The sequence below is a fragment of the Temnothorax americanus genome, unplaced genomic scaffold (genome assembly GCF_048541705.1).
Source record: "Temnothorax americanus isolate GAGA-0224 unplaced genomic scaffold, ASM4854170v1 Scaffold40, whole genome shotgun sequence".
Taxonomy (NCBI): domain Eukaryota; kingdom Metazoa; phylum Arthropoda; class Insecta; order Hymenoptera; family Formicidae; genus Temnothorax; species Temnothorax americanus.
The window spans coordinates 670,152-733,521 of record NW_027509548.1 but is presented as its reverse complement, the minus strand read 5'-3'; the positions used below and the strand labels follow the sequence as shown (position 1 = coordinate 733,521).

Sequence of the window (63,370 nt, the reverse complement as noted above, 5' to 3'; positions counted from 1 at the left end):
CCAACGAACGTTTCGTGTGGATTACGGGACAATAATTTCGATGCCGGAACAGACATGTAGACCATTTTATACACATCATTAAAATAATTGAAAAAATATAAAAGAATTCATACATCTTCTTTGAAGTTAACACTATGTTATAAAATATTATAAATTTAAAAATAGAAAAAAGAGTTGTAGATATTTCTTATATTTTTTTATATTTTAAATTCTTCATTGATTTTTGAGTATTTCTGCATTTGATTGCTACCAGCAGACTGAAGCAGACTGAAATTTTACAGGATGCTTGCGAACCCTTGTAGCCTCTTATCCCCTTCACTATAAATTCTTTTTATATGATGGATGGAGAGAATTAAGAACCTAGGGGACAAGAGCCTTTTTTTCCTATATATATATTTTTTTTTATTTGACGCACCTTGTTGTTTCTTCTTGTACAGTGTCCATTGACATGTGTTGTTCAATGTTCAAAGCCTCATCGTTGTCCATTATTGTGCTTCTGGAAAAAAGTTGATTTGAGTTATGTGTTAATTTAAATTTAATTTTTCTAATATTTTTATGATAAATGCAAAAATAGCTTACACATTATTGTTTTCATATTCCATTAATACTATTCCATCCGTTGATACTGCAGAAGCTGTAGTACTGCTGTAAAAGAATATATTTTTAATTATTTTATATTACTATCAAAAATATTCTGAAGTATCACAAAACTATAGATTTTCCAAATAAAAAGTAATTAAAACTAATATATATGAAAACTTACTTATTATTAGTGAACTCTAAACATCTTGTTGGTACAGCATCTGGATGAAGGCGAGCTCGACTTTTGACCATTTTATATTTATCTTCCTCAAAATGTACATGGCACAATCGACAATTGCGGTGAGCATACTCGGAGCCTTTCGGTATTAAATCTGATCTTCTGCATGCTTGAACCCATGCCAACCACCTGTATATGTCAGAATAATTAATTAAATTACGCAAATAATAAAATAATAATGTAAACAATTATTAAAATAGTATTTGTACCTATCATGTTCTTTTGGAAAGAGGAAGAAATGTCGTTTTTCCACATTTATGGTGCTCATACATCCTGTCACTGCACACCAATGACTTTCTTTTTTAAAGTTTTTAATGGTTTTTTCCATTTTCTAGTTCCTTCTTGTAGCAAAAAATCTGAAACAAAGCTAAGATCAAAGTGCTCTCAAAGAAAAGAAAACCTGTATAAAATTTATACAGGTTAACTTTCCTTCCTATACTTCCAATACACAAATCACTTCACAATCACTTCACAAATCTCTTCACAATCACCTACTTTACAATCACACACTTCACACTATTTTTTTTCCGACTTTTATCAAGTCAATCTATAGCTGTCTATAGCACTTTAACGCCTTAGCATTTAAATGTGCCTCTAAATCCGTTAGAAAAGGAAAGAGAGTAAGAAGAAAAGAGACAGAGGTAGTGCTTTATTTCGCGCATGCGCAATCCGTTTTGGCCAACACGAAATCAGAGGAGTTGCGCTACTGTATATACTGTGATTAAATCATCGTCAGATTTTGGAGGCTCCACAGATTCCTCTTCAATTATCTACACCATGTTGTGCACGTTATGTATAATGTCCCACTCGCGATAATGTTTTTTATTACTTCATGCAAATCGGGCACATGTTGCATGGATATATTTGAAACAATGGAGTATTACGACAATCTGTGCAAAATTGAATGGTCATTACGTCGTACGGCTCGGTTACATGCTCTCGACGTTCACGTATGTGCTCACCAGTGTCTGGTGAAGCGATCATACACGAATAACACAAGTTATCTGAGCCGTATTCAAAATAAAAATAAATTGCGCAACACTTTGTACGTCCATCCAACGCTAAAAATTCGGGACGCGACACTATTTTTTTCATAACTTCTCTACGGTTATTGTCTTCATCGCTGTTATAGGTGCTGTCCGGCGACAACGGACGATCCTCGTCGGATGAATCTACATCCATTGTTGCCTCGAAATTATTGTTCACTGTTTTTTTGAAAAAAAAAAATGTTTCTTTTATACCGCTTACTCGCCACAAGAACTTTAGCCCCAACTTTTAAGAGCCGCGATAATGTTTTTTTTTTATCGTGTGCAAATCGGGCACATATTACGCGGAAATATCATAAACAATGATTCACGACATCTTGAACAATACCGGCCATGCGTCGTTCCGCGTCTCTCAACGAAGTGTTTTAGGCGAGCGTACATGCCGAAATCAAGGTCCCATAGTGCAACCATACACGGAGCACATAGTGCAAGTGCACCACCCGTTGAATAATAAAAATATATTACGCAATGTCTTTCACGTAAATTTAGCACTATTCTATCGATGACTTCTTCATGATTGTCGTCGTCGTCACTGAAGTAGTCACTGTCGTCCGTTAACTCGCGATCCATATCGGAATTATTGTCATCTCCTTTATCGTGAAAAATATTCTTCTGTATTGAATACTTGACACAAAAAAACTTCACCCTCGAATATGAACGTTCGCGTCGCGAAAACTAGCCGAAGACTGATCCACAAGATGTGGATCCATAATCATCCTGGCGACAACGGATGCTATGCGTTCGTATAATTATCGTTAGCACATATTTTGTTTATACATTCCAGCAGCCGGATATCGGCGCTCGCATTTTGTAATATGCCGCGCCATAACCGAATACCAGCCGCGACGGTTAAATCGTAATCGGCAGCGGCTCTTCCTAGAAAAAAACATGAAAGGGACTCCGCAACGGTTAAATTGTCATCGGTGACAAATTTTATCAATTGTTTACCTCGGCTATTTTATCTTCAAACCGTCGTAGGGCCATCGACGCTCGCTTTTGTAGTGAGACGCCGTAACCGAATGGCGGCTCGCATGTTCTAGAAGGGTGAGATCATTGCGGAGTCAAATGTCTAACTCGCTGTTTTGTTTATATTCGCCGATAAAATTCCAGCAGCCGAACGGCGCCGTTGTAATACCCCCGCGCCGATAAAGTGATGATCCCCCACCCCGGGGGACCACCCTCGGCGTAGAAGTGGACACCTACCCCCCCCCCCTCGGCGGTACCCCTTGTCAATACGATATGTTTATTAATATTTAATAAACATGTCCCGACACGCTTGCCGACCCCCCCCCTCGCTCCCCCTCACCAACGAGTCGTCCTTCCCCCCCCCCGCTCCCTCTCACCAACAAGTTGTCGTCCCCCTCCCCGCTCCCCCTCGCCACCAAGTCCGCCCCCCCGCCCCGGCTGACCCCTCGCCGCCAAGTCCCCCCCCCCCCGGCTGACCCCTCGCCTACGAGTCGTCCCCCCCCCGGCTGACCCCTCACCACCAAGTTGCCCCCCCCCGGCAGACCCCTCGCCACCAAGTTGTCCCCCCCCCGGCTGACCCCTCGCCACCAAGTTGCCCCCCCCCGGCTGACCCCTCGCCTACGAGTCGTCCCCCCCGGCGCCTTCCCCCCCGCCCCTCACCCCCCCTCGGAGCTCCCGAGTTAGGTCTGTTATTGATATATCTACTTATGCTGATTTCACGGCGGTGTTTCGTTCACTATATGCACTGCATGTCAATAAAATTAAGCAACTCAGCTGAATATTTAAATAAAAAATGAAACAAAACTATAGAATATTCAATCGGCAAACAAAAGTAAGAAAACACCATTTAGGAAATACAAATATACTCGAATCAAAGATATTTTCAAGAAAGAATTATATGTAACATTTATCAGCAATATATATTGACAACCGTTATGTCGACATTTCAAGTGCAAGTTGTACCATTGCAAAGAAATAACCGTAACTCAAGACAGCACGCACTAGAACGAGGAACGTTACAGTATAACGCGCTGGAAGGGGTGAAGCGTTTTCACGCATCTGCGCAGTCCGCTTTCACGCGCGCGCAATCCTCTTCACAAAGTATTTCTTTATGGGAAATAAACATCTGTTATTATTATTACGTTGCTGGCATATTCAAAATCGATTACATTAATATCCGCAATCAACATTATAGACATAAATTATGAAATTTGCGTTGAAATTTATATATCAGAAAATATAAAATGTGAAATATTCAATCGACCAACGAAAAGAGTATAGGGGAACGCATACTCACTGATGTCTCCCATATGACTTCCGACCCGGGTGGACTCCTTCACAAGATGGCGGCGACAACCGCAGGTTCAGGTAAATAGAAGGTAAGTAATCGATAACTTCGATTATATTTTCACAAATGATTTTTCCGTTTATTGTTAACTTCCGTTTCACAGTGGTTGTTGTTCACAATTTTCGTTTCCGCGCAAAATGACGGTCGCACTTCTCGCAAAATCAGCGAATAGTCAGTCAGTCAGGCAAGCAAGCTTAGACACGATATTGAGTCCCGCACAAGAGATAGAGACAAAAACGATAATCTGTGAACAATTTGCGATATTTCGTGTGACAGATAAATAAGTCATAACATTAAAGATAGGTGAACACAGTAAACGAAACTACGGTATGAGTGTTTTTTTCCACGCCATTCTTACAGTCCACTTACAATAACATCGTTAGTAAATTCTTGATATTAAAATACAAATAGTTGTTAAAACATAAATTGAAATTATTAAAATTTAAGATTTACAATTTTTTTTAAAATAAAGTATAATAAATACACAAATATATATTTTACCAAAAAGATGTATTGTATTTAGTGATTATAATAATTATTTTAAACACTGCACAGATATTATGCATTTAGGCACCCTCGTCAATCTCGAGTAGTTGCCTTGCTGTTATCTGTCAGCCTTCTGTTGGTGATTCGCATTTGTAAAGGTGCGAATTCATGGGACGCTCGTTTCAGCGTATCGCGAAATCACGTGATTTCGCGCTGACGCTAGCGTCAAGCAAAGAAAGCTGGATTTTCTCAGCTTTAGCGTCAAAGCCAAAGCAGCGCGAAGACGCCGAAATTTTGACGCTGTTGTCCTTTTCATGAATTTCAATTGACGCCGACGTCACGTGTGGTCATGCGACCTTCTTGCCGCTGAAAATGAGCGTCGAGCGTCAGCATGAAAAGGCACCTTAAAGCGGGGAGCACACACTTCTGCACAACGCATATATTGCTAAGTATAAGAAAATTGATTGGTCCATACACATGTGCATAAGGAAATAGACAAATCAATTTTCTTATGCTTACGCATTATGCGTTGTGCAGAAGTGTGTGCTCCCCGTTTAAAGCGGGGAACACATATTACTTTTGCATAACGCATAATACGTAAGCATAAAGGCCATCGCACACAAAATTGCATAGGTTGCATAAGCATATAGCATAAGACCGCTGGACCAATGAGCATCCAGCATAGAGTCGCCATATTGATTTACATAAGATGCTCATTGGTCCAGCGGTCTTATGCTATGCTTAGCAATTTTGTGTGCGATGGCCTTAAAAGCGTCGTCTACGCAATGGCAGTAAGAGTGCCGTCCCATGGCGCGTATCGAGATACGCGCGTATCGGGCGTATCGACTCTGCGACCAATCACAGACGATCCGCCGTTTTTGATACGCTTAACAATCTTTTGAACATTGTTTGAGCGGATCGCACACTCACACAGTTCCATCGTAACGTACGTGTGGGTCGAGCCCTCCTTCTTGGGTTCAGGTGCCATATTGAGTGTAGAAAGTGCACTAGTGGCACTAGAGCAGTAGAGAAAAGAGAAGAAACGGAGTATTTACATACGAGGTGCGTGCAATTAGGAATTATTGCGATCTAATACACAACAGAATACTCAGGAGAATTTGGACAGTTTTCCGCAAAGCTGATCGTACGTATTCGATCGTACATATGCGTAGTCACGATGTTCCAATGAAATCCTGAGTGACATTGTTTTGTGTTTAGGTTAACCCGAATCGAAGGCCGACACAAGCAGGATTGTCAGATTCTCGAGGAAGGGCCGCGTGTTCATCGGACTGAGACACTATACGACCAACGCTATCCGGTCCGACGCATCTATGCCCGTAGTACATGCGGTTAAGGCGAAGAGACGCTCGGAATTGAAGACTTTACTTTTGCTGGCTACCCCCGCTTGCTCTCTTTGTGATATTTCTCATAGGCGGTGTGAGCAACTTTGGCAGAGTTTGTCTAATGTCGACGGCGGGGCACAGAATCACGCAGTCCCTTAGGAAACAGGCGTACGCCGCTATCCTTCAACAGGAAACGGCAATGTTTTGACAGAGAAAGTACGGGAGAACTAGTCGGGAGATTGAGCGGTACGTTTCACGCTTTTAATCAGATATAACGCATCATTAAGGCATCGAAATCTATCATTTTGATTTCATTATCCTTTTTTTCCAGAAGATACACAACTTATTAGCTCCGCTGTCACGTCCAATGTATCAGATGATTTGCGCTCTGCTATTATGGCCATTACAGGAATGTCCATGATGTTTTATGTCGCCGTCGCTAGCATAATATCGATTAATGAAAGTAATTTGGTTCATAAAGGTGTGAGTGAGATTGATTTCTTTCTCGGCGCTGTAAATGAACGCTCGTCCGCACTTTCTCTGTATATTTCGTGTTGTGATACTATTCGCTGTAAAACGTATTCTCAATCAGTGATATATATTGTAATGATTACTTGTAATAAAAAATAATCCAAAATAAATCTGATTAACTGAGTTATTGTCACTGATTCACTCTTCGCAAATTTATTACTGCTATCTTATTTGTTACTATCTACATATTGTTATTCTAGACTATACTGGCTTCTTTGTTAATTAAACGCCATATCAGGTAAGCATTAATTATAACACAATTTTGAATAAATATATTTAATACAACTCAATTTGTGCGCAGGCATAGAAAATAAGAGAAAATAATGACATTAAAAGTAATGTGATGCTAATATAAAAATCTAGAACAAAGTAGAAAATGAATTACAGTAGAAGATAAAAATATATTTTGAAATAACGTTGTTGAAAAAAAGGCTAACATAATACTAAGATAATATATTATTATAAATTTAATTAATAATTAATTGTGAAAACAAGTTTTAGACACGAGAGTATAAATGATTATACTCCTCGAATGGGGGAAGAGGGCAAAGCTCAAAGATCACCGGCGTATTTGACTCGGAGTAGGGATCTTGATCTCGACACTGCCGTACACCGATGTCACGCAAAAGTCACAAAAATTCTTCGGCCAACGCAAGCGAGGTGATCCTCTTCGAGGAGAAAACGAGGGCGATCTGGATCTGAAACGTAAATCGACATGGTGACACTGTTCTCGGAGTAACGTAGGTGATTTGGATCTAGATTAAGCGGCGGCGAATACCTTGGCGATAACCTTGGCGATCTTGATCTCGACACTGCCGTACACCGATGTCACGCAAAAGTCACAACAATTCTTCGGCGAACGCAAGCGAGGTGATCCTCTTCGAGGAGACAAGAAGGGCGATCTGGATCTGAAACGTAAATCGACATGGTGACACTGTTCTCGGAGTAACGTAGGTGATTTGGATCTAGATTAAGCGGCGGCGAATACCTTGGCGATAACCTTGGCGATCTTGATCTCGACACTGCCGTACACCGATGTCACGCAAAAGTCACAACAATTCTTCGGCGAATGCAAGCGAGGTGATCCTCTTCGAGGAGACAAGAAGGGCGATCTGGATCTGAAACGTAAATCGACATGGTGACACTGTTCTCGGAGTAACGTAGGTGATTTGGATCTAGATTAAGCGGCGGCGAATACCTTGGCGATAACCTTGGCGATCTTGATCTCGACACTGCCGTACACCGATGTCACGCAAAAGTCACAACAATTCTTCGGCGAACGCAAGCGAGGTGATCCTCTTCGAGGAGACAAGAAGGGCGATCTGGATCTGAAACGTAAATCGACATGGTGACACTGTTCTCGGAGTAACGTAGGTGATTTGGATCTAGATTAAGCGGCGGCGAATACCTTGGCGATAACCTTGGCGATCTTGATCTCGACACTGCCGTACACCGATGTCACGCAAAAGTCACAACAATTCTTCGGCGAACGCAAGCGAGGTGATCCTCTTCGAGGAGACAAGAAGGGCGATCTGGATCTGAAACGTAAATCGACATGGTGACACTGTTCTCGGAGTAACGTAGGTGATTTGGATCTAGATTAAGCGGCGGCGAATACCTTGGCGATAACCTTGGCGATCTTGATCTCGACACTGCCGTACACCGATGTCACGCAAAAGTCACAACAATTCTTCGGCGAACGCAAGCGAGGTGATCCTCTTCGAGGAGACAAGAAGGGCGATCTGGATCTGAAACGTAAATCGACATGGTGACACTGTTCTCGGAGTAACGTAGGTGATTTGGATCTAGATTAAGCGGCGGCGAATACCTTGGCGATAACCTTGGCGATCTTGATCTCGACACTGCCGTACACCGATGTCACGCAAAAGTCACAACAATTCTTCGGCGAACGCAAGCGAGGTGATCCTCTTCGAGGAGACAAGAAGGGCGATCTGGATCTGAAACGTAAATCGACATGGTGACACTGTTCTCGGAGTAACGTAGGTGATTTGGATCTAGATTAAGCGGCGGCGAATACCTTGGCGATAACCTTGGCGATCTTGATCTCGACACTGCCGTACACCGATGTCACGCAAAAGTCACAACAATTCTTCGGCGAACGCAAGCGAGGTGATCCTCTTCGAGGAGACAAGAAGGGCGATCTGGATCTGAAACGTAAATCGACATGGTGACACTGTTCTCGGAGTAACGTAGGTGATTTGGATCTAGATTAAGCGGCGGCGAATACCTTGGCGATAACCTTGGCGATCTTGATCTCGACACTGCCGTACACCGATGTCACGCAAAAGTCACAACAATTCTTCGGCGAACGCAAGCGAGGTGATCCTCTTCGAGGAGACAAGAAGGGCGATCTGGATCTGAAACGTAAATCGACATGGTGACACTGTTCTCGGAGTAACGTAGGTGATTTGGATCTAGATTAAGCGGCGGCGAATACCTTGGCGATAACCTTGGCGATCTTGATCTCGACACTGCCGTACACCGATGTCACGCAAAAGTCACAACAATTCTTCGGCGAACGCAAGCGAGGTGATCCTCTTCGAGGAGACAAGAAGGGCGATCTGGATCTGAAACGTAAATCGACATGGTGACACTGTTCTCGGAGTAACGTAGGTGATTTGGATCTAGATTAAGCGGCGGCGAATACCTTGGCGATAACCTTGGCGATCTTGATCTCGACACTGCCGTACACCGATGTCACGCAAAAGTCACAACAATTCTTCGGCGAACGCAAGCGAGGTGATCCTCTTCGAGGAGAAAACGAGGGCGATCTGGATCTGAAACGTAAATCGACATGGTGACACTGTTCTCGGAGTAACGTAGGTGATTTGGATCTAGATTAAGCGGTGGCGAATACCTTGGCGATCTCGATCTCAACATAGATTTTTTGCCGTACAACTGGCTTCACTTTGGAGGTTATGACGTTTGCCCTTTTAGGTGCATGCGTCACAAGCGTGTTTGTGTGCGTGTGTTCAGTACGCGTCGCCAAACGGTCCTACTGTCCCATGGAGCGGATAAAGCGGAAGCGTAACCAGCGGATCGTCAATCACGGATCCGTTTCAACGGAATCTTTGAAAGGGCTCTATCGGAAAGATTCTGTGATTGGCGATCCGCTGGTCCGCTTACGCTTAATCTGCTGAAATCCGCTCCATGGGACATTTAGGAGCAAATTTCGGCGTACCAAAATCGGCGGATCGTTTGTGATTGGCCGCAGACTTCGATACGCCCGATACGCGCGTATCGCAATACGCGCCATGGGACGGCACCCTAAGAGTATAGGCCTGGACACACGAATCGACGGAAGACGTAAGACGTAAATCGTAAGGAAATTCACTAATCAGAGTCGACTATTCCCCTCTTTAAAAGGTCTTTTTCCCTTTTGAATAGTCGACTCTGATTGGTGGATTTCCTGACAATTTACATCTTACGTCTTCCGTCGATTCGTGTGTGAAGGCCTTAAGGCCCGGACACATAGAAAAACTTAAGCAGTAAAACTCAAGCAGTAAGCAAATCAGCCAATCACAGTCAAGAACTTAAGGCACGGCCCTAAGCGGTAGCGAATTCATACCGTTGATTTCTTACTGCTTAAGTTTAACTGCTTAAGTTTTTCTATGTGCCAAGGCCCTTATGCAGTAAGACGTAAGCAGTAAGCTATTGACCAACCACAGTCAATTATTCTTGAATTGTAAAAATCTCATTAGTCAATAACTTACTGCTTACGTCTTAAGCGGGGAGCACACACTTCTGCACAACGCATAATGCGTAAGCATAAGACAACTAATTGGTCTATTTTCTTATGCACATGTGTATGGACCAATCAATTTTCTTATGCTTACTCATTATGCGTTGTACAGAAGTGTGTGTCCGGGCCCTTAACGAACGTTGTGTGTCTTGCAGAGTCGTACGTGTTCCTACTGTTACGTTCTACGGAAAGTGTGTGTGACCAGCTTTACGCCACACGAAGTACAATCGACTGTGATTGGTCAATTTCTTAAAGGCCATTGCACGTAACAAAGATTTAGTTTTAATCATAAGGCCGTAAGAAAATAGGCCAATCACACTCGATTATTCTTCAAGCGCGAGAAGAATAATTGCCCGTGATTGGTCTATTTTCTTACAGCCTTACGATTACAACTAAAACATTGTTAGGTGCAATGGCCTTAACTCACGCAATTGTAGAATAGCCTTAAGGCTAGTTTCACATGAGGTGTAAGATGCGTATGCGTAACTTGCGTCAGCCAATCAAATCGTCTCAGGATTTAATCGTATCATACGCGTATAGTAGCTGAGATGATTTGATTGGCTCACGCAAGTTACGCATACGCATCTTACGCCCCATGTGAAACCAGCCTTAAGAGCATTTCTACATCCATGATTTATTATATAGATTTATACCATGCGGCGTCCGGCGTCCATGCCTAAAGCCTGAAAGTCTGATTCCAGCTAAAAATTTTCAGAGAAATACTAGAATTTACAGTAAGTTGTTAGTGAAGTTTATATACAGGTTTCCATAATTTATATATACAATAAATAACACAAAATAATCTGTTGCATCGCATTTAGACGTAATAATGAGTAAATATTAATTATTCAATAGACATTTGTAATGAAAAATAATCTTATTGTAGATTATGGAAACATCCCAGAGATCAGCAGAACCTTCTAAAATTGCCGAGGAAAGTGAAAACGTATGTATCTACAATTTTGTAAGATAAGAAATTATTATGTCATTTATACCTGTTCATTGTCTGTACATTTATTTGACAAGTGAGAAAATAATTACTTATCTGTTGTCAAACATAACAAAACAAATAACTAACTGTCACAATCTTGTGTTGATATCCGCTTTAACTTTTATACTAATGTGTACCATCCATTTGTAAATCTATTTACAATTTCGTTGCACACAGTGTGACGAGAGCATCAAGGGCTATGTAGAGCCTAGATTCGAGTGTCCTATTTGTCTAACATGGCTGCGTGATCCAGTTTTAACATCCTGCGGCCATAAGTTTTGTTCTCAGTGTATTTACACTTGGCTTAAGTAAGTTATATCTCATTTAAGTAATCAAGATTTTTCATAGTTGTGTATAAGTTAACTGGTTAGTGTGAATTATCAGGAAAGAAGGTGCTTGCTGTCCAGTTGATAGTCAACCTTTGAAGTCTGAAAATCTTTTCCCAGATCTTTACACTACTAGAGAGATATCTCAGAAACGTACAAGCTGTATTTATCAACAATTTGGTTGTCAAGTAAAATTATCTCCTGTGGATATGGAAACACATATTACTCAATGTACCTATAAACAAGATCTTTCAGAGCCTCAAGGTATACTTTATATAATCAAAAATATAATTTGGTTCTAATTTTTTTTCAATATATTCATATAATTGTCTGACAGTACAAAATAGCACTAATGCAATGTCTGTGGAGTCAAAGTTATGGGATCCACCTCTAAAAAATGGGATACAAGTTGGAGATAAGGAAGAACCTTCTCCCGATTGGCAACAATTACTCAAGTAATTTAAGTATGATTTTATAGATCCTACTATGTTTATGTTTACTGAAATACACATGTAGACGTTATAAACTTTCTTTCTAGAAATCTATATGAAAGGATAGTAGTTTTGGAACAGGAAAATCGGGAGCTCTCTATAACAGTGTCTAATCAGAAAAATCAGCTCGCAGCTATGTGCCTACGAAATTGTAATGGAGTTTACATATGGAGATTGAAATCCTTCCAAGAAAAACTCGAAGCTATGACCAACGACCCTCTAAAAATGTTTTATAGTCCAGGTTTTTATACAAGTCCTAATGGATATAAGATCTGTGCTAGGATTAATATATCATCGAAGGACCCCGATTATCTGTCCTTTGTTTTACATATTATGAAATCAGAAAATGATGATGCTTTGGACTGGCCATTTAATGGTACAATGTTCTTTGCATTAGTACATCCACAAGATTCGGAGAAAAATATATGTGAAATAACGTCGTCAAAACCAGATCTTGAAGCATTCCGAAAACCCACGTGCGAATTGAATAAACGTAGCTTTGGCTATACAGAATTTATACGCTTACGCGATGTAATCGATTTTCTGCAGAATGATACTTTAATTTTTAGAGTAGAAGTTCACCCAATATGTTTAAGATACATAGTGTAAATAATCTATTTATGTACTTTGTTTAAATATATTGTTACAACATTTTAATATTTTTATAGCAATTATATATAAATATAACACCAAATGTAGTAGCTTATGAACGAAAACGGCATGACATTATATATGCAAAACACGTAGTAATTTTTGCATCAAGCTTTATAAGTGTATTATTTGCTAAACTTGAAGAAACCAAAAAATTAATAAAATAGAAGTTTATAAAATATTTTAACATCGTATCTAATGTTTGTAAAAAAGTTAATTTTGTGTTAACTTTTTGATAGAACTTTTGTTGGAATCCTTAAAATTTGAAGCAAATTTTGTTATTCAAACCGAATAAGTAACATTTGCTTTGCCAGTGAGAATAATAAATACAATTAAGCATTGTTATTGACTGTAACTGGCAATGATTATAATCGTAGCAGCGATTATACTCGTCGTGACGAATCGTCACCCCATTTCGACCAACGATTCTTGGTCATTTTTAAATTGATGTAATTTGAGATGCTTATAATATAAGCGTCTTGATTAAATAATAAAATTTATTGCGAAAAATATTACCTCAGCCAGGGTTCGAACCTGGAACCTCCCTCATTCCGTGCGGCATTCCGTAAGTCAATAACAATGCTTAATTGTATTTATTATTCTCACTGGCGAAGCAAATGTTACTTATTCGGTTTGAATTTACACCGTTGACTGAAAAATCGGTGTTCCATCTTACATTGTTATTGCGATGAATATTGCCACATGCCTCGGTGGTCGAATTGGTACGACGCCCGCACTGAATGAGGGAGGTTGCAATAAATTTTATTATATAATCAAGACGCTTATATTATAAGCATCTAAAATTACATCAATTTAAAAATGACCAAGAATCGTTGGTCGAAATGGGGTGACGATTCGTCACGACGAGTATAATCGCTGCTACGATTATAATCATTGCCAGTTACAGTCAATAACAATGCTTAATTAAATTTTGTTATTATTAGTAAGTTAGAAATACACTTGATTTTTTATTATCAATTATATTTCTTCATTAATAAATTATTTTTGATTATATTTCACCTTATACACATATATAATTTATGTTTTATACGTATATAATTTTTTTTATATATAAAATATATACATGTAAAATATTGTATATTGTTTTATTTTATATACGTAAATAAGTAATTCATCTGATTTAAACTCAACGGTGAATTTTGAAGACCTATAAACATAAATTTGAAAAAGTATCTAAACAGAACTTTACTGTGGGAGCTTTTCAGCAAGCGACCCAAGACACAAGTCGACACAAGTGTCATTTTGTTTTTGTTACTCAATGCCAAAGAAGAAAGATAGAACGACGTTTCTATCGCTTGTATCGTCGACTTGTATTGCTTGCTATAGGAAGCTCCCATTGTAATTAAAATTTTTAATCTTTCATTGTAACAGATATGTGAATGCTGTAAGTCTGCTGTAAGAAGTTGAAGAAATTTTATATATAAAATTTTCACAGTAGCTTCTTACAGCAAACTGCTGCAATAGTACAGTAAGTAGTACTCGTTCAATCACAGATATTATGCACTTCTGTGCATAATTTGGACTGTTTTCTTGCGCACTTCTTCGGGACAAATCTGAGCTATCAGATTGTGTTACCAGGGAAGTGTCAACATTTGTAAGACTTGAGACACAAAGGCAGTATTGTGCATTGCTAAAAACAAAGATTTAAAGTATAAAACAGTTGTCTTAAATGTAAAAATGTATACAATAGAAATATACAATATACATTACAAACTTAGTAAAAATTTAACTACTCATACTACGCGTTAAATCTAAAAAATATAAGTTTCTTATAATAAAGTCCATTCCGTTTCATGCATGATGCGCATAATGCATTATTTATCCTTCTTAAATGTAAAAATGTATACAATAGAAATATACAATATACATTACAAACTTAGTAAAAATTTAACTACTCATACTACGCGTTAAACCTAAAAAATATAAGTTTCTTATAATAAAGTCCATTCCGTTTCATGCATGATGCGCATAATACATAATTTATCCTTGTTTAATATTCAGAAAACAAGAAGGATAAATAATGCATTATGCGCATCATGCATGAAACGGAATGCATTCATAGGCCGGTATTCATAGTCGATTCTTATATTTAAGACCATCTTAAGATGTCATGAACCAATCACAGATCCGTTTGAAATATGAATCGACTGTGAATACCGGCCATAGTTAAATTTGCTGATCTTTGGTCGATGGAGCGGGGCCTAAATATCGAAGATGTTGGATACACGTCCCTCTCTGTCTGTTGTATATAACTACCAGTCTGAACTTGCCGCTAGCACTAGCCCACACACACCAGTCCATTGTTATGTATTATATAGTCAAAGGTATGTATGTACTTATACTGCCTTTATACTGTACCTTTTTCATTATGATATTCACATACTTATATTATACAATTTTAATAAATATACTTACTGTTATTACGAGTAATAAATGTAAAACTTAATTTATATAATTTGGCAAAACACAAAACGAAGGAGGACGTGGCATGCTGACTTTTCGATAAGACGGCAGCGCGTAATGACTTTATTATTCATTTTATATACTTATATCTTTTTTTAAAACAGTCGCTTGTGCTAAAATAGTCAAAACTTGCTACAGCAAACACATAGATGAAAAGTGTTTCTTTATATTTATTTCGATCAAGTATATTCTCAAATTTTACGTCCTATTTATCAATATATAATTATTATCCCACAGATTTGATTACGAAAATATTACTGATAATCGTATCGATAACCGTTCGTTGCCAGCAGAAACTTATACTTGTGCGTTTCATATACATATATTTACACTATACATATTATACAGGGTGTCCCAAAACTCACGGATACGGAGTACAGGACGCGATTCTTTATGCTAAAAAAAAACAACTTTTTTCTTTAGCAAAATTGCGTCTGACAAGTAGTTTTTGTAGCAAAATAGGTTAAAGTTAACGAATGAGCGCTCTTATTGTTTATGGCTGCGTTTCGATATTCACTGCCACTTGCCAGTACTGAAAATCTATAGTTTACGTCACGTATACTATAGATTTTCAGTACGGGCAGTGAATTAAGTGAATATCGAAACTCATACTACGTTTACGCGAGCGTTACTTCTGTAGTAACTTACGATATATCACTCGTTTACGCGGAGTAAATTATCGTAAAGTTACTACAAAATCAAGAGACACGGTAGTGTCTCGCGCCAAGTAAGACACGCGGAGCGAGACCGATCCCGTTTACGCGAAGGAAAATCCCGTTTACGCGAAGGAATTATCGTAAGTTACTACAGAAGTAACGCTCGTGTAAACGTAGGCTGCGTTCGGGGAGCGCGCTATTAGCGCTATTGCATCATTTTATCTTTATCGCTCATCGCTCATCAAGTGCAGAACAAGGATAGAATAAGCAAATAGCGCTAATAGTGCGCTCCCCGAACGCAGTCGTAGTATCAAGCTATATGTAGCGCTCAGGGGCGGCGCACGCTCCTCAGTTGCTCGTACCTAGTCCTTGACCTTTTTCTGTATTGTATTGGTTAAAATATAATAAAAGTTAACAAAACCAAAAAAATAAAATTAATTTGTCAGAAAAACAAAAACTTGTCAGACGCATGAATTTTGCTAAAGGAAAAAGTTGTTTCTTTTACCATAAAGAATTACGTCCAGTATTCCGTATCCCGTATCCGAACATTTTGGAACGTCCTATATACTAGAATAATGAAAGGAATCGATTGTTGTAAAAAAACCAAAATTAAAAAAAAATTGATTGGATTCTGTGAATGACGTATTCAATTTTACAAAATTACAAATGTAAAAATTAATATTACTTCGATTCCTTTCATCATTATATACGTATAAAAGTATCAAGATAAAGTCATCGGAAAGTGAATATCTTTACAAGATATTTCATTATATATATATATATATATATATATATATATATATATATATATATATGTATATGTATATAATTTTGTGTGTGTGTGTGTGTGTGTGTGTGTGCGCGCGCGCGCGCGTGCGTGCGTGCGTGCGTGCGTGCGTGTGTGTATAGGGTGTGCCATTTTGCAGATAAATATCTCGAAAAATATGGAAGATATGGAAAAACGTTTTAACAAAAGTTGTAGGATATCAAGGGCAAGACAAATAAGTAATGGTAAAACCAATTTTCGAAAAAAATCGATTTTGTCAGGTCACATAAAAAAGGAGATCCCCATTTTTTAAATAGAATTGTATGATTTTTTTTACATAATAGACTGATACATAAAAGATTTTTTTAATTATTCTACATATAATATAAAAAAATGAATATAGTTTACGAGATGTTTTATATTTTATTTTGGCACATTTTGACATGAAATATAAAATATCTCGTAAACTATTCATTTTTTGATAACTGTATACCTTTAATACTTCTATATACAGAATAATAAGAATAATATTATGAATTAATTGGTGTAAAAAAAACACATTGTTACTTTGCAAAAAAGACATGTATAGTTGCATATTGGAAATTGCATAATTTTTTTGCAAAGCAACAATGTGTTTTTTTTTTGCACTTTTTAATTTATCTTAGGCTGCGGTCCACTTGACGCTACAAATGCTTTGGAGCGTTCTTCTTCTCCTTTTTTCTTCATTGAAAGAAAAGAGAAAAGGAATGCTTCGAAGCATTTGTAGCGTCAAGTGGACCGCAGCTTTAATTATTATTCTGTACATAAACATATTTTCATTGTTGCAGTGACCTGAATTGTGGAACACTAAAAGTGGAACACTGAGTCTAGCTATAAAGTGTATGAAAGGCTTTCTAAAGAGAAACATCACAGAGATTCTCTTTCTGAGCACAAGCAGCACAATTCGAGTAGACTCGTCATACATACAGTCATTCCGCATACGTGCTACGTGCAGTCTCTTAACATTGAAGCATAAACGAAGAAATGGATATAAATATTATACGCACCATTTTCATTTTTAAATCAGTAAACGCCATATTAATGGGATTATCAGGCAATTTCCTGGAACCTTATTTACCTGTATTGGTAAAACGTGCCTACCTCTATGGCAAATTTAGTGTAAGGACGCCTCACATAATAGCAACAAAGCTCGAAGTGCCAAAAAGGTAAATTAAAAAGTAACATGTATATCTTTTCACAAACATTAGATAATTGACTGTAATTTAATAATAATTTATATTGTTGAAGATATCAAGCTTAAAATATCAAGCTGTGTGTGTATTCTTTCAACTAATAATTCATTTTTAATTACTTAAAAATTTTTTTAGGTGGTTTAGACATTTTTATTTTTTTTGTGCACCACTACTAACTATTACTCTTTGCTTGGTTGTTTACAAATATCTTTATAATGCGAATGTACCTGAAATTGTGTTTACATTGTTAGACACATTATTAGGAACCTCAAGAAAACCATTAAGTATGTCTTTTTTAAAATATTTTTTGAATATATTTACTGAATATATTTATTAATTCTATAATTATTAACATAAAGGTATAGTTAGATAATTATTTTTTTTAGTATCAGCAGAAGATGCAATTCTGGCTTTTGTGATATATAATATACATTGTTGGAAAAGGTTGTACGAGACATGTTATGTTAATGTATTTAGTGATCAGAAAATCCATATATCCATTTATTTTGTCGGATATATACATTACATTGGACTAATACTGTGTATAATAGGCGAATCTGAAGGATTTGTTAAAGGTACATTTTAAATAATTTGCAATTATTAAGTTTATCACTTTCTCTTATATTAATATATACATGAGTGTATCTATGTCATTCTTTTTCGTAGGTTCACATGCGAGTGTGAATCTGCACAAAGTGACAATTGTGAAATTAGTTTGTGCACTTATATGTTTATGGTCGTCATATGTGCAATTAAAAATCAATTTTATTCTGGCAAATTTACGTAAAAATACGCATGGCGATGTTGTATCCCTTGGGTATAAAATACCGTCTGATGGCCTATTTAAGTATATAGCAGGTCCATTGCAATTACAAGAGACACTTATATATTTAATGTTGTCTGTAATCCTTTGGCAAGCCTCTACATATCATTACGTTACTCTTTGGGTTATATTAAATCAGGTAAAAAATAGAAATCAATAAGAAGCATTATATTTTTTTTTAGAAAAAGAGAGAAAGGAAAAGTGACGTATATAAATAATTCTTTTTAGATGGAAAGTGCATATTTGTCTCATCAGTGGTACCGTAAAACATTTAAAAATTATCCAAAAGAGAGAAAGATCATAATTCCTTATATATGGTAAAACTCTCCTATTTAAAAAATTTATATATAATTTATAGAAAACAATATTTAATAATTTTTATATTTATAATATACATATAAAATAATATGCATACTGAATAAACAGGTTTAATAAATCTTTGTCCTTATATATTAGTTTAAATACATATTTCCGTATACTACTTTTGTTTTATTGTATAATAGTATTAAACATGGATTTATTTGTCATACAGTGTAATGAATATGATACAACATTTATAACAATATAACTCTTTACTCTTCATTTGTAAAAAAAATCCTAGTTTTATATCGAACTGCCAAATATTTTTTACTCAAATGAAGAACTCATGAAGATGTTTTTTCTACACCTATTTAATTACTTGAACAGTAAACTGAAACAGACAAAATTATTCTTCCCTGGGATACAAATATAATGACAATTCTTATAAACATTTAAGTATGAAGCATGATGATATTGAAATTGTTTTAATTTTTCAAATATTATCATACTTCAAAATATTAAATTCATTTATAATAATACATGAAAGAGATAAAAGATTTACAAACCTATATGGATAGCCTTGAGCTTTGTTTCTAAATATTGATAGAAGAAGACTAAAGAAAATTGCTACTAATCCCGCACCTATCACAGCTAGTATTTTGCGCTTCTTAATGTCTCCTTTACGAGCTGCAGCTTCAGTCATTAAAATCATTCCTAATACCACTGCTCCATCTTTTTATATGTAATTAAGGTCTATATAGCAAAATGTAAGAAACCTAGTTTATCTGTATCTTTAATAATGGGGCATTCCATGCCAAATCGACCTGTGTTTGACCCTCGACCTTTCGGATTTAGTCAATAATTTTTTATGTTATTATTCCAACTTTCACATGCACTGATTTTTTTTATAAAATAGAATTAGTTATAATTTTTTAAACCGACATATCGATAGCTACAATTTAAAAATTTGAAAAAATTCTCAAAAATCTTGTGTCAAATATCAAAATTTTTAAGCCTTGACACAAAGTGGGCCGGCGTTCGCTTCTAATTTTTTCGAGCTTTGTTCGAGTTTTTTTCAAAAAAAAATATTGAAAAAAATTAGAAGCAGACGTCAGTCCACTGTAAGCTGTTACTTGAACATTTTTATATACAATACAAGATTTTTGAGAATTTTTTCAGATTTTTCCGACGTAATTTTTTTTATTATGGAAAATCGTTTCGAAACTAAATCAATTTTATAAAAAAAAATCTAAAAAAAAATCTGAGTGCATTTTAGAGTTGGAACAATAACATAAAAAATTGCCGACCAAATCAGAGAGGTCGAGGGTCAAACCCAAGTCAATTTGGCATGGAATGGCCTATATATAGACTGTTTTTCATAAAGTAATTTCTGAATATACCAAAAGGATACTCATGACCATAACAATATAGGTTTCCACTATAAACTGTCCTTGAGAAGATCCATGAATATAAGCTACATTGCCATTTGGTGATTTATGAAAAAAAGGTGGTCCTCTGATATGATTCCACATTTGTCCAGAAGTCATATTTATGGCGAAGAACTGGAAACGAGCAAATTAGAAATATTTATTACAATAAAAAAAAGGAATCGAGGAAAAATATACTTACCAAAGCGCAGAATCCCCACAGATTTTTGTTGTAAATGAAGTCTAAGTTGTTACGTCTGAGATACAGGCCACCTCCTACAATAACTATGAGCATGCCTAATCCTACTGTACCAGAATAATTTGGTGGTCTAAATACTCTGATCTGTAATCGACAATAAAATCACAGTATTGCACAAATGTGGTCAAATAACAGACATGTTATTTCACAGATATCAGGGTCACTTTAATATAACAAATGTGACATGAGGCAATGACTGTAACAGCATTACCTGAATATCTGTGCGTTCACCAATCCATTTCGCTATTGCTTCCGCACCAAATCCTACTCGCTGGATATCCATAGTATCGGCAGCTTTTGGTTTACCTTTGGGTGGAAAATGCATATATACTGGCGCAGTATTCAACTTCATCTATGATAAAAAAAGATTTTCGTATTAATTATGTCTTCTCACATCTTCTCCTTGTATTTTCTACTTACCAACCGAAAAACGTCGGATCCTTCGTCAAAATCGATAGAGGCGAAGAACAACTTGTTAGAGTACAACGGGGAATATCGGAAGGAATTAGCCACTATTGTAAATTCGTCGTTGGCATGCCTAAAATTACAATATAATTATTAAACACGTCCATTTCCTCAACGGCGACTTGTTCAAGTATAAACAGCTCACCTGCAAATCTGACATTGCCTTTGAGGCGCCATGGCGGTAAACATAACTATAACAGAATAATTCCTCGGAGGAGCTTTAATGTACTGTTTAAATTTCGAACCATTGAATTTCAGTACCGATTTCTTCATAGCCATCTCAGTCAGTTGCTGTACGCGCTCTGCCAAAGAGGTGCCTTGATTCTACGAGAAAAGAATAACATTTCAGTGAGCCATTCTGGAAGCATATTGAGACTTAGCTGAAGTGGAGTAATAAATACAAAGATATTCGAGGAGCGCTCACGTTTTTCGTTCTGTATTGGCAGACGACATAGTTTAAAACGGAAAGAAGGATCAGTGCGACGTAGAGTTTGTATCTCATCGTGAACCAGAGATTTGATACGTTGCGCGGAGACTCAACGGGACCGGGCACCTTACCGGCGACACATTAGCGGCCACTGGTGATCGTGATGGAGCGAGGGCCACGATAAACACACTAGACGGTGTGGACCCTGTTGGTCTGCCGGGTATGTACACGTGGCACTCGTCGCGCACGTACTCCGCGAATACGCGGGCAAGCTCAATCGAGGTTGGGTGGTTGGGACTCGACGAGACACGAGACACCAACAACGAATCAAACACGAGGAATAAGGAGAGTCAGGAGCTGTCACTGAAATATATGATACTGAAAGTTGGAACTTGGAACTTGGAACCTGGAACGAGCGCTAGGCCTGCCTGTGCGATATGAGAAAGAGCATGTCAAAGTGTCTGGAGCAGCGCGCTCTGTCCTTGTCTTTGGCTTGTTTGGTCTCCTTGATCGGCCTGTGCTTCATCCCCACTCCATCCTCCCTACTCTTGACTACGCTGTAGGCTAGACTAGGAGAAGAGAGGAACTTGGGATTTCTCTCTCATATCACTCGCCTACCGTGGATTTCCACCTCGTTCCAGTGTATATACATAATATTTCAATAGGAGCTGACCGTCTTTTCCTCCTGTCTCCTGCCGCGTTTACAACACGCGTTTTCTTTTCGCTCGCATGATATCGACGCCATCGACGGCCGACCGGGTCGACGCGGAGGGAGCGCATGTATCGAGTGCACAGTGCACATTCTCGTGGCTCCGCGCTCATTGGCGCTTCGGTGGCGAATCGTCGCCGCGCTCGGGGTCAGGTAACCGCCGTTTCAAATTGAAAATATTGAAATAACCGATCCGGCATCCGGCCATCCGGCGAGGAGTCGGGCAGACTGGCAGCAGGCAGAGTCGAGTGAGGGATCGTTGGCTGGAAAGACGTCAAAGACGCAGTGTTTGGCGCGATCGAACGTGGTCCGCGTGGTTTTGTTTTCGCGCGAGCGGGAGGCGCACGTACGCGAACGGAACGACGACAACGGGAACACCTGTGCAACGGTCGTTCGACAGCGGCTCCTGATCGCGCCGATCGCGCATATTCCGCACCGGCGAACATCGCCCGGCGGCGAATCCGTCGGATCTCGTTCGTCGTTCGTTGATTCCTGAGTACGCTGTACGGCAGGCAACTTCTACGTGCGTGAGCGCGCGCGACACGACGAAATGTCTTTCTCCAAGGCGAGGATACAGCGGTTCAACGAACTTGGAAGTGAGTTATTGTTTGTGTAGCGAGCACATATACTTACCTGTTGCACGTCCAACCAATTCTCTGCTTCGTTGCTGATTTGTTTCCGCACCTCGGTGATCTCCTCGTTCGTCTCTAGAGTTTCTACGTGCCTGTTGCCGAGTGGTTTTGATGTATCTCCCGATTTGCGATTGCATCAGTACACACGACACGTCTTTTTTTTCACGTATGCTTTGCACACACTTATCGATTATGTGTGTAACTATAATTGTATATACAGCCTGTGTTGCACTTATTAAGTAGGCCTATTCTTTTTAGCTGAAAATGCTTGCACGGTTCATCTTTCCTCCTTTTCTTTTCACGTTGGAGAGAAAAAAAAGAATGATGAACTGTGCAAGAAGACCCATTGTTGTAGCTTGTGAAATTTTGGAGTGGAGAAAAAGCTTTTGTCATAATGAAATTGAGCCAATACCTGCGTTAATTACATAAATAAGGACAAACTTCCGCAACGAATTTCTGTAAAACAAGATTGAGTCTGATCAAAACTGATCTGAAGATTCAGTGGGATTTGGGATTTGTCCTAATATGTTTATTGTTATTCCGCACAATTGCACGAGTGTGCTGTGTAGCTACGTAATGGCGGGAAAGTCTTAACGCTCCGCATGAAACGTGGAGCTGGTGGAGCGTGGAGCTTTAACCGTCTCTCTCTCGCGCGCGCGCGCGCGCACGCCACACACACAAATATGCGTCACGTATCTCGTATCATATACTTTTTACTGTGCTCTCGATAGTGTGTCAGCTTTTTCATTATAAATAAGCTTGTTCATTGTGTATCTTTTCGTTATAAAATGGTTATTCTACAGGAGTTTATATTACTTTATTATAATTTTTTTATGACACTTTACATATTTATAATTTAAATCGGAAAATGGAAATAAATGATGAATAAAATCAATATAACTGCAAAGTGTTCATTTTTATAAAATATTCGTATCTTGTTTTCTCGTACCTTTTACCGTGCATTTTGTATTTCCGCAAATAAAATATATTTCAAATAATCGCAAGTAATAAATTCTTCCTCGTCGCGTATATAAAACACACGCAACAATAATATTTATACATATAATAAATAATTATTCTATTTAATTTATTTTAATAATGTGTGAGAACAGATTTAAACAATTCCTTTATTATACGTATACGTGATATATATATATATATATATATATATATATATATATATCACGTATACGTATAATAAAGGAATATTATACGTATACGTGATATATATATATATATATATATATATATATATATATATATCACGTATACGTATAATAAAGGAATTGTTTAAATCTGTTCTCACACATTATTAAAATAAATTAAATAGAATAATTATTTTTATATATATATATATATATATATATATATATATAGATGAATAAATAAGTTAAATAAATATATTATTTATTTTATATACATAATTTTAAATGCATTACAAACTTTTATACTTTTTTCAATTTTATTTTACCCAATTAAGATACATTCCTCCGTATTTTACATTTGAAATTAGGAAGATAGGATATTTGCATTTAGTATTTTAGTACTTACGCAAAAACTATATAAGCGTTTGTGTGTAATTATAATTATAATTGTAATTGTAATTATAATTAACCCTCAGCCCCTGCCCTTGTTTTCGACCAACGTAACTCCTGTCTATGGGTCGTTCGTGTTCTGAGCTTATTAAATATAACTTCAAAAATGTTTTAAAAATCTGAAAATTTATAGAATGTATTTGAACCTTGTAGAATGCGAAACAATACTTTAGAACAATAAAAAAATTGTAAATAACTGTTTAAACAAATAAACTCGGGAAAAAATCGCTAAAAAACGTATAAAAAAAATCATTTTTGGTTGAAATTGACGTAAAATAAAAAAAAAATTTTTAAATAGGAGCTGAAGAGTTGTTAAAAAATTACGTCGATCTTATATTATTAAAAAATAGTATTTTTTTACAATTGAAAAATGCGTATTTTCGATGTCGTTAGATTTATGAAAAAAAGGAATGTAAATTATATAATCATGTGATATTTGTTTTAAATTGCGTATTTATAGAAAATATTATAAAAGAACAGTGAAAGTATGATAAAAGTTTGTATTTTTATATTTTATGATTAATAACAATCCCGGCCTACACATAAGCGATGTTCCTCACATATGGTGGAACAGTCTTACAATTAATTGTGTTATATATTTAATTTTAACACTTATCTAACTTCTTTTGATGTTATTTTTCTTAAAAACCCACAAAAACAATTTTTTGCGCGAAAATAACAAGTTTTGAGACCCTGTGCGTTTGGCACACGTAGCCCCTGTGTATGAGTCATTCGTGTCCCTTCGAGATTTGTAATCTCCAGTGTTCGCGGCTGTACTAGCGGAATCTAACGAAGTTTTTCCTTGAAGTAATTTTTCACTTGAAGTTTTTTTTCAGCTACTACAAATGGCGTCACCTCTGTTGAGGTGAGGTTTCAAGATATTACAGGTAATTTTGGCCTGACACAAATGACCATGGATAGGGGCTGATGGTTAATACAATAAATGAAGTGTAAGACCAACAATAAGATACCAGAATTAAAAAAGAAATGTAAAATCCAACCCTATAGAATAGTATTTCGTGTACAACATAAATATTAGGAACGGATATTCGCGTTCCTGTCTTTTATCTCATACTTTTCTCAATTACATATATTTTTATCAGTGACCAGTCACTAAATTACTTTATTACGGATGTTCCTCGAGGTTTTTTGATGTATGATGATTGGCAAAATTATTATTCTTACCACACTTACATTTGCTCCTTGTAGCTCCCTTATTTTATTGTGTACGTAGCTGTTCAAGTAAAAGGTAGGCGTAATATTTTATTCGTTATTCCCTATATCTTATCTTTGCTGCGTCTGCCCTTTAAATTTCTCATATATTGATCCTGCCCCCTCTCCCTCTCACCCCTATAGAAGAAAGAGCGCGGTAGACAATAAAAGACGTTTTATCGCGTATGAACGCGATGGGGAACGTTGCTGGCTACACCTGGTTATTCTACGACCCCATAGAGATGTGTCCCTTGCATTCAGAACAGCTGTCTTTCCCATTTGCGCCTGCTTCTCCCCATGCACGATACCGTTGCTCCAAAAGGAAGTCTCATTTAGTCGCACCGTCTTACCTCTTCTTTGTCGTTGCGACGCAATCCGCGGGTCCCATCGATTTATTGCGCAATATTTAAGAATAGGCTGTATTTAGATCTTCGTACCCTATAATAGAACAAAAGTGAATTAACAAGAATTTGTTTGATCTACTAATCTTCATTAGAAAAATATTAGTACTTCGAGATTTATTTATTTTTCGTTTCAGGATTTATCTATTTTAATTCTTGTCTCATCATTTTTCGATAGATTCATAATTTTTTTGTAATTAGGGATTTGAAAAATTACGATTATAAACGTGGCATATTTCCTTTTATTCACTAAAATGTGATTTGATAGCAAAATTACTTCGATATATTAATAATGATAATTGCGATAGAAAAAAGAACCGCGATCTAGATATTTTGCATGCTATTTTAATTTACTGACGTATGCACGTGATTTCACAGGTGACGCACCTCCACCAGGCGCTTATGATCCGAAATTTGACAGTAAGGTGAAAGGACCCGTTATTGAGAAGTCCGATAGGTTTTTAGATAATAAAAGTACAAGCAGCGCGGAATGCAGTGCCTCTACCGCATCAATAAAAAGCAATGCGACGACTCCCCTTTTCCGAATGGTAAGAATACTAAGAATTGTTGCAAAGTACATTATTTAACAAATAACTACCTTTTTTTAGCATAAGAATGAGAATAATTATTTCCCATAATTTTTTTGGACATTGAATACAAACCTGTTTACCAAATTGCTCTATTACGTCACAATTTTGAGAAATTTGCAGTTAAAGTTGCAAAACTACTGGGAAATGATTTTTCTCATTCTTGTGCATTTTTTGTGTTGAACAGTGTTATTGTTACCGTTAAAAAATATTAATAAAATTGAATATATCATTAAATTATGTAAGATATTATATTTTTACGCAGCCTCAACCACCATTGAAACGATTGGTCACGAAATCGACGGGGTTGACTTATCCCAAATTAAAAACTGCGCAATTAATCAAAGTTCAAAGCATGAAATATGAATCCAATCAGCAACTTGCGGATCTTCAAGTAGAATGTTTGAACAAGGATAAGACTATACAGGAACATGAGAAGCACATCGAGGATATGAAAGATGAGATACAGAAATTGGAAGCCGAATTGGAGGAGCTGCGTAAGAAACAAAATGAAATAGAAACGCAACATATGAAAGATATAGAAACAATGGTTAATATAATATTTCTTAATAGAAATTTTATTTATTATTGGCCAGTGTCATTAATACATTATGTCTTTAAAATATTTTTAATTTGCAGGCTAAGTTGCAACAGGATGTAATAAATAACCATGGTGATAAACATCAGGCAGAATTGCAGGTACTTCGCTCTCAATTATTAGAAATGACCAAGGAAAAAGAGCAAGAGATTTCAACGCGAAAAGTAATAGAAACGGAACTCAGAAGTCGTGCGGCTGAACTATCGAAAAGAATAACAACACTGGAAGCTGAGTTGTCTGCAAAGAAAGAAGAGAACAGAACCAAGGTAAATTAAATTATTTCATCTTAGACGTGTGAAATAAATTGCTGTATTAACAAAGTTACATTCTCTTATGTTTCGTTTGTTTAACAGATTGAAGCTCTTGAAACGCGCATTGGAGAATTGTTAAACAAATTGGAAAAAGCTAAACAGGATCACGATATGGAAATAGGATTATTACAAAAAGAAAAATGTCAACTCGATGTCTGTGTCACGAATTTAACTCAAGAACAATCTGATCTTGAATCTAAATTGGAAATAAGGCAGAACAAAATTGCGGAACTTGAAGCTCAATTATCTGCTTTGCAGTGCGAATTACATGAACTTAAAACGCAATACGGAAAGCTTGCCAACAATTACCTTGATAAATTTTCTGATTTTGCTAACAAACACGAGGAAGAAATTAAACATATAAAAAATGACTTTCAAAAAGAAAAAGCCGAGTTCTTGATGGAAAATGAAATTTATAAGACACGCGCGTCAAAAATGGAAACAAAAGCAAATGAAATGGAAGAAAAAAATTATTTCCTTACGGAAGAATTGAAGAATCTTCAAAGATATCATAAAGATGTGCGTGCCCCATGTCATCCCATATTTTTTATTTTATTTACAATTATGTATATATTTTATGTATATATTTATCATGCATAATTACATGAAAATACAGAAAATAATCATATGTACATACAGATGTATATAGGACATTTAGAGGAAATTATGAAAAGTTATAAAGGATTTTGTATAGAACAACTTTTGTTAAGTAATCCATGTCCAGCCACATTGTCTTTAAAGCATTAAGTATTTTTTGTCTGGTCAGCGCGTTTGCCGAACTTGTGCCTTGATTTGTTATGTGGGAATATTAAATATATGTCAAAAATTTGGCATACACGATCAAGTGGCTCAACATTCGAAATAAAGTTCGTTAAAGAGATTAATGAACGCACACACACATGTGACATAATAATCTACAGTATTTCTTCGAAAAGATGAGTCGATCATTGCATCACAATAATCTTTTGCAGGTTGCCAAATATTTATTGTAATAAAACAAGAAATAAACAAAATTAAAAAACATACGATTTTTTATTCTACTTAATTTTATAAAAATTAAGTAGGCATTTAACAAAGTTGAAAACTGACACCTTTAAGCGCTTTAAGGACACAGGTTACTTAACAGAAATTGTACAATTTAACCAGATTTACTATTTTTTTTTAATTTGTCAATTTTCTAGGAATATGCTTTATGTATGTATGTGTACTAAATGAACGATATCTTAAATAATTTTTTATCTTTTCCTGTTCATGCTTTAGGTGACTCAACGTTTACAAGAAGCTCAAAATGAATTAGAAGTTTCAAATGAGAGGCATACCATTATGATAGAAAAATATAAAAGGGACTTGAATGATATGACAAATATGCACACGAAAAACACATTAAAACTGGAGAAAGTATTAGAAGATGCTGCAGATGAATATTTAAAAGAATTGGAAAATGTACGGTGATACATATATTTTTTTGTTTTAATTATAACAGCCATATTTTTATAATTCATTTTTCTGATAATTATATATATATATATATATATATATATATATATATACATATACATATATAAATTTTATACAGTTTACCAAAGCGAAAGATAAAGAAATAGAAGAATTAAAACAAGCTTGCGCTAAGAAAATTGAAGAGGAAACCGAGCGGATAATGAAGAATGCTCAGAAAATAATCGAAAAAGCGGAGGCTGATAAACAAGATGTAGTAGTAGCATGTCGCACCGAGAGCAAGGAACAGGTGAAAAAAACGATTGTTGAATGTGATGCGAAAGTAAGCAGGTTACATATGCGTAGATTGCCAAACATCACTGACTAATTATTCGTTTTCTGTAAAATTTTGTGTGAACGTACAGACACTACATCTTCCTTGAGTTCCGTAAAGTTCATATGCGAGTATTTTATATAGTAAACGTTTACTATAGAAAATGCGCGCATATGCGCTTTACGGAACCCAGGGCTTATACAGATTGTTATGAAATGTAATTCATTCTGTAGATGTTTCTCTGTCAATGCTGTCTTTTATCTTTCCCTATATATGTTCTTTGTGATGTTTGAGAATTTTTGTTGCAATGGAAAAATGTATCACAGATATTAAAATGGGACCTTTTTCTTAGGTCAGCGCCATGGTCGAAGAAGCGCGAAATACCGTGGAAGAGGAGATGCGACTTGCTAACGACAGATATAAAACATGTTTGCTTCGCATGGAAGTAGAGCGTGCTGCATTAGACGAAAAACTTTCGCAAAGAGATGCTGAAATCACCGAACTTTCCATGACACTCGAGAAACTTAGATCATCCGTGGAAACACAGGTAACTATCGTGATGTTAATGTTAATAACATTATACATAATATAATCTTATCATGTTATAAATTGTGACTTTTAGGAAAGTTTTAGTCAAAGTTTGCAACATGAGCTGGATAAAGCAGAAAGCGAATTGGCGGACAAAAAACAAGAATTGAGAGCTTTAAAAGATCACATTAGAACAGAAGCGGCCGAAATGGTTGCTAGGAAGAGAAGGTTGTTATCAGCAAATTTTATTTCCGTAAAGCTTGAACTTTCACCTACTTTACCTTATTGAGCGACTATTTTAATTATTTTAAATATTTAGATTTGAGCTAATTATGGCTGAAAATCAAGCATCCGTTGCTGCACTTGCTAATCGATTGGCTCAAAGCAACGCTGAAGTGGAAAGATTACAGTATGAAGTCAAATGTAGTGAAAATTGCATACGCGAACACAAGGAACTGCTTAGTGCGATGCGTACCAACTCACAATTGGTGCACGAACAAGTTCACTCTTTCATGAGAGAGTTAGATGCTCACAGAGATCTAGTAGATCAGCATCAGTCTGGTAATTTGTCTCAATTTGATTCGATAAAATCTCTCTTTGAGGCAAAAATCGAAAATCTAAAAGAGAAAGCCGCAAAGGAAATTTCAAGACTTGAGGATGACACTAGACTGAAATCTATATTAAATAATGAGGTAATGTTATGCATGTCATTGCAGTTGTTTTTAGATTACATTTTGTAATTTATGAAAATAAGATTTTTCTAAAAATTGATTGTTTAATTTGGTTTATTGTGTTTCAATCGTAGTTGAAAACACAACTCGATGAAATGTCTAAAAGTATCAGTGAGGCACAAGGTGCAATACTCATATTGGAAGAACAAAATGACGCTAGAGAAATCGACATTTCACGGATGGAGTTAGCAAATAACAAACTTTTGGAGGAATTAAAGAGTCGCGACAAAGCGTTAGAAGAAAGTAAGCGATTACTTCAAGATCAAGCAATGCAGCATAAAATTATTCTAGACGAAGTAAGTTCGAATATAATATTAAAATAAATTGTGAGTGAATTATTGACAAATTTGTGCATAATTATTAATTAACATATATGCGAAACATTTATAGACAACTTGTCGAATAGAAGACCTTTCTGAAAAAGCTAAGCAATGCGAAGAAATAGAAAAAACTGCAAAGGTAATATTTTTTTTATTACTAGAATTTATTATAACGTAAAATTGTAAAGAAATATTATCGAAGAGTAAAAATGTCTTGTTACAGGAAACCGCTTTATTATTAGAGCAAGAACGAATCAAATGGAAATCTTTGGAAAATGAACTTAGGCAGCAGCTCAAAAAGGAAATAACAGAACGTGAAGAAGTTGAACAGTGAGTGTAATATAGTATTAAAATTCTTTTTATTACAAATTTGAAAAATAATGGTTATTTTATTTTGTAGAAAGGCCACCAAATATGCAGCATTGAATGAGGAACTTAAGAAGACTAACGCGGGAATTATTGAACAATACGCTGACGTAATCGGGCATCAGAATCCTAAGCAAAAGATCAAACATGTTATTCGGCTAAAAGACAAGAACCTCGAGTTGGAACAGGTGTGTGGCATCGTCCCGCTTTTTGTAATTTTTGTGATATCCTTTTTGGCTTTTTGCTTTCTTTCTGTACTATATCATTAAACATTTTTAATAGAATTATCATGATATTGTTAAAAGTATACAAAAATATCTGTACATAATTTCTTAATTTGGGCGTTAAGGCCTTTTTTAGGCCTGATAAGTAATGCGATTGTTGTACAATTGTAACAAAATTCTGGTTCATGTATATTCTTATCATGTAAATAATGTTGGCGTTCCGTTTCGGAGAATATGCCAAGGACTTCACAAAAAGGAGACTCAACTGTATATTATTTTTTTAATTGTTTTATTGAATGGATTTTATAGAAATAAATATTTTTATCCTTAAGCAAATCTAAATTGCGTTTTTATTTATCCAATAAAGCTCACGATCAATGTTTTTTATAACTATTAATAAGTATTATGACATATTTTTTTCTTTGTATCTTTGATTGAAAATGATTTTTTTTAGGAATTGCAAACCAAGACCAGATTAGTGGAACAACAACAAAAGACCATAGAAAAGTTAAAAGCAGAAGAGAAGAGATCTCATTGGAAAGGCAAGGAAAATATAGGAATGGTACATTCGACCCCTATTTCGTCTCCGCATAAAACATTGACACCATTAAGAGATCGAAACGATTAATCTCAAGCAATAGTTCAATAGTTTATTTTCTTAAATTATTAATCTAGATTGTGCAGACATTCGAATCGACTCGTGCTCAAATAATTTTCTACAGAACTAGAAAAACGATTGCCGCGATGGTTATTAACTTTACCTGTATTGTTAAAAAAGAGAATAAAACTTAAAGAGAAGAAAAATGTATATTTTTTATAAAAGTTACAAAATTATTATTGTTAATACTGTTAATTTTGCCATTATATATTTCAATCACAAATGAAACAGGTATATTGTCGACAGCACGTTATAAAAAATATTCGTAATGTATTTTACATTTTATGTAATTTGTATATGATACCATGACATATTATATTTTATGCGCGGTTATTGTGTACGAACGGATTATTATTATTATTAGTATGTAAAAATTTGGTACAATATACATACCTTTTTATATTATAGTTTCAATAAATGACCTATCCAAAATTACTCTTGACGTGTGACAATGTATTTTATTTTCAGACTCTAGTATTCTTTTTCATTACAGTTTTCTGAAGAAACGAGTTTCTCCTGTATATTACAAGAGCGAACGTCTTGGATTTAATTATTCAAACAAGATATAAAATTAATTTCTTTTTTAGTAAAGCCCCTTGCACAATGCCAGGCAACAGGCAATAGGAACAGGAAATAAGCAAAAAATCGTTAATTACAACCTAAAAAATTCGAATGCTATGATTGGTTGGCAACAGGCAATAGGCACCTAGAATTTCCAACGTGACGAAAACTCTGTCTATTGCCTGTGTCACTGTTTATTCTGCATTTTATACATGCATGATTTCTGATTTCTATTCCCTGTTCCTATTGCCTGTTGCCTGGCATTGTGCAAGGGGCTTTAAACAATCTAAATACTTTAGCCATCGAACATTGGCCCCCCGAAATAGTATTAGCATCAGGCCCTGAAAAATCACCTGAAAACTATGCGTCTCCTGAATAGACTCCGTAATGGAGTGAAGGTAATGAGAGAAAGATGGAAGAAGTAATAAGAGACAGAAAAATATAGGGAAACAATGTTTTATCTCGAATTTCTATAATATACTAATGTCAAGTAACTAAATATCTAAATTAAATTTATTATTGTTTATACCTGAGTAAAATTGAAGTAGCTCGACAGGTATTACGTGACCTTTATCGAGATACATTTGATGTTTGTATAGACGTATTCTTAATGTTTTTAGCTTGTTATTTAGTTGAATTTCAAGATGCTTGAAGTGCAAGATGTATATGAACAGGGTCCCGTATTATTTCAAGTATTTCTCGTAGTATTTCAAAATGCTTGAAATAATACGAGGCCCTGAACTCTATATACGCTATACACGTTTGAACATGCGATGTATATTTTCAAATTTATGAGTGATATATTTTGTTACTTTATTTACTGTGATACATATATGTAGTATAATCTTTTATACTATATTTTACATCGCAGAGTTTTAACGCCCTCGCTGACTAAGATTCAAAGATTTATGCATTCAAAAAAATGTCGGTAAAGACGTCACTATAGGGTAGGATCCCCTTAAGATATACTTTTCGTAAATTCTTAACAAAAAGTGTATCTTAAGGATGTTCTAGAGGTACCGTCCCAACCAAAAATATGCAGGAAATATTAAAAACACCGATATTAATTCTCCAGAGATCCAAAGACAAAAAAATGTATTCCTATAAATAGTTACAGCACATCTAATAGAGTGTAAAAGATGTAGATTTAAGTGACTGTAAATAACTGTTACTACTATTTTTTTTAAGTCTCGAAAAAAAAACATTGTTGTAAATTGTTTCAAGTTTTATTGCTATATTTTTTTTTGTTGATGATCTACTTGTGTGTAAAATATTATTATATTGGTAGCATTTTTTAATGTTTACACTTTTCTCTGTCCCTTTGTAAAACGGATATACTAAAAAATTGATAACTTTTTATCTAAATTTGTGAATTGATTTAAAATTTGGCCCCGAACTTTGAGAGAGAATATACAGAATATGATATTAAATTTTCATCAACTTCGTAGCATTTTAACTAACTATCCAGAACACTCTTAAGGAAATCTTACAGTGAAATCTTTGTTGACATTTTTTTGAATGCATAAATCTTTGAATTTATTATTATATTTATTTAAAATTTTTTTACAAAATTTTCTTTTACAGATACCTATTCACTACATAGTATCTCCTACAACTCAATGCACAATGGAGAGCAGCGCGTTAGTGTCTCCTTGTTAATGTGCTTTTCACAAATCAACAAAAAAAACTAGAATAATATAATTCAGTATAATACAGAGTAATAAGTACATACAATCAAATAAGAACTTTTGACTCTCACTGATATAATTTTATATCATAATAATTTTAATAAATATTATAGAAATTAGGTATATTTTCTGATCGCGTAGAACCGTGTAAACGGAGATATTATTTACCGCATAAAAAAAACCGCGTGTAAAATAAGTACCGCGTATATCGAAGGATGAGTATATATATTTGACGTGCATGTTTGTACAGCCCGTTAATTACAATATTTCACGCAGTGATGTTGTTCGAAAGAGATTACGACGGATCCCGTTAGAGTTATCACCAACTTACCCTCGTGATTGGACTTTATTATGCCCGACCATGCGCCCGAAGTCGCCGCGGTGTGTGTTCGTATTATACATTCCGTCCGTGGCAGCTACTCGACACTCGTAGTCACTATAGATACTGCTCTTTGAACTCCTTTAGCTTCTCTCTCTAAGGTCAATAGCTACATGAATTTTAAACATTGCCGACAACATCCATCTAATTAGTTTCCACCTTATCAACGTCTCGTCTATTTATCGCTAACAACGGCCACCCGACCGCTCACTAAAAACCGGCGGCGCGGCGTTTCCGTGTCGGGGTGTGAGAGACCTAAATAGACCCGGTTCCTGTGACAAAACCCGGCGGATGTAATTTGCGGGGCGGGAACGGAAACTTCGGGATACAGATTCGCCGTATCGCGAGCGTAATTCGGATTTTATGCTTCGCATGATCCTGTCGTGTCGGATTAGTCGCGCCCTGACGTGGTCGACACATCAAGATGAATTTAGATGAATATGATATCACGATCTTTATTCTCAAATGCAACAAAGCATACCTATAATGATACTCATTAACTCTTTAATGCTTTAGTCTACTGTATAACTGACTTTTATGAATTCGGATATTGCAGTAATCTAAACGAGATTGCAAAGCGGATCGGATTAATGCTGATAGCGTATATCGATTGCATGTAAAAGGAAGGGCTTTCCTCCGTTCAGCGTTATAATTAATAAAATTAATTGAGTATGAGGAGAATTAAAATCATTAAGAGAGTTTTTAACCACACAAACTTTACAGATTCATTTATAATAAATTGTAAAAATTATTAATTGAAAAAAATTGTGCGTGAATATAAGAAAATTTTATATATTTTTTCTTCTTTGGTAATCGCGAAAATCTTTGTTATAGTTTCTTGAGGTTCTATAAGAAGTGCTCGAATTTATTATTTATTACTATATATATTTTTTTTATTACTAAAATTATTAATGGTAAATGTCTAGATTAAGGATGACACCTCACCGATTTCAATGACATATTGTCAAGGATATGGCTCTGTCAAATTTGCAAAACGTTTTAGCCGTCGCTTGTTAATTATTACAAAGTTATTAACAAAATATTTTAAGAAATATAATAGTTTGGGTCGGTGCTCTAAGGAAAGTAATTTACTGATATGTGTACTGTCATTTTGACACAAACTGTTATATTTGTTAGTTACATTTGTTATTGGCAGTTATGGGGGGGAGGGGGGGGAGATATAATAATAACTTTGTAATAAACAACGAGCGACGGCTAAAACCTTTCGCAAGTTAGTCAGAGTCATATCCTTGATAATATATGTCAAGGCCATTGAAATCGGCGCGGGGAGGCTCATGGTAGATATCTCAAGTTCCCGGAGCCTCCCTACATTAACGCCGAGAGGGACACCCGGGGGAGTTTTAGTGGGTTAGAGTTCCACATAACCGCCCTCCCCGCCCCGGGGAGGGGGTATCCGTGTAGATTTTCCCCCCGTTAAAAAAAAAGGCTATTGAAATCGGTGAAGTTGCCCTTAACCTATATTAGACAGTAGACACTTGTACCTTAATAATTGTAATAATATTAATAATAATAGTACTATTATTACAATTATTTATTTGCTATTTACTATTAAAATAAAATTGTGAAATCAAAATTTTTTAAAAACTACTAAGATAAAAAAAATACATTACATTACATTTAATTTTTTATTGTCTTATTTTTAAAATATAAAGAAGAAATAAAAGCATTTAAAAAATATAATGAATAAAATCTGGATGATCGTACGAGGGATGTTCAAAACAGTTCGCGAAAACACCCTTAGAGAGCACTAGCATCCACATTTTGTAAGCGTACGAAATAGCCCAATAAGCTTGTTCTTATTAGGTACTGTTCTTTCTTTCAATAAAAAAAAAGCGTACAAAATGTTGCACATTGCAACTCAAATTTAACGACGTAGCATGCTTTAGTTCGCGCTCGATTTTTGCATTATACTAATATAATACATGTATATTTTAAGTTTAGGAATTCGTGATTTATACAAATATTATGAAACGCCTAATCGTATGGGCGGTTGATATATTGATATATCGTTTGTACTACTAAAACACGTTATATAAAAATTTTAAAAATTGGTTGCGAAAAATCTGTAGATACGACGAGACATTTTGCTAAACTCCCTGAGACATTCTGTTCATGTAATTCGGATGAAATCGTCGATCAGAGAATTTTTTGCTCGCCGAAAATTCTTCGGCGGCGCGTACTGTTTGTAGGTCGTTTCTCGATCTGCGATCCTGGCGCAGAAATCGATCGTGACCGTCAAGACGTGATCCCGCTTTCGCAATCAACTCTATTCTGCGCGGCTCGCCCCCGGAAGGAGAGTTTTACCTGTTCCGTGTCGTTTGGTAATGACACACACCCTTGGCAAACGGCGAAGGGGTAAGAGAGAGAGAGAGAGAGAGAGAGAGAGAGAGAGAGAGAGAGAGAGAGAGAGAGAGAGAGAGAGAGAGAGAGAGAGAGAGAGAGAGAGAGAGAGAGAGAGAGAGAGAGAGAGAGAGAGAGAGAGAGAGAGAGAGAGAGAGAGAGAGAGGGAGCGGCGAGCAGCGGTTGGCTGCCGCTGCAAGGATCTCGCTGCAGAAAAATTACCGGTTATTACTATCGCGGTACGGCGTATGCACGGCATAACGCGACGCCGAAGGTCCTTCGAAGGGGAGGAGGGTCGGGGGATTGACGTGCTCGCGCGAGCCTCCGCGCGCCGACCGGAAGGGATACGAGCGTGAGAGAGCTTTCCCCGGGGCCACGATAATTACCCCCACAATGGTCAGCGGGAAAGCGGGTTCCACCGTCTTTGGCTTTGGACGTTGTATACAAGGTCTCCGCATTCTCCCGGGTCTCGCATTAAGCCGCGCGGATTAACGGATACCCTCCCCCCCTTCCGGCCATAAAACCCGCGTTACATTTCCACCCTCCGCCCTATAGCGCGCCCGAATACGCGTCCACACACGCGTGATTTCCTTGACAGATCTGATTTGCGCGCGAAAACGCCGTCTTCCATCAGTTTCAATCGAATTCCATCCTCCTGTGTGCACATAACAGCTCTCGATTAGCGTTGTCTATATATAGAGGCAGATGATCTGATGCGCCTCGCAATGATCTGATGCGCCACTCGTGTAGGTATCGATAGGAATAATTAAACCCGAGAACGAATGAAGTATCTCTTACGTATTCTTGCGATATACAATATGATAACCAGATATCGCCCGTGGAAACGATTTATATGAGAGAGATATTTGCACATGGATATTACAAATCCATCAGTGATTCATTCTTGCTGATAGTCAGTTTTGTATAAACAAGTCTTTATAAAAAAATGGCATGTATATATACATATATTACAAAATACACAGGTTGATAAATATTTAATATCAGTATATAGTATTAACAAAATTAAAAAACGTATTATCTATTAATATTGACAAACGGCGCACACAGTGATAATTTCCAATGATTTGAAAAACCAAGATTCATGTAAAATAAAAAAATTTAACCCCAAGATTTTAATTTACTATATAAATAAACTTGCGTTCGGGTATTGTAATTATTAATATTGATTACTGTGCGGTATAGACACTATAGACAATTGTTGTGAGTAAATTGCTAACTTTAACTTGAATTGAAAATACTAACTATTAGCGATATTATCGGTGCTTCTTTAAATAAGTTTTCTGAATCGTATGCATCGCAGTAGACGATGATCCAGCGATGGCGGACGTGTTCCGCGACAGCGCGTTGTCGCTCGTGCACGCGGAAAAAAGATCGTATGCGTGCAGGAGCTTGGGACAAATCCTATCCTGTACCTACTAAGTATTAGCCGCGTCTTGCGAATGCAAAGAGACCCGGGCGTAATCCCGCACGTGTGACGCTGTAATTAAATATTTGTGCTAGGCGGAGAGGAGCGGCGTTTCCTACATAAGTTTGCGCGACGTCTAATTAAAGAGGCAATTAACTTAATCGCACTGTGTTCGTTCGTTACGAGCGCGTCTCGTCTCTCATTCGCGATATTTTTCCCACGCTGTTCGGAAAGCTGTGAAATAATTTAATGCAACAAACACGCTTAAGCTGTGGTTTCCCGCAGATATTGTTTAAATATCTGTGATAAAAATGACGTCGATCCCATCCACAAGAATGAAAAGTAATTTAATAGAATCTAATAGAGCAGCTAACAGATTCTAATATAATTTAAAGAAATTGATTTATCAGAAAGTTTCTCCTTATTACGTTTATAATTATTGTTATTAATAGATTGATTACTTAATAAATTAAATTTTTAAAGATTTAATGGAAAGAGAGAGATATTATTTATTTAAATTATATAAATTGTTAAAGTTATTAATGCTTTTTTCGTCATTCTTAAAAATTTATTGTCCTCAATTATATTTTCTTCGGTTTCTGCCTCCAAATTAAAGAAGAATTTATCTCACTGTTACAAATTATCAGTTTTTATCAACGATTTAATGACAATTTCCGAAATTCATCGTGTAGCAAATAATTAGCATGTTTATTTAAAAACTGTCGAGATAACACGAAAATAGCAATATTGCGACTAAATGCAATATCACAAACCTTATGACATTTAAGTATCTGTTTACACAAATATGTCGGCAGCGATAACGATATAGTTTGCTGTAACATCAATTGCATTACTAGCTGTTATGTATGTAGCGCTAGACTCGTTAAGTGACTTTTTGGCTGCAATCCAATAAATTTTTACATATACAGTATTTATCACGAGTGTCTCGCAAACTATAGTAGATATCCAATGCCGGAATGGTGGACGATGAATACGGTCGGAGAATACTCGTTTCATAACAGACAATTAGAGCGCAGGGTATATATTCACTCAAGAGATTAACAATAAAACACGGACAATATTCCGTAAACTCGTATTTTATGGAATATGATGCGCTTTTCTCCAGTAGCTCTCAATTTTTCACGTATGTATACAATATATTAAGTTTTGCATGTAAAATGTCGATTTTCCAACAACGAGGGAAATTTATAACATCGGGAAAATTAGCTGTACGTTTAATGGAAATAATTTCCATCGGGTTAAAAAATCAACGATATTCAATATCAATAATTCTTTTGTATTGTCATATATATATGCATACGCCTAGCATCGATATTGATCATTATTTTCGTCGTATTAACAGTTTCGTATTAATATAATTATTTATTAAATTATTAAATTAAATTATCGTTAAATGATCAAATTTTCTAGATTATTTATATTTTTCTGAAATACACACACACACACACACACACACACACACGTGTAAAGAACTTTACCCAAAATAGATATATATGCAATTTTAGCACATAACCACATGTTATGTAATAATTAATTATGGATGTATACAAAACAGATGCAAATAAAACGAATGAATAAATATATATTTCTGTATACAGAAAAATGAAAAATGTTGGACAAAGTTCAACCTGTCAGAATTCGACGCAACTTTTACGCGCGACAAACTATTGTAATGCAAGTGAAGGGTGCGCAACGACGCAATACAAAAGCGAAGGCAGATCGTACGACGGGATACGGGAAGAAAATCAAAGCGTATTAAGGAGGCGTGGAAGGCAACATAATAGTTTCGCGAGAGAGAGAGAGAAAGAGAAGGGAGACTCGTAGAAATCGAGCGACGGCTTCGTGACTGCGCGACTCGGATCGTGACTCATTCGTGACCGGGATTGGGATCTGACCTCGTCGTGGTCGTCGTACACGGTCTAACCATTACGTTAAATCCTGGACGGTAGCCGAAAAGAGACGATAAAGAAAAAAAAATCGGCCAACGCGCCACTTAGCCGGCCGAAATTACCGCGGGAGATCCCCCTTCACTCTTCGGCCATCTCTTTTTCGCTTAACGATTTTTATGCTGTAACATCGAAAATTACCCTCCCCCCTCTCTCTCTCTCTTTCTCTCTCTCTTTCTCTCCCTCTCTCTCTCTTGTTTCTTGGATATAGACAGCTAAAGTATATTTGTAGAGTAAAGTGGCTGTATACACGATCGGCACACTCTCCCGATTATGCTACTTTACCGAGAGAGCCTAATTTTTCTTAACAATTTTTGCACACGACACGCGACATCGCAAACGGGAAATGGGAGCGACTGCACTACTAATTGGGGCAGCACGCAATGTCAGATCGCGATCGGGTTTTTCCTTTTTTTTTTACTATTACTATCGAGGATAGATATACGGAAATTATATGCCACGAGAAAATATCAGATCGTTGCAAATAAAAGATATGCAGAAAGAAGCTGATACATTTCTTCCTTTTTCTTCAAATCTTCAAACTTGAAAAAAATCCGCAGATTCTGCTCCAGAAATCTCCGCGATATGAATTGTAACGACAACGTGTAACGAAAAATCGACTTCGAAAAATCTGCTATTACGGTCCAAGATTCTCGGATATCTCGGATATATGAATACATTGTTCAACGTTAATTCGCTTTGAGAAGTTTACTTTTTATGACAATCGTTAAGCACAATGACAATTAACAAAATGTTAATCCACATAAAATTACAAGTTACATAATTATATCTAACCGACGATATTCAAGCTAATTATAATTTCTACTGAAGGAGAAATCAAATGTAGGTCAACTTTTTTCTTTCCGTGTTCGGTCTTCAGATGTATTTTATATACGTTATATAAATATATAAGGAAACAAGTAATAAAGTTTAATTACAAGTCCGAGGTATAAAACTATTGTATTAACTGGGTCACCATACACAAGCTCGCAAATTTGCGAAAAGGCGTTGAAGAAAAATCGCGTGCAAAAATCCGATTGGAAAGGGTGTAGTATATAATACGTCACTCAGATCCGTGGCTCCGATCCAAAATAGACCGTACAACAGGCGTGTAACATTAATTTGCAAGTAGATTAAATGCATTTTTGTGCCGACGACGGACGTATGAAGCCACTGGTGCCTGTTTTCACGTATTTCCGGAGCCGAGGCCGCCCGCCGGCCATTATTAATCGGACGATATTACGAACGCGAGCGCGAGCTACATCGGCCGTTTCCGTATTCCAGATTTAATATTTCATCCCGTGGATCTTTAAACCGCCCCAATTGGAAAGCGGTGTATCGTTCTCCGCGCGATATGGAGGGTACGGGATGTATAATTTTTTCGAATCTATCTTTGTAATTCGGGTTATAATCCGCGGTCATGACCCGCGCACGTTCGCATGATTAAGTATAGTTAATTCGCTGCCACCTCGCGGAATCGAGTCGGTGCGGATGTAATTTTTTAAGTTCGCGGGACATATAAATCTCCCGTGAATCCTAACGAGAATACGAGATCTCATGATGCAAATAAGGTTGGCAGGAAATCAATAGGATTTCTTTAGATTCATCCCTGTAGCAATCAGATACGGAAAGAGATGTGTTAGTCTAAATATAATAAACACACACACACACATTTACAATTCAATTTTAATAAATTAAAATAAATGAGTGGTAAGTTCTTTTTATTTAAATTAGTATATCGCCTAAGGTATAATATTTAATTCCAAATATTTTTGAAGAATTTTTGAATATTTGAAAAAAAAAATGTAATTTACAAATTATAATTGAATGTGTTTCGATTTGCGAAAATCTATGTGTGATTGTTATAAATTGCTACATTTTAATATAGGAATGTAAAAGATGAAAATAGTGCAAATTTTTGTTTCTATCGGAACAATGCGGCGATAAAAATTAATTTTAAAAGTCGCGATGATTAAATTTTATTGGAACAAAAATGGATTCATCTCTCTAATATCTAACCAAGTTCTTTTGAAATAAAAACATAAAAAAAACATAAAGTACATTTTAAAGATAAATAATAACTAAATAATAAAAAAGTGTGCAAATTAAAAACTTGCACATTGCTTCCTCATCATTACAGATCACTACCATTGCTCCTATTTTATTTCGCTCATAAAGCTCCTCTATGAAAAAACTTGTATTCTATTCGATGCATAATTATTAGTATTTAGTAGTTTCTTTCTCATAGAGAAAGCTTTATGAGCGAAATAAAATAGGAGCAATATGGTAGCGATCTGTAATGATGAGGAAGCAATGTGCAAGTTTATAATTTGCACGCACTTTTTTAAATTTTAAATTTAATCTTTTTATGAATTGAGATAGAGGGTTAGCTTACAGTAGCACAAGTGAGGTTTTACAATCGACGCAATGTCAAATCGATGTTGACTTTGGGAGTTCAGGCTACATGGTCCAATATGGACTTCGCATATGGACCTTTAATCGCATATAAAGCTGGGTCTAATCAATTAAATCCTAAAGAGTTATATATGAAATAGGAGTAGAAAAGGCTGAAGAATATAATAGAATTATAAATAGTCCGATATCTCAAAATTGGCGGAAGATAGAACAACCATAAACATTTCTCAAAAAATTCTAAATTTTATAAAGAAAAAACCTTTTTACCGATCCTCGCCAAATTCAATACCAACCTTCATTTAATGATACCCTATATAAAATTACATGTATAACTTATACATGTAACTTTTTAAGTAAAAATCGGTAACTCCTTCACCGATCCTCACCAAATTCAATACCTTCCTTAAATGATATTCTATCCATCAAATAACTTACACATTTTTAAAGCAGAAATTAGTAACTCTTTCACCGATCCTCGCAAAATTTAAAACCTTCCTTTAATGATACTCTATATAAAATTACATGTACATACATCTTATACACTTTTTAAGCAGAAATCGGTAATCCCTTTACCGATCCTCGCCAAATTCAATAACAATCTTCCTTTAAAGATAATCTATTCTTTAAATAACTTAGGGTAGACCCCGAGGCGAATTGAATCAATATAAGTTTTAAGACAGTTTTCGTTAGTGTTTTGTTTCAAACAAGCTGTTTTATTGTGCTAATTAGTAATCCGATTCGACTCGGTCTACTCTACATATTTTTTAGGCAGAAACCCTTTTACTAATCTTCGCGAAATTCAAAACAACCTTCCTTTAATGATACGTTCTATTATATAAGATTACATGTATAACTGGTACACTTTTTAGGTAAAAATTGGTAACCCCTTCACCGATCATTGCCAAAATCCACACCAACCTACCTTTAATGATACTCTATCCATAAAGAAAAAAATTAAGTTTGAAAGCTTTATTTTCGTAAAAAAAAATTTTTTTAGTTGCTTTTGCCAATGTGTTCAGAATGTTCTAAAACGTCGAAAAATCGTTATTTTAAAAAATGTCGGTATGTGTGTATGCATATGTGTGTGTGTGTGTATGTGTGTATGTATGTGCCAAATTTACCGAAATTTCTATAACTCCAAAACTAATTAACCAAATCTTAATGAATTGTATATGAAATAGGGGTAGAATTTTCCGGGGAGTACTATAGAGTGTATAGTTTTTCGTTATCTATTTTCTGGAAACCAATTTTTTTAATTTTTTTACTCAAGAATTAGAAAAATAAAAAAAACGGTTTCCAAAAAATCGGTAACAAAAAACTATACACTCTATAGTACTCCCCGGAAAATTTTACCCCTATTTCATATATAATTCTTTAAGATTTGGTTAATTAGTTCTAGAGTTATAGAAATTTCGGTAAATTTGGCACATACACACATCAGAGTTGAGAGACCTGTATGTAAGACCGTGATCTTAAGACATCACTTCCTCTATGAAGAAGCCAAGTGCAAATTTCTAATTTGCACTATTTTTTTACTTGTTTAGATAAAAATCGGTAACCCCTTTATTAATAGCAATTTTTCTAATTCTATTTTATTCTTCAGTTTTTTCTAACCCCTATTTCATATAATTCTTTCAGATTTGATTAATCAATTCTTGAGTTATAGAAATTTCGGTAAATTTGGCACATACGCATACACACATACTGAAAACTAAGAAAACAATTTTTTCATCGGTCTTTTCTACCCCTATTTCATATATAATTCTTTAAAATTGGATTGATTAGACCTTTATATGCGATTAAAGGTCCATATACGAGGTTTATGAAAACAAAGCTTCCTCTATGAGGAAGCAAAATCGTCATACTGCTAAATATTCAAAGATATATATTGACATTCAGCACAACAATTAAGTCATTGTTCAATATCATACATTCTATACTTAACAATATATGCAAATAAGATCGGTTTTATACGTTGTAATCATCGTAGTTAAATTGGTCATGGGCGACGAAAGATTTGAGATATTGATTTGCTATATTCTCAAAGAGAGAGAAAGAAAGAAAAAAAAAGAGAAAGCAGAAGGATACTTCGGTTAGAAAGAGATTAATTATCATCGCTTTTCCGATGCTAAATCTTAAATCGCGTTTAATTCAATCGCTATATTTACATCAACCGTATCGGTAGCACTAGTTGACACCGTTTACAAATTGACGGGCAAGATTTAATTGATCTGTTAGTAATTTAGTTATCCACGTCTCGCGGAAGGAAGTTCTCCGGCGTTAAGGGGCTAAAGTCGTCTCGAAACTTTCGTATCGACTCAGTGCGGTCTCAGCGTAGCGCGGATCTCCTTTACGAATTAACGTTTAAGCCTGCGTAAAATGCAAATAACCATGTTCCAGGACGCCGCCGTTGCTGCCGCTTCTCCACAGAGGACTTACTTTGCTCTCGCAGGCAACGGCGATGCTTGTTATACCTATCACGTTTTTGAAATTTGGTTGCACAGTACGGCAGAGGACGGCGCGATACCGGCGCTCAAGAGACTTCAGTAAACATCTTGCAAGACGTGATTTTCAAGGTTCGTTAAATCTGCCATAGATAAAGAGAAACTCGACGGTGGGTGGTGGCGAGAAACGAGCGACCGTAGCATCGGTCCAGAAAGAAGGATAGCGGTATAAGAGGGAGGGACCGGGAGAATCAGCGGATGGCACATTTCGCGCAAGAGGGAACAAGAGGAGACAAGAGAAGAAGAGAAGAAGAGCGAGAGAGAGAGAGACGGAGGTAGAAATGGAGAGTCGGAGAGAAATAGGCGGAATGAGTTCATCTCCGCTAATGCAGCGAGCTAAGTTAACTCGCACATCCTTCTTAACGCGAGTAACCTCGCGATTATCGAGCCGCGGCGCGGCGTGTGTAACAACGAGGAGTGAACACGCGGGTACGAGCGATCGTTTCTGCGGACTACGTAGGCATAAGCACGTTGAAGGCGGCCGTTGTAGATGCGGGATGTGTGTTTCACAAATTCGCGACGCGAGTTAATTACTTACACGCTTATTTGTACGTTTAAAATGTTTCGAGACCGGCTCTCGGGCTTCGTTTTATCAGTTCTTTTGAAAATAATTTTTTTAAATGAGAGTTTATCATTTTTAACGAGGGTTTATTATCTTTAATATGCGTTTCTTTCTAAAACATCATACATTTTTGATACAAATTTGTAATTAGCAGTAACATCCATAAATCGCGATAAAAGAAAAGAAGATGCAAATCATAGGCCAGACCTGTAATACGAAAGTTAATATACATATATGTTTATTAATTTCAGCTACAACCAGAAAGTAGACTTAGTTTATATAAAATACTTAAACACTCATACCATCCATACACCACTAACCTATTTTTCTATTTTATCATTCACACATTGCACATCTCCGCGGCCTAACCACCTATTCTACTCTCTAACCTTTTTTCCCTCTCTTCTTTTTTTTCGCTAGCCCTTCCCTATAAACTTTCTTCAATACCTTTACTTTGGTGATGTCCAACTCTTCATTCCAGAGAGTCTCTCCAATCTTTCTTTATTATTTTTACCTAACTCAATATACCAATTCCTTATCCAACTACACTCCTCAACATAATGGTTCATGTTATCCCCACCTTTACAAAAAATGCAAACCCAATTCTCACTATTTAACCAATACCTAATATATTTCCTCTGCCTTCAAATTTTTACCACATCTCAAACTTTCTCCAATATCCTGCTTATCCAAATTTTTCTTCCTTAAATATCTGGAACCGTCCATATCCTTATTCAAATCTTTATATTTCTTATTGTATCTTAATTCTATAATCCTGTTCTCCTCTAATTGCCTCTGCACATCCTCATCCGTCATCCCTTTTCCTCGTCTCATTTCCTTACCTAAACTCTCCTCTCTTCTCAAGGGTTCCACAACCACTAAATTACACATTCATTACTATTATAATATTTTTCCCTTTCTCTTCCATATCTATCATTTCAAATCAATACAAAAGTTAATATAAAAGTTTAATGACGCTTTAAAAGGCATCAATCAATAAAAATTTAAGTTTAAATGGCATCAATCTGTAAGAATTCAAACATAATTACCACTATAATAAGATTAGATATGACTTCAGCGCAAATTCATAAAATATTAAAAAAACAATATAACTCATTTTTTCGGTTTGAGTTTTTTCATAAATTATCGGATTTTTTATTGTCTATTACGAAGGCGACTAATAGAAAAAAGTGTTGATATAGCGCACCAAATTATTAACATAAATTATTAATATAAATTATAGAGTCATTTATTTATCGAGATTGATCGAGTTGACCTCATTACAGGAGTTATAATGGTCGATTTTTCAGCTTTGTCATAGAGACGTTTTGTTTCTTTTGTATTACAGAAGTCGTCTGGATCGTAGCGCATTTGGCGTCTTCGTGTATTTATTTTTGTAAATCAATTCTTCATTTGCGTCTGCGCTTTGGTCTCGTGCCAACTTACGCTCACGCCCTCACGCGTACGTAGAACGTAAGGAATTAACAAACAAAAGCGATATTTACATCGCGGTAGAAGCTTTAACGTTAGAAGCATTATTTTCTCCGGATAAATTCAAGTGAGCAGGAAATCGTACACATATACGTGTATTACGTTTGCCGTGTGTGTGTGTGTGTGTGTGTGTGTGTGTGTGTGTGTGTGTGTGTGTGTGTGTGTGTGTGTGTGTGTGTGTGTGTGTGTGTGTGTGTGTGTGTGTGTGTGTGTGTGTGTGTGTGTGTGGTGTGTGGTGTGTGTGTGTGGTTTTTCGTGTGTGTGTGTGTGTGTGTGTGTGTGTGTGTGTGTGTGTGTGTGTGTGTGTGTGTGTGTGTGTGTGTGTGTGTGTGTGTGTGTGTGTGTTTGTGTGTGTGTGTGTGTGTGTGTGTGTGTGTGTGTGTGTGTGTGTGTGTGTGTGTGTGTGTGTGTGTGTGTGTGTGTGTGTGTGTGTGTGTGTGTGTGTGTGTGTGTGTGTGTGTGTTGTGTGTCTTGTTGTTTGGTGTGTGTGGTTATGTTGTTTTGTTGGCAGGTTTTTATTGTTTGTTGTACTGTCGTGCGTGGCGATTATTTGCTGTGTTGAGGGTGTAGGTTGTTTTTAGTTGTTATGTATTTCTTTGTTATTGATATGTTTTGATTTGATTTGTTTATGTTGTGTCGTTATTGTGTGATAGCGTCATGATTGTTCATTTTAGATTTTGTGTTTTATTTAGTGTTGTGTTATTGATTAGTATTTGTGTTGTGCTTGTGGCTGTTGAAGTTTCGTCGGTTCGTGCTTTAATATAAGTATTCTGTGTTTACCTTTGGAAAGAGTTGTCTGTATTTTATCATATGTTCTAGTCGTTATGTTTATGTGTTATATTTGTTTTGTTTGTCGGTTTGTGTTATCAGTATGTTGATGTATGGGGTTGTATTATGGTTTTGTGGATGTGTTTTCTGTGTTTGTGTTTCTGTGGGTTTTGTGTGTGTGGTGTGTGTGTGTGTCACCCGACCTCTGAAATTTATCAAATCTAGGAATTGGCTCCCAACATTGTGGACCTCGATCGCGAGCGTCATAGGCGCGCGTTTTCAATGCGTGTTTCTCGCGATTATGCGAGACGTAACGCGTGTAGTATGTACCGATCGGTAAATACATTGGGAATACAAATGATCACTCCCGGCCAAATAAGATTGTTGAAACAAGCGAGTAAATATCCGTCTGCACAGGAATACGCAATATTGCGCAACCGTCTATGATCGATAGCGATTCGATGCAGCTACTCTGCTACTGTATTTAAGAGTAAACGGTATAAACGGCATTAATGTCATAGCATTTTAAAATAAATCGCGCAGGAATTTTTCATTACATTATATTATCATTCTTGTACTAGATCGTGCGTGGAGACGAGATTATTTAGCCATAGATGCAAATTGCAAGAGGGAGAGAGAAATTCGTAAATATATTAAACAAATTAACAGTAACTTTTATGAAATAAAATTTCTCATTCTCGCAGAATTAAAATTGAATATGCTTCTTTGATTTTAAGCAATTTGTATAAAAAATACAATGTTTGTGTCAGTTAAATTCAAAACTTGATAGCTACTATCAGCATTGTTTCATAATTTCAAAAACAGATTTTTATTTAAAATTAAATAAAATTAAGTGTTTGCTTAAAATTGATTAAAAAAATGTAATTTTGTCATATATCTGTGGCCTTGAAAAGCTTAATTCGCAGGAATTCTGCAAATCTTAAAAAAATCAACAATTAAGATCTTCATTTAAAACCTTTGGAAAAAAGAGATTGTCTGTAAATATTTATCAAATATATATCTATTACATATATATTTTATTGTATATTATTTCTTTATATTTTTTGTCGAGTATTATCTTCTTATCCAAGAATAAAAAATAGTATAGATAGATATATAGCGGCTTTCCGTAATTTATCGGAAATTTTTTGGGAATGTGTATAATTTCAATTTGATTATATCAAAGATTAAATTCATGTGGAGTATTCATTGTCGCTGTCCCGGTGTGAATAACCTTCAGAAGATGTGGGCCGCTAAAGCCACGTGCAAATACAGATGGATCTTTATGCTCATCTATACGAGATTACATGCACACATATACCGATGCATCAACGAAGGTGAATAACGTCATAACGTAATACGATGGTCCACGCTCGTGCGTTCCCCATTACGTCATCGACATATATTTCGGACGATACTGGAATATTGAGGTTCCTATTCCGAGTTTCTCGCAGTAAAAAAGGGAAATCTATGCAAGAAACGTCGACAATAAAATCGCGATCGTAAAAAATGTTCAGACACGTTCTGATTTTCATGTCTCAATCACGAGCCTTTCCTCTCATATAAACGCGTTTTTTAAATTAAATTCAATTTCATGTAATAATGACATTTTGAATGTAAATATACGTATCAATTTCCTTAATACTGTAATTTTAGAGTAATTATTAAAACTATTGTTGTCTACATTGTATATTATTTTTAGAATCATAAAAATCAGCTGCTTATTCTTAATTTAATAAATCCAAAAAGATTTAAATACTTTTAAAGATATTTTTTTCTTTTTTGAATCTGTTTAACATTGATAGTACAAGATAAATACAAGATTCAGTCATTGTAAAAGATGGCATTGTATTTATTGAAATTTGTACATTTAGTAAGATTAAATAAATGAGATACGATACCATCTAAAATTTAAAGTTAAATAAAAGATTACTATATCAAGAGACACGCGGTGTTTCGCATCAAGTTATTGAAACTATAATTTTTTTTAAAAAAGCATATTGTATGATATTTAACAAAATATATATGATTGAAATAGAGAAATAAAACTTCTGCTTATTTTTTATATCTACACACGTTAACAAAAATATACTATAAATACAAAATGTTATGTCACTAGCGTTAGATTTAATGAACTTCATAGCAAAACACAAAGCTTTCGATTATAATACAAAACTTTTTATTGCGAAACAAAGCTCTCACATTGCACGCTGCAATAAAAGACTTTAATATCAGAGGTCAGAACCGTCATTGCACTACATCTCTGTTTGTTTTGGAATTTAATGAGTTTTGCTACTGTGTGTACTTATATATACTTACTTTGTACCATTTTTGAACCTGTTCCGAGACTCTTTGAACTCGAAAAGGGAGAAAGACGGTGATACTTCACGTGGCGGGGTAATGCGCTTCGAAAAGGTGGAGATACGCTCTTGGATGCTGGCCATTTCCTAATTGCGTAATCTTTTTGGTGTCCAGTTTGGCAAGGCGTCTAACGGCTCTGATAGCTCTAATAGACGATCTGCTCCTGCGTTTGCGACCAGGATCTTGCGACTATCCCATTTGCTTGCGTATTTATATTCACGTATACTAAATCATTTCAGTGATTAGCGCGTGAACAATGAATATGTGATTAAACGAGTAGGTATTCTCAAAAGAGTAATACATTGTCACGTTTACAATATTGTTTTCAGACGTTTAGACAGCAAATTTTTATCTTGTTAAAGATTAAAATTTGCTGTTTTATCTTATCAGCAATTGTCATAATTGTTATCAGCAAGTCAATAAATTATATTTAAATATGCGTATTTATATTCATAGATATAATTAAAACGTTAACAAATTTATATTATTTTTATTTACAATAAAAATTTATTTTCTTAATCCAATATTAAATAAAAATTGTGGTTGTTAAACACAATTTGGATGTAATATATATTTTATATATATGATAATAATAATAATAATATAACTTTTTATAAAAGATCAAATTTTTTCACTTTTTAATGAAATTAGAGAGTTACTTTAAATTGGCGGCGACAACAACAAAGTACTAATTTTTATGTTATTATGGGAGAAATTGTTTAGCAATTTTTCAACAGTTTTAAATTCCAAAGATTCTGCTTGAATGTAGTTATGGGATGAAAGATGTGAAATGTAGGGATGTGTAGAACATCAGGGTGTAGCAGCATGTTTTAAACTCCATATGATCTCAAAACTGATTTTTTCGTCAACTTTGCGAGATCGATTTGGAACTGCAATGACGCTTGGAGCAAAAGTATCGCCGAGGAAAAATTTATCACGGAAAGAACGGTTTTGCTGAAGTATCTAAAAATAACTAGATACAGATTTAAAAAAAATAATTTTGTTGGACCATCAAAATAATTAAACTGATTGCTTAAATGTCAAAATTTTTTACAGCATTATCATACTTCAACGACTTACTATAATTATTTTGATGGTGCAACAAAATTATTTTTAGATCCATATCTAGCTAAATTTTTAGATACTTCAGCAAAACCGTTCTGTCTGTGTAGACGAGATTTAAAAGCAAACTCTTTAGACTTCAAGACGCCTTTTTAGAAGTTGCTTTGTAATTTTTCGCGAAATTGCATAAACTTACTTCGTCATTTTTACCACTATATGTGGTCCTTTAATTTTGTTAAAGAGTATGCTGTAAGAATGTAGATTCTACTCTTTTTTTATGTTAGCCCTTCTTCGCTCTATTCTTCTCGAAATTCATGAGACGCCGTTTGTCGCGAATCGCGCACAGCTTCTCTCTATATATTTATTTCCCCTTATTATACAAAAGGTCGATCTCTTTTCATACCCGAGGTATAACGCGAGGGGCAAAGGAACTACTCGCATAGTCCAATTTCCTGATAGAACAAACCGGTAGCGGTTCCGATCTACGCGTGAGCAGAATTTGACCGAGTTTGGAGAGAGAATTTGACGATACTCGAGATTCTCGAGAACGCTTGAGCGCGTACCGCGAGAAGCGGTAAACAACCGTCCGAATTAATTCCGACGCTTTTAAACGTCTCTCATATAAATCGGATAAAAGCAATTACGCCGGCGAAACTGCGAAATATCTCGTATCTCCACGAAGATTTGCCCGCGTAGCGTAGCCTGTGCGAGCAGTCTGGTACAGTATTGCTCACGAATAACGGTCGATTCCAATATTTTGCACACAAACTTTAGCGACAGCAAAGCAATTCCTCAAGAAAATCTCAAAATTTCAATACAATTGTTAGTTCATTGTGAATCTGTATTAAAATTATCATGGGGAAACAATTTATATTTCGATCTATCGCAACGGACTTGATTTTATATTTTCTCACGCGTGTAGTAATTAATAAAATTTATACTTGTTATTATCTATAATTATATAATTTCTATTAAATGCTACTTGTTATAACATTATTATCATTACTGCCTTTCAACAATGTAGTAAATGACTATAACATACGAGATATATTTTTCAAACATTTATGAGACGTTATAAAATTATTGCGATACACAGAATTCGACTACATTTTCGAAATAAATAGCTGTGAAGATACCAGCAACGGTCGTAATCTTCGCGATACGTTATAGCGCATCCCTCCTCGCCTGGCATTGTTGGACCGCACTGTACACGGCTCAATTTCGCGAGGTATCTTACCAGCGCCAGAGTCCGATGCAATTTACAGCCCGAATTTGAATAATTCGATCGCAGTCGCCGGGACCACCCCCGCCGCCGCGCCGCGCCGCGCCACGCTGACGCGAGTAAAATCCTCCCGCTAATTTATCGTTTATCATCTCCGCGGCGCGTCGTTAAAGTCGCCGTAGCACGTACTTAGCAATAAATGTACTTGACACTCGCGACTCGCAAAACCTCGCGGTAGGACGTCCCGGGGGATTTTGCTTCCTGGTTTACGACAACTCTCGCGGATGAGTGGCCGACCGAAGAGTCGGTTACTCGATAGGGCGCTGTTAGCGCTAAACCTTGCGCGAATCCATCCGTATCATTAACGAGAATTGGAGACGCGAGATTGGCGGCCGTTTTAGACCCCGAATACGTCGGACATGGTCGCGGCTTCCGCATTACGTATATACGTATCCGACAGGCACATTTTAGAGACGGCTTAAGCGGACGGGCAGCGATCGAATCTCGTCAACGTCGTCTACGGAAAAGATAAGATGTATCTCGGGCGCTTTGGAGCCGCGCCAAAACTAGATCGGCTTTAGTTAGCAGGAGATCTGCGCGGAGGCAGCGGGGCGGGGAGGGGGGGGAAGGGGACCTCCTTCGATTTCTATTAAAAGCCCTGCAGACCTCTTCGCGCAACCTGCATGCAGGATATGTTGGGGTCAAAGGTACGCCAACCAGGTTGCACCGTGCAGAGCCGTCGTCTCTCTCTTTCTCTCGAGGGGGTAGCTCCCCGAACCGGCTCGCAAGAATGACGAGCGTCGTCGTTGAGACTGGTCATGGTCGTTGAATAGTTGCTGAAAAGGAGCTTGCTGCGAGACGGGGTGAGGAGGAGGGTGAGGCCTCAGATGTGTAACTCCCGAACGTGCAGCCGGGGGGGAGGGAGGGGGTGAGAGAGTCACGGGAGCGGACGAGTCGCGGGTCACGCGTGTCCGGAATCTCGTAGACAATCTTTACATTTATTTCCTCGCCGCGGGTCATTACCCGTGGGACTTACCGGTCGATCTCTCCCGAGGATCGCTCAGTACGTGTTAGCGATTTACGACGACGGCACCAGAATGATACGAGTCTAGGGCGCGTCTCGAAAATAAGTGAAGTACGATTTCACCGCGGCAACTATTTGCTGAATGCGAGGAATGCGACGCCAACTTAGCGACGAGCGACGACGATGCGACAAACCGTTCTGGTGAAACCGAGACGCTAGAACAAACCTTGGTTACGTAATATGCAATAATGTATGCGCATAAGATGTAGATCGCGAAGATGAATTTGAAGCTCTCGAAGGACCTTATTTCGTATAAATTCGAAAAGCGCGAAATGCGTCATATCGAGGTGGCGCGATGATTCTGCAGCAGCTATGTTAAAATGGAATTGGAATAATAAAATGAATTTTTCTACAATCCCTTAACATTTATATTAGCGAATTTGGAAATTTTATTTTTATTAGATATGAAATCGAGGAAGTGTTTCTGTCGATCTTATATCTGATTTTAACCCTTGGACTCCTATGCGTTACTCTAGCGGCTTCACTAACCGATTCTTTGGAATGCCACTATACTTAATGGTCCCTTTCTAAATAATCTTTTAGAACGAAATGTCACTACAGTGGCTCTCTTCTATACCTCGATATTTTGTCGTTGCCAAACGGGAATGTAGTCAATTGTTTTGGTCTGATCATTGAAAGAAGTCCGACAGCATTGTTACACGCGATTGCCAAGAATTCAGAAAATTTCACTGTAGTTCACTGTTCGCAGTTAAAAAAGACTGCCATTTCTGAGAGTAACAAAATATTTTTAAATATTAGACGTTCATTTCATCGACTACAATTGGCAAATAATCATCGTGACGATTCGATTGACGATTGATCGTCAATCGGACCAAAACCAGTGGTCGAATCGTCACGATGATTATTTGCCAATTGTAGTCGATGAAATGAACGTCTAATGTTTATTATATCATTGGCGAATTACGAATGTACTTTCGGTCGAAATATTTTTGATTAAAATAATTATTTTTTCTTCACGCAACGTTATCAAGTATGAATTATTGCTTTTGAATTGGTATAAACACATTATTATTTTTAATGTCAAAGGGTTAACACGTTCGTCTACCTATAGTGAATTTTATATACCTTACGCTAGAATTTTAATTATTATATGATAAAGCATTGTGTAACATGATTTTAAACAAGATTGTATCCTCATGTGTGTGTGTTAAATCACGCACTTTTACTTTACGTTGTTATCTAATTAATTACATTAAATGGCATTTATTTTTTGCAAGCGTTATAAAAAATTTCAATAACATTGGTTGTCAGTGATTATCAGGTCACCACTGACAAGTCAGACGCCGATCACGGATGATCATTATAGCAGTCAACGTGTAAACCTAATTTTTTTTGCATCCGGCGTTATATATATTGGTATGTACTTCGCTGGGGACGTCACGAGACTCCACGTGGGACCCGTGGACTCGTAACGTAATTGGCAGCGGCCTCCGGTTTTGATCCTTCACTCCACATACGAATTTTACATTCATAATTTGTATAAGTTAAGAGGAAGAGACAGAGATCTCTCTGGCTCTCCTAGTTAGGGGGATGAAATATCTATTATTGCGAATGTTCATAAAGAAAAAGCCGAATCGAATATTTAGTAGAGGCCAAGATCCATTTAGAATTGTGGCACTAATGCCGATTGATTGATGTACCTCGCTAATTTTTGAGAAATCAAGTAGGCGAGTCGAGTCTTAGAGCACCGGATTGACAAAAGTAGGGCCATAAACTTCTCGCAACGGAGTAATATGCGTAAGTGGACGCACATCGCGCAATAGCTTTTCCATGTTTATTGTGCATTCAGCGGTGTTCTACGATGCGGAAAAATATCCCATCGGTAAACGCATCTGGATGCGCGCCAAGCGCGCGTGTGCACGTGTGCAATATCATTCTGGATCGATTTCCTGGCATCCAGTTGCCGTTCGGGCCGAATTATTTTACGGACAGATTGCCGTTGTCTCTTGATACGTGGCCGACGTATGATGCACGATTATAGGCGGCAGCGAGGACGACGACGAGGACGACGACAACGACGACGCAACGATATTATAAGAAAATGTTTCACTTTATGAGCGACATATCAAATAATACGATGATACGCGCAGCAAACTCGCGCGATTTTAGCGGGTAATGTGTGAGCAAACGTCTACGGCGCGCCGTTTTGCCGGGATAAGCACTCTGGAGAGGCTCGGCTTTTCACATTTCTTCGGGCTGGATGGCGAATTTTTAACGACGTCCCTGGGCCGATTAGCAGTAACGTTTGGCCGATAATAACGAGGACGCTGCGAAGGAAGCGAGCGTTACGTCGCTATTACGTCTCGTCGTAGAAATGACACGATAATATCTGTCAACCGTCCGGGGCAATGTGACGTTCACGGAACCTATTCGACGCCGGGATATAAACGGTGGATAAAACCCACGACGCGCAAGACTCTCCTCCTTCTCCCCCCCCCCCTTAGCCCCGGAACCGATTCTCAGAAGAGACCGGCTCGAGGGGGGACCGTCGGGCAATTTAGCTCGGCGATTAGTCAGCCCCCGCGTTACCACCCTCTGTCTTCTTCTCGCGCCATGTTACGTATAGCGTGCGTGTGTATACGTGGGTGTCCGGCAACTCCCTCTCTTCTTTCGTGAGTCACTGACGGAAATTACGATCGATCGAACGTGAGCGAGCTAGGCGAGCGAGCGAGCAAAGGAGAGTTACGTCGTACGGTCGTTCCGTCGGACGGGGAAGGAGGATAACCCTCCTCCTCGTCAGTTCTATCGTAAACGCGTTTAGGACCCACGATGACAGTGGATGACGGAACGTCTCCGGTCGGAATTTATTCCCACCGCGTGTCCCAATGTTGCTGATCTCGTTAGATCGCTGTGGGACGATCGCGCGTCGATGGTCGCCGTATATACGTGAACAGGGACGAAAATTTCTCTCGAAAACATCCCCGGTTTCGAGAATCTAGTTGCGAGAGCTGATGCGGGCTCGAGAGCGTTTTCACTCGAAAGTTGCATTTGGGACGAAACATTTGGGTCACTAAACGGGAAGAAAGTTTCAGTACTTTATTCAACCCTGGCTGGTTATCGAAAGGCGGGAAGACTATTTGTGCACTTAGCGCACAAATAACTGTATCAAAAATTCTATTATCCTGTAGGAGAAAAGTCGTTACATAGAAATAGCTGTTTCAAACTGTCGTCAGTTAGAAATCAATTTAATTTGGGAAATATTACTTTTTGAAAAATAATATTTAGCCTCTTGTTACTTGTTAGTAGTTAGCCTCATAATTATGAGCAAATTTTTATATCGTTGATGTTAACATTTTTATTTCCAAATTATTTAATGGCTACAAAAAAATACTTATTTTGTGCATGTTACATGACAAATAAGCGATTCATAAAAACATTTTAACATTTTGAAAACGTACAACAACTTTTCTTCGTATTATTTTTTATTGCAACTGTGTATAATAATTTATATATTGCAAAGTTATCATACATTATAAAAATTTGTTTTTTTTTCTAATTTTATTAAAGCTATTTAAAATATATTAAGGAAGTGTTGTAATTCTACAAGCTCTTATGCTATTTATGATAACTTTTAACATAAGTCTCCTTTTCAAACCGTAAAGACGCCAAATGAAAGACAACACACGATGATACTTTGCATTACCGAAAAGTTTTTAAACTGCAGTTTTAGTAATTTATATAAGACTATAAAAAATTAATATACGTATTTATATATATCTATATATATAAAAATGAATGAATGTATGTATGTATGTCCTTTATGCACTCTTGAACTATTCGACCGAATTTTTACCAAAAGTATATAAAATAGGGGTAGAATTTTCCGGGGAGTGTTATAGAATGTATAATTTTTCGTTACCGATCTTTTTGGGAACCGGTATTCGACATTTTTTCATTTTTTCGGGAAATAATTGACCAAATTTTAAAAAAATATATATGAAACAGGAGTAGAATTTCCCGGGGACTCCGGGGAGTGTCATAATGTGTATAATTTTTTGTTACCGATTTTCTGGAAACCGGTTTTTCTAATTTTTTTTAATTTTTGGAAAATAATTGACCGAATCTTAAAGAATTGTATATGAAACGAGGGTAGAATTTTCCGGGGAATGTTATAAAGGGTATAATTTTTCGTTACCGATTTTTTTGGAAGCCGGTATCAGAAATTTTTCAAATTTTTCGAGAATTAATTGACCGAATCGCAAAAAATTATATATGAAGTAGAGGTAGAATTTCCCGGGGAGTGCTATAAACTGTATAGTTTTTCGTTACCGATCTTTTTGGGAATCGGTATCTTTTTGGAAATTGGTTATACGAAATTTTCCAGAGAGAGAGAGAGAGAAAGAGAGAGAGAGAGAGAGAGAGAGAGAGAGAGAGAGAGACTATTTGCGTGTCTTAATACACATGTTCTCCGGGGCGAAGCCCGGCGGGGCATGCTAGTACACATATTTTAATATATATATAAACCGCAGAAATATTTTATTTTATAATTTATAATATGTAGCCGTATGATTACACAAGGAACGAAAGAGTTAATTGATATTGGGTATTAATTGTAATAGCTGAGGCAATTTGACAAGAATTATTTTAGAAGTAATTTTAATTTTAAGAAATTTCTAAACAAAATTTTAAAAACGTACTATTAATAATATTAATTAATTAATATTAATTATATCTTATATATATATACTTTAATAATAACAGGTTAATAAAATTAATTTAATAACACAAATTTTATGTGTAAATGTATGTTAATGCTTTTCTGCAAATATCGTACGTGATGTAGAAAAATAACAAGTGTTTTTTTCTTTTCATTTTAGATTATCACACATTACATGATTCCCAGGTAGCAAACACTCGTCATTTTGACGTCTTTTGACGTCAATTGACGTCAAAATGACGAGTGCTTGCTACCTGGGTTGTGTCGACTACGGTGCAGAATCGTAAGCGTATTTGATGGTACGTTCGATGACAGTCAATGACTGAAACTACTCCGTCGTAATTTATTCTCACCACGCGTATCGCGGCCACTGATCTCGTTAGGTTTCCAAGCCGGTCATCTCGATAGTTTGTCGTAACGACGTGCGCGCGCGGAGATAAAATACGTACCAAAATCTCGGTGGTTCTCTAAGAATTTACCAAGATCCAATGAAAGTTGAGCGACCAAAAAAAAAGAAAGACAGCGAGAGAGAGAGAGAGAGAAAGAAAGAGAGAGAAAGAGAGAGGGGGGAGAAAGAGAGAGAGAGAGAAAGCACAGAATTGCGACCGATCGAAGGTGGATGAATCCAATCGACGACGAGCAGGAGTCCGGGCAAAGTTTCCTGAAGGAATCCTCATTTCGTTCTTATCGTAAACTCGCGTCGATAGCTTACGTTGACAAGTGGGCGATGGAAGGTCTCGATCAAAATTTATTCTCGCCACGTGTCTCGCTACATTACCTTCGTCTTCTTAAACCCCTCATGATGACCGTGTCAAAAATCTCTCCCCTGTTTTGCACTTCATCTCCTCATTTTTTCTTTAATGTTTGTAAAATTCTCTGAAATTTCTCTGATTTGAAGTTACTTTTCTAATTATTCTTAGTTTAACTAATTAGTTTAATTTTAGTTTAACAATTAGTTTAACTAACTAAGTTATTCTAATGATGGAAAGATAACTTTTCTGCTAACACATGACTAATAAGTAAAATTATATTCTCCAACGCGTATCAAGACTATTACAAAAATATCTATGGAATAATATTCCATTTTTATAACTTTTTAGCACCTCTGTAATTAGCTATTAAACAAAAATTCATTAAAGATTAAAGATTAAAAGAACATAAACTTGTTCTTAATATTATTTATTCTTAAATATTTAAATAGTATCCAAGAATTGTCAGATCTTTATTCGTCTATAAGTCGCAAATTGTTGTCCACGTTTTTATTTAAGATACGCTCGCAACAAAATATTCCACAGATAAAAGAATATAAAAAAAAAACATTTAAGAGCATTCAAATATATGTATATATACGGAATAAAAAACCCTTATATTGTCACTAGTATTCTGAAACGGTCTCATTCCGTTACAAGAGTGAACATGCACACGTTGACGCTGTAGAAAGAATTATTTAACATTTCTCGACTCGTCAACGCTGAGGAAATTCGGCAATGAATTTTTGTCGGTGACTCATCCAGTGAGAATAATTACTTACCGGCGCGAATGACATTCGCGCGAAGAGGAGCGAGCTTCTTCGGGGGAGGTCTTCGCGTTTCTCGTGCGCGGCGCGTCAGCCTAGCTCGTTTGAATCTTGTCTTCACCGGAACGATGATAAAGCGAGGGGGCGGTTACTGAATATTTACGCGAGTACGCCCTACGACTTCGCGATCGATAATTTCGCCGTGCAATCGACGATTACTTGCTTAACTGCTCGCCCTCAACTGGACGCCGCGAGATAGTTTTCCGCATGCGTTTTATTCCCCCTTTCTCGTCCCCTTCTCGTTCTTGTTCTCGTGTCGACAACGTGTAACGTCCGAGCGGCATGATACTCTCCTATACGTCCGTTAATTCCGTAATAATTAACTAATATCTCCCCGTTGTCCGATACACGTGAATTAATGCTGCGAGTTAGTTAATAGTCTTCGGCAACTTCCCGTACAATAGCTAGGAGGCGGTTCTATTACACCGACAGAAGCAACTTTGCGCCATAATGAATAAAGATCGTGGTATCATGTAATACTCAAGAAGGCAATTAGTCAGTTCCGATATTCGCCAAGGTTCCCCTTGCGTGCCATTTAATTTTCTCAAAATCTCACGGTTATAAAATATTTCTAATCGCAACTGTTAGCAATATCGGTCGGCATCAGTAATAAATTTGATAACGACCGGTTATTAGTAATAAAGTTACCCCCGCTGGGGATACGATCTCGCTAATCTCATTTTGCAGTATTAGAAGACTTAGTTAGCGTTAGCAAAATTACAGCTCTTTGCATACTATAAGACAATGCTTCGCTAAGGGCCAGCGCACAAACATTGCCGTAGCGTCTTACGCCTTACGTGAGAATCTTGTGTTACGCGATACGCAAGCCAATCTTACGGCAACGTACAAATAAAAGCGTAATGTAAGACGCTACGGCAATGTTCGTGCGCTGGTCCTAACGAAGCCCGAGAGCGTTTCAGCCTCGCGCGTTCGCCGATTATCGGCTACGCAACCGACATCGGCGCGCGGCCCTCTCGCCGCCGACGCGCCCGCCGCCTTTTGGCGTTGATTATCCACTCACGATTGCACCGGAAGGGAGAACGAGAGAGTCTTCGTAATCTCTAAAATCAATATCGGGTCAAGTATCATACATAACAACGACCTCAGTTCACATGACTAACGAGATTTATCTCGGCGAAGTTTTCCCGCTCGCTTTTCTATCTCCTCGCGCGACTTCTCCGCGCTCGATTCGCATTGCCAAACTAAACATCACGTCCCTCTCTCAATTCACTCGGGCTCTCTGCTCCTCTCGCCCTCTCGCCGAATGCTGCCTCTCGCGCGCGCGTTTCCGATGACGGGAGTAATTACATTTTTATGTTGTTCCGACATGAGGCGGTACGTGACTGCAGCGGGATCAATTTGTCCCGATGGCCCCGGTGCCCGTGTTCGCAATGGCAAATGTTATTTGTTCGGGATAACGTCTCGGCCCGGCCGGACGGCGAGACGAAGAACGAGGAACGCACAGACAACGAAATGCGATTCCGCGATTGCGAACGTGTGCGAGACTGCGGGGGCCCCCTCACGCCCGCGTTATTCCGTCGGTTTTCGACGTAATTATCGCTCACGGACGACGCGACTTTCATTCGGGACGGTCAAATTTCGGGAATGACCCGAGAAATAGTTTCTTTCTTCGAAAGTCAATATTCGATCTGAGCAAACTATACTTTTGATGATTAAAAGTGATATACACAAATAGCTTTATTTTCACGCTGCTCTCGAATTTAATAACATTTTTTCGAAAATGATGAACGTAACTTAAAAACAATGTTTTACATGTAATGACTTGGTTACTAATTCTGCGCTCTGTACAACGTCTTTTAAAATTTCACGAATTTTAAGCTTTAAAAGATTTTTGAAGAATTATGGATATATAGGGTTCGTATTTATAATACTCACGTTTTCACGATATATATTGCGTCCTTTTTTTTAATACCCTCTATATTTTACAAGCAATTCACTTTGCTGAAATTTCGTGACTCGTGATCTACCTAAAGAATCGCAAATCCTTTGAGAAAAGAGGTACAGAGAAAGGAAAGAAAATGTAGAGAAAAAGAAAAAGATAGAAATAGAGAGAGAAAGAGAGACCTTTTAAAGTAAACGACGTGGAACGCGTTTCGCGCGCAAAGTTCGGCGATGCGGATTTGCGTCAAAATTATTAGATTCAAGTGCGCGAGAGTATCATCAGCGGGCTTTCGCAATAAACGCCCGATTGAGCGCGATTGCTTATTTCGCGGCGGTTAGACGTTCTCCGGTTGATCGTGTAAAGTATACCCTGATTAATCGATCGCCGCCGTCGTAATCCCGACCGGCTTGTAAGTGGATCGTTTGTAATCCCAAGAGAGTCGAGTGCATCAACGGAATGGGAATGATTTAGTGTACGAGTATTCCGACGCGATCGGCAACTTAGGCCCGTATTTATAGCTGTTACCTCGTATAGCCGTTACCTCAAAAAGCGTAGGTGAGAATAAAGTTTCATCTTGAAACGTAGACAGTTCGCATTTTGATTAAAGGTCAACTGAGAATGTACTCGGCTGATTGTAAAAAACGACTCCATTATTCCCTACGAATTATCTAATGTCGTTAAAGTATTGTATATGTACAACTATTGTGGAACATTCCGCAATATTATAAATTACAATACGCGATAAGATAGTTGTTAAATCTCATATTATTAGACATTTCTTATTGTTACTCTTTCAAGTAATATAAAATCAAGTTATTGTAAAATAAAGATGAAGAGAACATGACAATTTAGACATTTCGACAATAAAATTGAGTTATTTATTATTAGTATAAATATATAATTAATATAATCGATCATTAGCGTGTTTCTTTATTGAATTAATTAATTAAAACATCTGATTAAATAAATTAGTTGAATTATCTATCTGACAGTAAAATATATTTTGTCCACATTTTAGTAATATTTGTGTGAAATGTTACGCTCGTCGAGTAAGCTCGCCGCCGTAACACTATCGCGCACTCTACACTCGCGCACGTATTTTGCGAAACTCGCAAAAGGAA

The 63,370-nt window shown here is 36.6% G+C and overlaps 4 protein-coding genes and 2 long non-coding RNA genes across 9 annotated transcripts; 4 read left to right on the top strand and 2 right to left on the bottom strand.

Moving 5' to 3' along the window:
* Positions 1-5,524: 5,524 nt before the first annotated feature.
* Positions 5,525-6,629, top strand: LOC143902766 (uncharacterized). 2 transcript variants are annotated; one of them, XR_013258472.1, is made up of 3 exons: positions 5,525-5,810; positions 5,885-6,255; positions 6,344-6,629. It is a non-coding gene; the product is annotated as an uncharacterized LOC143902766 (long non-coding RNA). The 2 variants fall into 2 exon arrangements; XR_013258471.1 differs by having other exon boundaries at positions 5,529-5,810; positions 6,341-6,629.
* A 120-nt stretch (positions 6,630-6,749) lies between these two features.
* Positions 6,750-9,684, bottom strand: LOC143902816 (uncharacterized). 2 transcript variants are annotated; one of them, XR_013258493.1, is made up of 12 exons: positions 9,419-9,684; positions 9,209-9,338; positions 8,999-9,128; positions 8,789-8,918; positions 8,579-8,708; positions 8,369-8,498; positions 8,159-8,288; positions 7,949-8,078; positions 7,739-7,868; positions 7,541-7,658; positions 7,319-7,448; positions 6,750-7,238 (listed from the first exon to the last, which is right to left on the bottom strand). It is a non-coding gene; the product is annotated as an uncharacterized LOC143902816 (long non-coding RNA). The 2 variants fall into 2 exon arrangements; XR_013258492.1 differs by having other exon boundaries at positions 6,751-7,238; positions 7,529-7,658.
* A 1,264-nt stretch (positions 9,685-10,948) lies between these two features.
* Positions 10,949-12,768, top strand: LOC143902812 (TNF receptor-associated factor 6). The gene is made up of 6 exons (XM_077415993.1): positions 10,949-11,037; positions 11,190-11,249; positions 11,472-11,602; positions 11,679-11,884; positions 11,958-12,075; positions 12,159-12,768. The coding sequence occupies exons 2-6, from the start codon at positions 11,193-11,195 to the stop codon at positions 12,718-12,720; spliced, it is 1,074 nt and encodes a 357-aa protein (XP_077272119.1). The 5' UTR covers positions 10,949-11,037; positions 11,190-11,192; the 3' UTR covers positions 12,721-12,768.
* Positions 12,769-13,095: 327 nt separating this feature from the next.
* LOC143902814 (polyprenal reductase) lies at positions 13,096-19,092 on the top strand. Its single transcript, XM_077415996.1, has 6 exons — positions 13,096-15,107; positions 17,496-17,873; positions 18,036-18,184; positions 18,287-18,475; positions 18,567-18,862; positions 18,952-19,092. The coding sequence occupies exons 2-6, from the start codon at positions 17,692-17,694 to the stop codon at positions 19,042-19,044; spliced, it is 909 nt and encodes a 302-aa protein (XP_077272122.1). The 5' UTR covers positions 13,096-15,107; positions 17,496-17,691; the 3' UTR covers positions 19,045-19,092.
* Positions 19,093-19,191: 99 nt separating this feature from the next.
* Positions 19,192-22,058, bottom strand: Ostgamma (oligosaccharide transferase gamma subunit). 2 transcript variants are annotated; one of them, XM_077415994.1, is made up of 8 exons: positions 21,599-22,051; positions 21,320-21,498; positions 21,130-21,247; positions 20,921-21,061; positions 20,653-20,793; positions 20,435-20,585; positions 19,590-19,755; positions 19,192-19,414 (listed from the first exon to the last, which is right to left on the bottom strand). In XM_077415994.1, exons 1-8 carry the CDS (start codon positions 21,674-21,676, stop codon positions 19,399-19,401), a joined length of 990 nt encoding a protein of 329 aa, XP_077272120.1. In that variant the 5' UTR covers positions 21,677-22,051; the 3' UTR covers positions 19,192-19,398. The 2 variants fall into 2 exon arrangements, with proteins under 2 accessions (XP_077272120.1, XP_077272121.1); XM_077415995.1 differs by lacking the exon at positions 19,192-19,414 and having other exon boundaries at positions 19,597-19,776; positions 21,599-22,058.
* A 278-nt stretch (positions 22,059-22,336) lies between these two features.
* LOC143902808 (uncharacterized) lies at positions 22,337-32,663 on the top strand. Its single transcript, XM_077415977.1, has 15 exons — positions 22,337-22,906; positions 26,529-26,698; positions 27,003-27,287; positions 27,377-27,601; positions 27,689-28,165; positions 28,907-29,089; positions 29,223-29,423; positions 29,767-29,961; positions 30,037-30,170; positions 30,262-30,634; positions 30,748-30,969; positions 31,064-31,132; positions 31,217-31,323; positions 31,394-31,547; positions 32,038-32,663. The coding sequence occupies exons 1-15, from the start codon at positions 22,861-22,863 to the stop codon at positions 32,209-32,211; spliced, it is 3,015 nt and encodes a 1,004-aa protein (XP_077272103.1). The 5' UTR covers positions 22,337-22,860; the 3' UTR covers positions 32,212-32,663.
* The last annotated feature ends 30,707 nt before the right edge of the window (positions 32,664-63,370 follow it).

Bases quoted from the DNA above. Each gene is read 5' to 3' on its own strand.
- LOC143902812 (XM_077415993.1), top strand. From the start codon at position 11,193: ATGGAAACATCCCAGAGATCAGCAGAACCTTCTAAAATTGCCGAGGAA. The intron at 11,603-11,678 runs GTAAGTTATATC...GTGAATTATCAG, and splicing joins TGTATTTACACTTGGCTTAA to GAAAGAAGGTGCTTGCTGTC. The intron at 12,076-12,158 runs GTAATTTAAGTA...CTTTCTTTCTAG, and splicing joins GATTGGCAACAATTACTCAA to AAATCTATATGAAAGGATAG.
- LOC143902814 (XM_077415996.1), top strand. From the start codon at position 17,692: ATGGATATAAATATTATACGCACCATTTTCATTTTTAAATCAGTAAAC. The intron at 17,874-18,035 runs GTAAATTAAAAA...AAATTTTTTTAG, and splicing joins AAGCTCGAAGTGCCAAAAAG to GTGGTTTAGACATTTTTATT. The intron at 18,863-18,951 runs GTAAAAAATAGA...AATTCTTTTTAG, and splicing joins TTTGGGTTATATTAAATCAG to ATGGAAAGTGCATATTTGTC.
- Ostgamma (XM_077415994.1), bottom strand. From the start codon at position 21,676: ATGAGATACAAACTCTACGTCGCACTGATCCTTCTTTCCGTTTTAAAC. The intron at 21,248-21,319 runs GTGAGCTGTTTA...TTGTAATTTTAG, and splicing joins AGGCAATGTCAGATTTGCAG to GCATGCCAACGACGAATTTA. The intron at 21,062-21,129 runs GTAAGTAGAAAA...TTTTTATCATAG, and splicing joins GATCCGACGTTTTTCGGTTG to ATGAAGTTGAATACTGCGCC.
- LOC143902808 (XM_077415977.1), top strand. From the start codon at position 22,861: ATGTCTTTCTCCAAGGCGAGGATACAGCGGTTCAACGAACTTGGAA. The intron at 29,962-30,036 runs GTAACTATCGTG...TGTGACTTTTAG, and splicing joins GATCATCCGTGGAAACACAG to GAAAGTTTTAGTCAAAGTTT. The intron at 30,171-30,261 runs GTTGTTATCAGC...TTAAATATTTAG, and splicing joins ATGGTTGCTAGGAAGAGAAG to ATTTGAGCTAATTATGGCTG.